Source organism: Hyperolius riggenbachi, chromosome 4, assembly GCF_040937935.1.
Source record: "Hyperolius riggenbachi isolate aHypRig1 chromosome 4, aHypRig1.pri, whole genome shotgun sequence".
NCBI classification, from domain to species: Eukaryota; Metazoa; Chordata; class Amphibia; order Anura; family Hyperoliidae; genus Hyperolius; species Hyperolius riggenbachi.
In genome coordinates this window covers 82,819,830-82,891,918 of record NC_090649.1, presented here as the reverse complement: position 1 = coordinate 82,891,918, position 72,089 = coordinate 82,819,830, and the positions used below count along the sequence as shown (strand labels likewise).

Genomic DNA, 72,089 nt, shown 5'->3' with positions numbered 1-72,089 from the left:
ATGTTCGGCATGTTCGGGCCGAACCCCGAACTCCCCGAACATCCCGCTTTTGGGGGCCCTATGGGGTCGCAGGCATAAGGGGGGAGCATGCCCCGATCACGGGGGGGGGGGGGGGTCGGAAATTCCCCCCACCCCCTCCGCTAGCACTCCCCCCTCTGCCCGCTTCCCCATACAAAAGTTTAAGGAAAGTACCGGTGGTAGTGGATGGCCTGGCAGTGGCACTGTGGAGTGAGGAGGAGGAGTCCGGAGAGTGACGCATTGAGGGAGGCCGGGCAGCGGGCGGTTCAGCGGTAGTACTCTTGTGGTACTTCCGCCCTTTCTCTGACCTCACGCCTGCTGCCCGGCCTCCCTCAACGCGTCACTCTCCGGACTCCTCCTCCTCACTCCACAGTGCCACTGCCAGGCCATCCACTACCACCGGTACTTTCCTTAAACTTTTGTATGGGGAAGCGGGCAGAGGGGGGAGCGCTAGCGGAGGGGGTGGGGGGAATTTCCGACCCCCCCCCCCCCCGCGATCGGGGCATGCTCCCCCCCTTATGCCTGCGACCCCATAGGGGGGCCGTATTCGGCCGAACAGGGGCCCTGTTCGGCCAGGTTCAGCCAGGAATTGAGCCGTTCGGGCGAACGCGAACAGTTTGGCCGAACACCACCAGGTGTTCGGCCGAACTCGAACATCACCCGAACAGGGTGATGTTCTGCAGAACCCGAACAGTGGCGAACACTGTTCGCCCAACACTACTCAAAACGCTCAGAAAATCTCCTCTGGTGTGCACCAGGCCAAAGTGAAGATTTTTATTTTTCTACTTAAAAAATGTGCAAGAATCAGCCACTTACCGGAGAGGGAAGGCTCTGGGTCCTGTAGAGCCTTTCCACTCCTTTCTCGGTCCCCGTCCCAGCACTGGCTCCCCGGTAGCAGTAATTGACCAATTTGGTTAAATACTGCTCGCATCTGAAAGTCTTTGCAAGCCTGAGTGCTACCAGTGACCAGTGTGATATGAATTATAAAAGTACTGTAACAAACGTACCTGGTGTTGTTTCTGGAGACTGCTCTGAGCAGCTAGAGGAAGCTTCCTCTTCCTCTTTGGTCAGTCGCATCCCCGGCCCCCCTGTAGACGTGAGTCAGCATGTTCGCATCCCCGGCCCCCCTGTAGATGTGAGTCAACGTGTTCTTTCTGGCAGTCTCTCTTGGAGGACGCGCACAGCTCAGAACTGCCTTTACAGGTTAGGGAGGTGTGTTTGAAGTGTGTCAGCTGAATCCTGTGGTCAGCTGACACTTGCAGCAGGGATGTTGCTGATTGGTCTGATTTTCCTGGGGGCTTGGTCTGTGCTCTATTCCTGCTATATAAACCCTGGGCATTCAGTTACTCACTGTCCGTTATAGCTTTCAGTACTTTGAGCGCTGGACCTTGCTTTACTACTTAGCCTAGTTAAAGTTCCGGAGAGCTACATTTCATATATTGCGCATCAGCGCGATATATATGTACTCTAGTCAGTCAGTATTGTATTATTGTAATATTGTATATTGTTCTGTGTATTGACCTTTGCCTGCCTCTTGACCTCGAATCTGCCTAGCCCCTCTGTATTACTGCCATCTGATATCTGTGTATGATTCGGTCTGTCCCTAACTTCGCTCCTGTTTGCTCCTTCCAATACGACTGACATCTGATCTTTGTGTATGACTTCGGCCTGTATAACATTTTCGCACCTGTCTTAGCCTACTGTACTTTAGCTGTCTGATTACCTCAGTCCCTGTCTAACGCATATTAAATCAGTTGACGATCTGACCTCGATTATCGTATATTCAGTGTACACTTCATAGCCTGCATCACAGCCAGCGTTACAAGTACATCTTTTGCTTATGGATTGTTTGTGGTTTCCATGACTAGGGGTGTGGTGGCAGGGGTGTGTGTAGAGGTGTGGCAGGGCATATCTTAAGGTACCCCTCTTAAGACAAGCCGCTGCATGTCTTAAAGGAAACCTACAATGACGATTAGTTTATATATACCTGGGGCTTCCTCCAGCCCCATCCGCATGGATCGCTCCCATGCCGCCGTCCTCAGTCTTCTACAGCTCCGGTTCCGGGTCCCGTAACTTCAGCCAGTCGCAGCCAGTTTGACGTAAGGGAAGTGCGCTATCTACGTATCTCTCCAGCATCTCTGTGCATACTGGCCGTGGCTGTCCGAAGTTACGGAACCCAGAGCTGGAGAAGGCTGAGGGTGCTGGTGTGGTATCGTTCCGTGCGGATGGGGCTGGAGGAAGCCCCATGTATGTATATATCTTTTAGTTGATCTGGTCACTAGTACACTTTAAGAGGGACACCTTGAAAGGTATGCATGTATTTGAAATTTCATGATTTTCGTGATAGTGGTCCTTTAACTTTAGGCTGAAGCAATGAAGGCATGAAGCAGCGAGAGAAGAAATAACAACCTCAGATACACAGAGAAATATACTGATTACAGCTTAGTACCATTCGGAATGCAGGAATGACGCCCAACATAAAGTCGTGTAACATCTCTTCCATCATCAGCCTGGTAACAATAACCCTCAAGGGCGTAGCAATAGACATAGCAACTGCTATGGGGCCCTAGAGATGAGGGAGCCCAGGTGGTACTTGATGTGTTCACTATTAAATTTCCTTTTTTACTCTACCCTCAGACTTTGTCTCAGCGCCCATGGACTATACACAGTGTACATTGTATGGAAATGTGAACTGCCCAGTCAACTCATATCCATAAGGTAGGGGCAGGTGGCATTGCTCAAGAGTGCCTAGATCTAAAGGCCCCATGAAAATGTTGCTATGGGCCCCATAGTCTCTAGCTACGGCACTGATAACCCTTATAGCAATAATAACACGATTGGTGGTTTAAGTGAACATCTCTGCTCATCTCTTCCAGTAAATCACCCCTGGCTGATAGCATGACTGTCATCCATGCAATAAAAATCATGTTTGTTTTACTTAGTAAAACAAATAAGACAGAGTATGTTTAAGTAAATGTATCACAAACAGTATTTAACATTTAGGCAATGCGAGAGGTCGGTGTCAGAAACGCAACCAGTCATTAACATTATTAAATCCATAGCAAATAAATGTCACATAGCTGTAGATTTAGGATGGGTGTGGTTCCCAAGACAGCAAAGCATTGTGATAAAAGATGGCTGAAACTTCTCACAGATTTGTCTTATTAGTAGTAAAGCTGTCTACAGATAGTAGAGGAGTGGTAAAAAAAAAAACAGAAAAATATAACCATCAAAAACCTACATGATTAAAAAATACACAAACTACGTGGACAGTAGAAAAACAGCGGTGCTCTGCATGCCTCCGTTGGCTTTCATTTCAGATGCAGCCTTGAGCGCTGTCACTTGTTTGATGTCTGTTTGAAGAAATGTGTTTACCATTTATGATTAGCAGCACTAGGAAAAATTATGATTTTTTTTTTGTTAGACTAGCGGTAGGTCTTCCACTCGAGGGCTTGTCATCGCCGTGGGGAAGTCTAGTAGGGAATAGCGATGGCCCAAACCTCCGATTTTAGGTTCACGAACTGGGTTCGCGAACCTTTGCCAAACGTTCGATTCGCGCGAACTTTTGCGAACCGCAATAGACTTCAATGGGGAGGCGAACTTTGAAAACTAGAAACATTTATGCTGGCCACAAAAGTGATGGAAAAGATGTTTCAAGGGGTCTAACACCTGGAGGGGGCATGACGGAGTGGGATAGACCGCAAAAGTCCCAGGGAAAAATTTGGATTTGACGCAAAGCAGTGTTTTAAGGGCAGAAATCACATTGAATGGTAAATTGCAGGCATAAAGTGCTTTCAAACATCTTGCATGTGTATACATCAATCAGGGAGTGTAATTAGAGTACTGCTTCACACTGACACACCAAACTCACTGTGTAACGCACCGCAAACAGCTGTTTGTGTAGTGACGGGCGTGCTGGACTGGTGCGCACCATGGCCAGAGTGCAGGCTGTGGCGGTTTTCAAGCCCATATGGTCGCCGGGCTGTGGTAGCTCAATGATAGAACAACAGTGCCTGCTCAGCTGATAAAATTTGGTCTGTCCACAATGAAGCAATGACCTTATTATCTTGGGTGAATTTGTTTTGTTGTTGCAGCTGCAGTGCAGCCAGAAAAATTAGGCAGGCATGTACACAAACCAGAAAAATTATTATAGCGGCCGCTGCTAGTAGCGGCCTTAAAAATTCAGGAATCCACCTGGAGTCCTGGACCCTGTTGGTGGTGGCAGAGAAGGCAGTCAAGCGGCCTGCGGGCAGAGGTGCTGTGTGGGGAGCGACTTAGTCTTGGGGCAGGCAGTCACACGGCGTGCAGGCAGAGATGCTGTGTGTGGGGACTGACTTAGTCTTCTGGCGGGCAATAGCCCTCTGGGATCCATGCCTCATTCATTTTGATAAAGGTGAGGTACTGAACACTTTTGTGACTTAGTGACTTCTCAGTAATGCTGCCTCCAGCTGCGCTGAAGGTCCTTTCAGATAGGATGCTTGAGGCAGGGCAAGACAGAAGTTGGATGGCAAATTAGGACAGCTCTGGCCACAGGTCAAGCCTGCGCACCCAGTAGTCTAAAGGTTCTTCGCTGCTCACAGTGCCTACATCTACACTTAAGGCCAGATAGTTGACTACCTGCCGGCCCAGGTGTTGGTGGAGGGGGTGGATCCGGAAGGGTTAAGGCGAGGCTTTGGACTAAAGAATGTATGCATGTCCGACATCACCATGAGATCGCTGGAGAGTCCTGTCCTTGCCTGCGCGGACATGGGAGGAGGATTACTGGCAGTGGTACCTTTATTCCGTTGTGCTGTGACATCACCCTTAAATGCATTGTAAAGCATAGATGCCAGCTTGTTCTGCATGTGCTGCATCCTTTCTGCCTTCTGGTGAGTTGGTAGGTAACATGTCTGCCACTTTGTGCCTATACCGAGGGTCTTGTAGCGTGGCCACCCAGTACAGCTCATTCCCCTTGGGTTTTTTTTTATGGGGGTCCCTCAACAGGCTGGACAGCATGAAAGATGCCATCTGCACAAAGTTGGATCCAGACGTACTACCCATCTCCTCTTGCTCTTCCTCAGTGACGTCAGGTAAGTCCTCCTCCTCCTCCCCCCAGCCACGAACAATAACACAGGATCCTCGAGCAGCACAAGCCCCCTGCAATGCCTGCTGCGGTTGTTCTTCTGCCGCCGCCTCCTCCTCTTCCTTCTCCAAAGAAACACCTTCCTCATCATCCGAGTCTGACTCCTCTTCCCCACATGACTCTTCCTCCTCCTCCCGCCTCTGTGCTGCCGCAGATGTTGAGGAAAAATCTGGTTCTGATGAAAATTGCTCCCACAACTGTTCCTCCCGTAACTGTTCCTGTTCACGCTCCTCCACAGCTTGATCCACCACTCTATGCACGGCACGCTCCAGGAAGTAAACGTATGGGATCAAGTCGCTGATGGTGCCTTCACTGCAACTCACCAGGTTGGTCACCTCCTCAAATGGCCGCATGAACCTGCATGCATTTCGCATCAGTGTCCAGTTGTTGGGCCAGAACATCCCCATCTCCCCAGACTGTGTCCTTTTACTGTAATTGTACAGGTACTGGGTGACGGCCTTCTCCTGTTCTAGCAGGCGAGAGAACATGACCAGGGTCGAATTCCAGTGAGTCGGGCTATCACATAATAAGCGTCTCACCGGCAAGTTGTTTCTCCGCTAAATGTCCGCAAAGCGTGCCATGGCCATGTAAGATCGCCTGAAATGCCCACACAACTTCCTGGCCTGCTTCAGGACGTCCTCTAAGCCTGGGTACTTTGACACAAACCATTGAATGACTAGATTCAGCACATGTGCCATGTAGGGTACATGTGTCAGCTTTCGCAAATTCAAAGCGGAAATGAGATTGCTGCTGTTGTCACAACCACGTTGCCGATCTACAGCTGGTGCGGGGTCAGCCACTGATCCACCTGTTTGTTAAGGGCAGCCAGAAGAGCTGGTCCAGTGTGACTCTCTGCTTTGAGGCAAGACATGTCTAAGATGGTGTGACACCATCGTACCTGGCATGCAGCATAGGCCCTGGGGAGATGGGGCTGTAACACACACAAATGCTTACTACCAGTTTAGGCATTTTCCTACCTCTATCTGGCCAGCAGGCGCCAGTCAGCCAATCAGGTGCACTGTCATACACCCTTTGCCTGCCATGCCGATCTAGCAGGATCTGCACAAATTAGCATTCAGGTGGGAGGCTTTGTTGGACGTAATCATTGATTACATCTTTTACAGGGACCGCCGCGTGTAGGCATCTCCCACACAGTCCCCTCCCTAACCACTCCCCTGTCAACCGCATCCTGGTAGCTGCAAAAACAGAAATTTAAAATCACAAACACTGGTTCGCACGACAGCCGGGGGCCCCAGCCTCTCTCACTTGCCGGGGCCCCCAAACCACCATGCGATACCCAGAAGGAAATGTGGGCGAGCCTTTTCTCTCTCACCTCCAGGGACTTCACCCCCATCACCTCCAAACTGAATGCAAACTGCAACACACAAATGCTTACTTACTACCAGTTCAGGCAATTTCCTACCTCTATCTGGCCAGCAGGCGCCATTCAGCCAATCAGGTGCACTGTCATACACCCTTTGCCTGCCATACCGATCTAGCAGGATCTGCACAAATTAGCATTCAGGTGGGAGGCTTGGTTTTACGTAATCATTGATTACATCTTTTACAGGGACCGCCGCGTGTAGGCATCTCCCACACAGTCCCCTCCGTGGGGACTGTGTAGCTGGAGAGGAGATGGCAGCACCAGTAGAGTTGAACTGCCACTCAGCCAAGGAGGAGGAGGAGGATGATAGCAAAGAGGATGTAGCAGAAGGAGTAGGAGGAGAAGGAGAGGAGGTGGCAGGAGGCCTGACTGCAAGCCGTGGAGGTGTCACAAGTTGGTCCGCTGCACAGCCACGTACTCCCTGCTTGCCATCGGTCACCAGGTTGACCCAATGGGCTGTGTAAGTAATGTACCTGCCCTGACCGTGCTTGGCAGACCAGGCATCCGTGGTCAGGTGGACCCTTGACCCAACGCTGTGTGCCAGAGATGACACCACTTGCCTCTCAACTTCAGGGTACAGTTTTGGTATTGCCTTTTTAGAGAAATAATTGTGGCCTGGTATCTTCCACTGCAGTGTCCCAATGGCCACAAATTTACGGAAGGCCTCAGAGTCCACCAGCTGGTATGGTAACAGCTGGCGAGCTAACAGTTCCGCCAAGCCAGCTGTCAGACGCTGGGCAAGGGGGTGACTGGCAGAAATTGGCTTCTTCCGCTCAAAGATTTCCTTCTGTGGGCAGAGGAGCAGGAACCGCTCAAGGGCAGAGGCGCAGTGGAGGAGGGTGGCTGTGAAGGTGCAAGGGAGAAAGCGTCTGAAGATGCTGCACCTGAAGGAGGAAGAGGAGAATGAGGGTGGCTTTTCTTTTGTGTGCTTCTTTTGCTCAGGTGCTCTTCCCATTGCAGTTTGTGCTTTTTCTGCAGGTGCCTTCATAAGGCAGTTGTCCCTACATGGGTGTTGGCCTTTCCACGGCTCAATTTTTGGGGGCAGAGAGAACAGATGGCATTGCTCTGATCTACGGACGACACACTAAACAATTTCCAAACGCTGAGCCCCCCTGGGGCAATGGCAATATGGTGGCATCAGCAGCTGACATTGAAGGGCATGTTGGCTGGCGCCGGACACTGCCACCAGCTGTTTCTGATGACGAGCTCCCCCTGCTTCTTTCAGCAACTCGTCTCCTCCTACTCCTCTCTGGCTCCCCCTCTGAACTGTCCCCTTGGTCATCTTGTCTCTTAGGATCCCACGTGGTATCCGTATAATCGTCATCATAATCATCCTGCCCAGCTTCGCTTGCCTCAGACACCTCCAAAACTGCACCAACAGCAGGTACTTCATCATCCTCATCCTCACACGTTACATCCATAGTGTCGCCGCCTAACTCAGACATATGAGGTGGTGTAACTTGCTTAGCGCCTTCATCTGGTTGTAACAATAATGGCTGTGAATCAGTTTATTCCCCACCAATTAACTCCTGCTAAGTGTCAAATGCAGCGGCTGTGGTGCTTGTAGTAGCGCTGGTGGCTGCGGAAGATGAGGTGTTCTGTGTTAAATAGTCAACCACGTCCTGACAATCTTGGGAGTTAATGGGACGTGCCTTCTTCTGAGCACTGTACTTTGGGCCAGGGCCGCACGAAATCACATCAACACGACCTCACACAAACCTGCCGGGTGGCCGTTCTCTGGGTCTGCCTCTACCTCTGCCTCTACCTGTTTTGTCCGTTTTGTCCATATCGGGGGGGGGGATGAAGTGAAAGGTATGCACTGACTTGACTAAAACAATGTGCAGCCACACAGGTGCAGTTAACAGGTATGCACGGAGTGGTATATCACACTGTGTGCGCTCACGTAGGTGGGTGGGTGCACAGTGAACAACAGGCAGGTATATGCAGTGGATATTACAATGTGCACCTGTCACACACAGACAGGTACCAGACAGGCACAGTGACACTGCGTGCGCTCACGTAGGTGGGTGGGTGCACAGTGAACAACAGGTAGGTATATGCAGTGATGGGTATTACAATGTGCACCTGTCACACACAGACAGGTACCGAACAGGCACAGTGACACTGCGTGCGCTTACATAGGTAGGTGGGCGCACTGTGAACAACAGGTAGATAGGTATATGCAGTGATGGGTATTACAATATGCACCTGGCACACACACAGGTAGTCACTGAATGTGCTGGGCCTGGCAGTGGCACACACAGTAGGAATTACCAAGGCTGTCTATGCAACACAAGTGTCAGTGGGACACGCACACACAAAATAGATCACAAGAACAAGATTAGCTCTCAAAAGAGCTGTTGAGGGATGCTTTTTTAGCAATAGAAATCAGCAAGGAGCAAGCTATGAGGTCTACAAGAGCTAATCTTTCCCTATGAGAGTCAGCAGCAGCTTTCCCTTCTCTAATTACTGCAGGCACACGAGTGAGTGAAAAGCCTGATGCTGCCTGCCTTTTATAAGGGGGGGAGGGCCTCCAGGAGGGAGTGTAGCCTGATTGGCTACAATGTGCCTGCTGACTGTGATGTAGAGGGTCAAAGTTGACCCTCATGATGCACTATGGGGGTGAATCGAACTTCCGGTAAAGTTTGCGGTTCTCTGCGATCGTGAACCCGGAAGTTCGCCGGAAACAGTTCGCTGGCGAACCGTTCGGGCCATCTCTAGTAGGGAATAATTTGTGCACATATTATTTATACTGAAGCAAACGCCTCATTTGCTGTACCTGTTTTTAATGCATGTTGTGAAATTTTGTCCATGTGGCGGAGCTCTGCACATCTTTTCAGATAGCCAATTCGGGTACAGTCTCTGTCTGGAGGCGCCGCCTACATCTCCTGCAGTAGAAAAAAAGCCTAGTTCATCACCGGGTCCTCTCATATTCTGCTCTTCAGCTCACATCACATGATGCTGCACTTCAGAAGAGAAGACCCGGAAATGGACTAGGTCAGTGCTGTCCAACGGGCCGCACTCACTTGCCCAGACTATGTTTTGTGTCAGTCCCCTCTCTTCTGGCAGGTCCACCTCTGGTTTGCGCTTGGCTCCACCCCCTGAAGCCAGGACATAGATGCTCTGTGCTCTCCAGCTGAAAAATACTAATCCTGATCTGATTAACTACACCTCCACATTGTGAATATCTAGTGGCTATAGAATGACTGGGATATATAGGACAGATGCCACTGCAAAGATGGTGTCTGGAGTCCCAGTGGGGAGACGTGTTTTATCGCATGTAGGATTCCAGGTTCCTGTGGGAAAGACACTGACTGGATCAATACTGTTGCATGCATCCTTACTGATAGAAATACTGGAGCAACAGATTACTGGCAGATGTTATTGAAGTGATCGAATCAGTCAAAGATCGATCAGAAGTATTGAAGTAAGTATGGCGAGCTTTAAAGCAAACCTGCACTGCTTAATGGTTGTATGTGTTTTACTAAAGTTAAATAGAACGAAGTCTCATATGTTTATTTTCAGTTGAATTACTTTTTTTTAAAACAGTATTCTATACAGCAGCCCTGCCAAATCAGCCTTGCTGAGCTGAAAAACAAATAGAAGTAATTACCTTTTGAACTTTCCAGCGCTGAAACCTTATCAGAAGCCTGTCCTCAAGGCTCATACAAACTGAACAAACAACCGCCTTATTTTCACGAATATAACACGAAAAGAATATTGACACTTTCATCACTGCTGAAAAGTCCTGGATGCGGGAGTGAGAGGATAATTTACAGTATATTTGGATCTTCTCCATGGCTAAAGCTAAGTACCACAGATGGATTGGAGATCTCTGCCATTGAACAAACATTCCCTGATCCATCTGTCCCAATTGCTTTCCCTCTATCCCAGGGGTCAGGAACCTTTTTGGCTGAGAGAGCCATAAACGCCACATATTTTAAAATGTAATTCTGTGAGAGCCATACAGTATGCTTCAAACTGGGACAGTAGGGCTCACGTCCCTGTTGCCATGGTGATGTGTATACAGTTGATCCGGTGGGCAGCGGAAGTGTCAGACACGTCTTCAGCTTCTCTTGGGTTTCAGCAACCTCAGCAATTTCCCCGAGAGCCGGACAGGAAAAATACAGACTAACAGCTTGCACAATTAGCTAGCTGACTTGGGGGTTGATTCACTTTGTAGGATGAGAACCCCGCACTTTGACCCAATAGGCTGCCTGTCAAGTGACAGACAGCCTATTGGGCCAATCAAAGTGCGGGGATCTTGTCTTACAAAGTCACTGGACCTGACAGGGTCCAGAGTGGAACAATTGGAGCAGCCGTTAGTTTTGGGGTAGCGAGAGTAAGTTAGTAGTGCACGCTACAGCACTAGTGTGCCTACTGAGAATTTTACTTGCGCTGCCACACTAAGCTGCGCTGCTTGAGCAGTGTAGCTTAGTGAATCAACCCCTACTGATTTGTTTGTGAGTCAGATGTATCCATCAAAAGAGCCACATCACATCTGGCTCCTGAGCCAAAGGTTCCCTACCCCTGCTCTATCCTGTCCCCTCTGCATTGCATGAAATGAACTGTTCAGCAGGAAGCCCAGCAATCTTCACAAAACTCCCAAGTGTGTAGAAGGTTTTCATTAGAATATACATCAGTTTGACAAACTCCTAGAAATGTCTATTCAACATTGAAGCACTTCTTTATTGCCTGGTAACAAGGTCTGGCTGTGAAGTGCACCCTTTTGTCCCAGATTCATTGACTTTTCCTTTCTTGTACCTAATGATGATTACTGGGCAGTGAAAGTTTTTACCAAGACAATTGTAACATATTCAAGTTGAAAAGACCACTTGTGGATTGTATATTGCATTTCCTTATAGCTTGTCTGCAGTAACGTGTGGACAATCAATCAGTTACATCACTGCTAAAGGTCCACAACACACTCTTCAAAAGGCTTGTTTTTTTATTCTTAAAAATCAGGTGACGTTTTTTCCAACATCAGCTTAAATGCCCCAATAGCCAAGGAGGAAGTGGAACCTGCAAAGCAAACCTGTCATCTACATAATGGATGAGACTACTATACATTACAGTTGGTTGCTGGACAAATCATGCTAAAGGGGCCCATTTTCCCGCCGATATACAGCAGATTCGATCACTGTGATTGAATCTGCTGTGGAATTGTCGCGCAAACGCTGACAGCACGATCGATTTCCGTCCGAAATCAATCGTTCCCATCGATCCGTCCTTGCGGAAGATTTTTCTCGATCGCTGGCGGGTCGGTAGTGTCTATAGCGGTGTTCGAATGCCCGACGACCGATACAATACAGCGGAGATACATTACTTGTTCTGGCCGGCGCGACTCCCCCGGTCTCCGCTGTCTTCTTCTCCGCTCCGGGCTGCAGCTTCACTGAACTTCCTGTGCGGCAGGAAGTTTAAACAGTAGATCGCCCTCAACTTTCACTGGACAGGAAGTTCAGTGAAGCAAGCCAGCCGGACCAGAGACCAGCGCGGAGAAGAAGACAGCGGAGACCGGGGGAGGCGCACCGGCCAGAGCAGGTAATGTATAGCTGACGGGGGGGCAGCGGCAGCTCCACAGATTGTGATCGGTTTCATGCTGAAATCGATTTACAATCTGTTTGCAGTAAAGGCAGCCACACGATTCCTCACTGATCAGATTCGATCAGAGAGGGATGTATCTGTTGGTCGAATCTGATGGCAAATCGACCAGTGTATGGCTATTGGCTACCTTAAGTGTGGGTTTGCCTTCTTAAAACAGACAGAAGGTATTTGTGATAATTCAGCTTTAAGTGAACATCTGTGGTTACCCACAATGCACCACTACTGAATATGCAAACTATCTCTTTATGCCCCTGAAGCCAGGCTTACATCCAGAACCGCTGGTGTATAGAAAGCCTATAGCGAATACATTTTACAGAGCCACATCAACCCAACATGCAGACAGCCTGTTTCGGACTGTTGGCCCTCATCAGTGCATGGCAGGGATTGGTATGGCTCTATGGGATAGGGCTTGGACCAGTACAACAGAAAACCCAAACAAAAGCCCTCCTACTAAAAAGCAATGGGCAAATCATGAGAGGTAGTGCTGTGCGTAGAATGAACTGTGTGCATGGGCAGATATCATGGGTAATGCTAGTGGCTTGCCTGTTATCTGTTTTGTTATTTATGGTCTGTATATTTTCAATAATTCCAGTTTTTGTCTTTTTCATAGGGGGCAGGAAGCACAGAGAAGTTTGTGCTCAGCATATGCCTTCTTCTGTACATTGGCCTTGATTCACGTACCTCCAATAAAAGGTCTGCATGTTTGTATCACACCGCAATATTACCAATACTAACAGCATCAGGGTACCATGCTTCGCGCAATTAGCACCACCTGCCGAGGGATGCGTGTGTGGGCTTTGAGAAATAAGGTGAGATAAACAACCCCCTTGTAACTACTAGTCAGTATGCTGTAACAAATCCCACTAACTAAACCAAGATGACTTTTTAGAATGATCAATACCTTAGTTCCTGTCTGCTCTGTAATGCTGGGCATACATGGTTCGTTTCTTCTTATCAATCGAGCCACTGATGGCTCAATTGATAATATCCGACGTGTCCGCTCACCGCGACGGAACGATTCTGCGCTTGATCCCCACGGGCGGACAATAGAAAAAAACGAGCGGCAGATAAGAAGCGCCCGCGGGGACAACAGTGAATGGGATCTGCGCTGCGATTCCCGAAAATGCATGCAGCAGTGCTATAGCACATTGTACTGCTGCGCAGCACATATGATGGGAACGGTAGAAGGGCTGTCTATGCCCTTCCAGCGTTCTTGTGTGTCGCACACTATGTGCGCTGCCAAAATGCGCACTGCAGCGCGCATAGTCTGAACGAGCCCTTACACAGCAGCTATTAAATCAATGGGCTCGATTCACAAAGCGGTGCTAACAGTTAGCACCCTGGTGAAAAGCCCTTTATCAAGCCTAAACTCAGTTTAGGCATAATAAGTTTAGGTGTGATAAGTTTAGGTGTGATAAGTTTAGGCATGATAAGTTTAGGTGTGATAAGTTTAGGCATGATAAGTTTAAGCACCAACTGCGTTAGCACCGCAATGCACAGCTGATCAAAAGTTTTGCGCTAGCAAAGTCTGGTGCACTGCGCATAGAGTTTAATGGCGCTGCTTTGCGTGCGGGACTTTGCACGCTATCTACACTTATCTAAACTTAGCATGCCTAAACTTATCACACCTAAACTTATCACACCTAAACTTATCACGCCTAAACTGGCTTTTCACCAGCATGGTGCAAAGGTTATCACGCCTAAAGTCTCTAACTGGGTTAGCACCGCTTTGTGAATCGAGCCCAATAAGTGGACTGCAACTCAATATACTGTAAAAATTAACTTTACTGTATCAAAATAGTAAGAACACTGATATACCCCGACACCCCCAGCTAATTAAACCCCCCCAAAAAGCCTGTCTGTCCCTTGCTGCAGCTCTGCTCCCAGCCGGTGTCCCGTGGTCCCTTCAGTGGCAGATGGCGACTGTGATCGCTCTAACGTGGTCTGGAGCGTTCTGTGCAGGCGCAGAAAGTACTGCGCCTGCACGGAATGCTCTTGGCCACCGGAGCGGGACCGCAATCAGCACTGCCGCGTGCTCTCGCAGGCACAGAAGATCCGAACCTGGCAAGGTTGGTATCTGCAATGGAGGGGACCCCAGGACACCGGCTGGGAGCGGAGCTGAGGGACAGATAGGCTGCCAGGGGCTGGAGGAAGCCTGAGGTAAGTAGATTTTGTTTTGTTTTTTAACCCCGGATCTGTCCTTTAAAGCAATAATTCTAATAATAGTGATATCAGTAACAATAATTATGTCATACAAAATCCAGTAGAGAAATGAAAAATAAAAGAGAGACATGTGGTCTTTATTTCTATTATTTGGAGCCATTGAGCCAAACTTTGCGTAGAACAGTTTCAACTGTTTGTAAACAACGCTGGTGTGATGGTGAGAATGCAATTATGTTGTGTCTGGTGTATTGTGGCCGGTCAGTGTATTGCTAGCAGGTCTGCACAAGGTGCATCTCTTCACAGCTAGCAGCAGAACAAACAGGTGAGGTGTGGCCCATCTACTTTCTCTACAACTGCTTCCATGTTTGTCAAATTAACACACACGCTACAATCATTTGTATGTCTGTGTTAATGTGACGGAGGATACCGGCCACACACCTCCAGGGCCAATGTTATCCTGTGAGGAACAATGGCAATCAGCTGTGAAAGTTCAGCATGGGTTATTGGCTGTTCCTTAGATGATGTTTTTATGGCATTTCACCTGCTACTCTATAAGTATTTACCACGAGGAGACATGAAACCTTCTTTGGCAGAACCTGACAATATTGTCCATTTTGGCCACATCTTTGTCCCATCCAAAGGACAATTGTTTGCCGGGAATCTTCATGTATAAAGGCTCAAACACACGTGCAACTTTTCCGCCCTGCTGTCATCCAAACTTGGTCTGTTGGACGATAGTTGGGCATGTGTACATGTGACAAACGGCTAAACGAGTAACTGATAACAGGCAGTTTGCCCGATCCAACCAGCAGATCATCTCACACGAATGTAGAGCTAATACTGTGCAGTTGCCCATGTGTGTACAAGTCATTTGAATGACTTGTACTTGTTTTGATTGCGGTCATATCGTGCAGTCCGTCATTGCACAGTATGCAAATGAGATTGTCGTTCAGTCGGCTGGTGCGCGGTAAATAAAAGTTGTGCAAACGATTGGTCATGTCATCAGGTTGGTCGTGCACTTATGTTGGACGTGTGCACGAGGCTTAATGGGTCACTGTAGGGGGTCAGGGGAAAATTAGTTGAAGTTACCCGGGGCTTCTAATGGTCCCCCGCAGACATCCTGTGCCCGCGCAGCCACTCACCGATGCTCCGGCCCCGCCTCCGGTTCACTTCTGGAGTTTCAGACTTTAAAGTCTGAAAACCACCGCGCATGCGTTGCCATGTCCTCGCTCCCGCTGATGTCACCATGAGCGCACTGCCCAGGCACAGACCATACTGGGCCTGCACAGTACGCTCCTGCTGCCATCAGCGGGAGTGAGGACACGGCAAAGCAGGTGCAGTGGTTTTCAGACTTTAAAGTCTGAAATTCCAGAAGTGAACCAGAGGCGTGCCGGAGCATTGGTGAGTGGCTGCGCGGGCACAGGATGTCTGCGGGGGACCATTAGAAGACCCAGGTAAGTTCAACTCATTTTCCCCTGACCCCCCTACAGTGTCCCTTTAAGGCAGCCTCCAAACCCATCACCAAGCGATCCAGGGAGCCAGATCATTTGGGGCAGATTGCAGGCCAAGGGCATTGTTCTCCTCCTTACCCTCCACTCTGTTGTGCGATGTTGTGTCATCATCCTTCCCACCCAGTAGTAACACTACGCTGGCCTCAAGGCTAGCAATGTGTTTGTACAGAACTTGGCCCCAGACTGCAACGTGAGGGATCGCGTCCCAATCCCTGTGGGCCAGTATTTATTTATTTATGGGATGGGAGTTAGGACGAGCAGATAGAGTCGCCATAAGGGGGTACAGGTAGAACTTCAATGCCAAGCCTAAATTGGCAGTCCTAGAGCTTACCTTGGATGGCGGGGGCGGGGTTACAAGAAGAGATAGACCGGCGGGTATGGAGAATGAAGCAAATTCAAAGCCATGCAATGCAATGCTGAACTAGTCAGCATTAGCCCTTCTGTTTGTTTGTGTGTTAATCACAGCTTTATATGTGATGTACTGTATGTATGATGATGTCTGCAGGAAATTTCTCCACTCACAGTGGCATCACTTAAAGAGAAACTCCGACCAAAAATTGAATTTTATCCCAATCAGGAGCGGATACCCCCTTTTACATGAGAAATCTATTCCTTTTCACAAACAGACCATCAGGGGGCTCTGTATGGCTGATATTGTGGTGAAACCCCTCCCACAAGAAAAGTTCAAACTTTTGGCAGTTTCCTGTCTGTGAACCTTGTTGCATTGTGGGAAATAGCTGTTTACAGCTGTTTCCAACTGCCAAAAACCATGCAGCAGCTACATCACCTGCCAACAGTAAAATGTTCACTGGAGTTCATCTCTAACTTTATCTGGAGAAGTATGTCAACAGTGCAGAAACAATGCATTAATCTGCATTAGCCACCAATGAAAGACGCATGCTTGGATTTATTAATAATAAAATATCTCATGATGGGGGAGTACTCATGCTGTAATCACACAAGGAGGCCTGGTTCACATTTGCTGGATTGGCAACATACCAGGATAATACAGACACACTAATGGTGGCCATACACGGTACAATAAAAATGTTTGATTTTCCTGTTTATTCGATCTAAATGATCGAATTGAATAAAAGTTGAAAATATTTTTTTTTTCGATCAAGAAATTCGAACGATTATCCCGTTTTTTCGGGAAAAATGATCGGACATGCTGGAAAAATCTTTATATTCGATCTAACTGAATAATCAAACTAAATTATCTAATTGAAAAATTGTACCATGTATGGCCACCTTAAGTTCTCAATAAGTGATACGCATACCCCAGGGATTACCTCGGATGACTCAGGTTTGTACTTTGTGGAAATGCAACAGACAAACCCAGACATAGTTGAAACATGTGTGTACGGACCCATAGGAAATAATGGGTCCAATCTGCACTTCTGTTGGATCGCTGCTATCCACTTGGAAAAGTTCGGAACACAATTATTGTAACTGGTTGGCACACACCCTTCCAACAACATCATAGCACAACCCTTTACTGCAACACCCTCTTTCTGCAACACCAAAGCACACCCACTTATTGTAACACCAAAGCACACCCCTTTTCCACAACACAATAGCACACCCCCTTTCCACAACAGCAAAGCACACCCCCTTTCCACAACAGCAAAGCACACCCCCTTCTCGCAACACAATAGCACACCCCCTACCTGCAACACCAGAGCACAACCCTTTTCCACAACATAATAGCACACCCGCTTTCTGCAACAACAATGCACACCTCCTATTCACAACACCAAAGTACACCCCCTTTACACAACACAATAGCACACCCCCTTCCTGCAACACCAAACACACCCCCTTCCTGCAACACCAAAGCACGCCCCTTCCTGCAACTCTTCCAGTTACGTAGGCCAGGAAGATTATATGAATGAAAGTCATATTTTTTTCTCCAAAGTGCTTTTTTTTTACATTCATTGGAAAATAAAGAAGTCAATAATACAGAGGCGGGAGACAAAGTTTAGTACAACAGATAAATAATTTAGTACAATAGTAGATAAATACATTTATTTATTCATAGCTGTAGATCAGACCACAAAGAGGGACAATTGAAGTAAGAGTGACAGGGGGATTTGTTTCACAAAAAAAAAGTGACGGTCTCTCTGAAAAAGAGAAAGGGACAGCTAGGTGTGCAGAACTGAGCTACGTGTATATATACAGGACTGTAACTATATCCATGGTACACCATGCAACTGCTCTGTAGCCCAGTAACATGAGGGCCCCAGTACTGCAAACTGCATGATGATTTCCTCTATCTGTCAATAGCAATTGCTGAATATGCTTGGAGAGAACAAATTCCTATATTGTATTTAGTTCACTGTTGTCAAACAGATCTCAGTACAGACAGTTCCCTACTTACAAAGGACTCGAGTTACAATGTTTCATACACACAAGGTTGTCTTCATGTACAAAGTGAACTGTACTGTTGTATAAAGTAAACCGTTGTAAGTAAAAGCACAAACAACAACAAAAAACATTGTTTATACGAAATATCAAAATCCAGACTTACAAACAAATTCAACTTACAAACAACCTCCTAGAATGGAACCTGTTTGCAAGTAGGGGAGGGATTGCAGGGGAATTTCTTTCATGGGTCATTCATACTTATCAACGAGCTTCATGCATAGCAATAGCAATTAGCAATTTGGGTGACAATAGCATATGTGGGGGGTTTGCTATTAAAGTGGACCTGAAGGACAGAAGGAAAACATAGAGAGATTCACCCTGTATGTATTTAGAGAGTTTAGCCTATTTAATTCCCCCTCATTTGTGTCTAATCAGAAGTTGTAATTTGATCTCCCCCTGTGTCAGGGCTGGAACCCACTGGTGCGCTTTTGGCAGCGTTTTGGCAGCACTGCGATACGCTAGCAGTTTGCCAAAACGCTGGGCTAATGTTAATGGATGGGGCAACTTCCACAGGAGCGTTTGCGTTTCCCAGAAACGCAAACGCAGGACATGCAGCATTTTGGGAGCGTTAGCGCTTCAATGTAAAGTATTGAACGCTAGCAGAAACGCCCAGCAAAACCTAAACTGAGCGGTTTTGCTAGCGTTTTGCGGTTCAGCACACTGTAACAAAATGAAAAATAATTCACAGGACCAATCAGGATAAAAACGCAAAACGCAAAACGCTAGGCACCCGCTGGGGAAAAAAATACAATGTTGCAAAACGCGACCGAAAACGCGCATGAATCCGCTTGCAAACCGCTCAGACAAAACGCTACGGGTTGCGTTTCGCGTTTGCTGATTTCAGTGGGTTCCAGGCCTCACATGACTTCCTATGGCAGAGAAGGTCATTTGAAAGCACAGGCTGTTAACAATATGTCTGCTCCCCTGAATCAGGAAGTAGAAACTGTGCAGATTTATTTCAGGATTTGTATCAGCTGTAACAAAGAAATGTTTTTTTGTTTAAAGGTTATCCTGCTGTTGTGTATCTTTTAGAGCAGAAAGGAGTTCTGAGTTCAGGTCCACTTTAAACAGTAAAGTCAGCACAAAATTACACAAAAATTACGCAAAATTGGGAAAATAGGTTTCCTGATTAAAATGAAATTAATTAATTTCTTTGAAATTGTGCATTACAGTTTTGCATTGAGATTGCGAAATTACGATTATGCGCAATTTGTGCGCATCACTAGTGACAAATGATAAAGCGAGACAAATGTACGGGCACCAGGCTGTGACATTTTCCATTTATATGAAACCCATAACAGGGATTTTTTTTAAAAGAGGGTCCGAGATGAAAAACTAACTATAACAAGTAACTTGCCTATATATCTTATCTAAAGTTTAGATAGTTTGCACAGCATATCTAGCTGCAAACAGCTTCAAAAGTTTATGATTATTTATTCCTGTGATACAATGACAGCAGCCATGTTCTGTTTGTCACATTGTCACCGGCTGAGGGCTGGAGATGCTATCAGCTTGCCTGTGTGTAAATTCAGTCCCCTCTCCTCCTCCCTCCTGCCCTCTGCCTCTGAAATCAATGGCTAGTAACCTCTTCCTCCTTCTGCCCAGACTGAGCTCCCATAAGCCCTTGCTACAGTGCCAAGGCACAAAAGGAGCTGTGGGCAAGGCTTGTTCAGTTTATAGGGAATTAGAGTATTAAAACAAAACAAAACAGTATTTGGCTTGAGGAATGCTCTATAAACTATATGAAAGGAACACAGTTATGCAATGAGTAAAAGTTTATCTCGGATCCACTTTAAGCATATAAACACATTCAAATGTAATTTTTCTTTATAATGCATTTGTATGTATTTTTATGCACCCCCAGTCCTGTTGTGCCACATGGCTGAGAAAACAGGAAACACAGATTAGCTAAGTCAACTTCCCATAATGCAGTTGTCAAACACCACACAAGCATATTTCCATGTGCTGCTGAGGGCATGTTTAAGGTGCATTTGCACACACCTGACAGAGGTGTGTACACTAATTACAAGAGGAAATGTGTTTATTGGTTCAAACTGATCACAAGCCCTGACAGGAAGTGCAGCACTGTGTACGTACCCCTTAATACACATCTTGACTTCGGAATATTTGCTTTTGGTTTGTGAACAAAAAACAAAAAAACAAAAACTTGAGCCTGTTACATTAATAACAATTCCTTTTAATTTATTATGTAATTGATTTCCCCCAGTCCTCACTGCTGGAGTATGCATGCCAACCCTGCTATATACGAGAGCGATAGAGTCGCAGTACGACAGGCGGTGCGGTTTAAAAGCATGATGTGAGCACTGAGCACCCCCTCATGGTATAGAGTCTGTGAGTGCCATCATTTTGTTCTTTCTGGTTTAAATTAAATTTCCGAGCAAAGCGATTTCAGTCCAAAGTCTCTTGGAATACACGGAGATGGGGCCGTCGCTGCAAGCCCCCCTTGCACTTTTTCGCGTGTGATAATAGTAGATTTAAATAGTTTGTACTGTTTCGTAGCATAGTCTGTTTAGGTTTTTTTTTTTTTTGAGTGTTACTCAGTTCAGCATTTGATTTTGGAAGGTTTCAGTTCTTTGACTTGCGTGTGGAGAGTTTTGTGAACTGCCAAAGTCCGAGACTGACAAAAACCTTTGCCACACTCCTGACACTTGAAGGGTTTCTCTTTCGAGTGGATGTACCTGTAAGGGGACACAAGACAAAACGAATTAAATAGGAACCTTAGGGAATAGGGGAATATAAATCAATACATTACAAAGTGAGAAGTTACAAAAATAGAAGAAAAATCAAGAAATGATTGATATTCGCATGTAATTTGTTCATATTGTTTGATAAACAATCAGCCTGCAGGTCATCATCTTTACTACTGGCAGACATAAAAAAAAAACAGACAGCACCAACTGCGGTTATCTTTAACCACACCCCATAACAATGCAAGATAGGCTAAAAGATTGTTTTTTTAATAAATACACATATGCACAGAGGGAGATACTGGTTGCTTGGCACTTGGAAACAGCTGTTATTTCCCACAATGCAATGAGGCTCCCACTGTGTGATGTCAGGACCGCATGGTTACTGTAATCATTCAATTAGAGCACTTCTGCAGCTAAAACAGTTTCATTATCTTCAGCTTCTTCAGTCCCCACAATAGATTATACTGTATGTATAAAAAAACATATCAGTTTGTCATTTGACTTGGGCTGTTCTGCTGCTTAGAACTTGCTTCCTCCCATTGACAGCCACCATGCCTTCTAGAAAGGGGTGTGGCCAAGTTGCAGGTCACCATGGCTCCCCTGCAGGTCTGTGGCGGTGAAGCCAAGGTGAAACTCAATCCTTTGGGAGATTTATTTATTTATAAAGTGGCAACATATTGCGCAGCACTTGCGCAGCACTGGCTTTGAGGCAAGGCCACAAAGGCCATAGCCTAGGGCACCAGGAAGAAAAGGCCGGGCAGAGAGCTGGAGCACTAAGGCAGTTCTACTGCCACACAGGTAAAGAGCACAAAAAAAAGCACAGTACAGAATGAGGGAAGCACAGGACCAGGGAAGTAGAAAGGATGGGAGGAGCACAAGACAAAAGCACTGGACCAGGGGAAAAACGGTAAAGGGGGAGCACACAGGACGCCACGTGCACAAGATGGGGCGGCTGTGGGGTTGTTGACAGTGGGCCTTAACCAGGGTTGGTAACAGTGGGCCTTGGGAGGTAAAATGTCCAAATCCAGCCCTATTGGGATGCATAGGGGTGATGGCCAGCAGAACGGACCAAAAGCTCTGACAGTTTTCAGACAGGTGCTCTTATTTTTTTTCAGACTTGGGAGTGAGCTGAAGTACCTTTGCTGAGTTAAAGAGAGACAGCCCATTAGCCCACTGATGAGTTTGGTGCACACAGGGCTTGGTGTAAGCAACATGGGGGCCCCAGGGCAAAAATAACTTGGGGGCCCCTACTTTCCCCCCCAAGCAAAATCAGCTCCCTGGGTCCTCTCGCTGCCACACCCCAGGTGGTCTCTCTCTGACTGCTGCCAGCCTCTTCTTCATTTGGCGCATGTTATGTGTAAATAACATGCGCCATTGCCAGGCATACAGAAGACACAGGCAGCGTGGCTGAAAACAGAGATGGGAGACGAGCAGCTGCCAGGACAGGTGAGTTACTACAAGGCAGCTCAGCTACGGAAGATGCGGGGCCAAGGGAAGCAGTCAGCGGGAGACCATCTGGGGGGTCCGGCGCGGTGGTGGCCCCTGGAGTGGTTGGGGCCCTAGGGCATTTGCTTCCCTTACCGCAATGGCAGCACCGGCCCTGTGTGCAGGGCCGGATTTCTGGCAAGGCCACATAGGCCATGGCCTAGGGCACCAGAAGTTTAGGGGCGGCTCAGTGAGGGGCAGGAAAGCTGTTCTATGCAGTCATCCCTATCTACAAGAACAGCTTTAACCTTTGAACTCTCTGTCCTGTACTTGTGCCGTCCCTGCAAGACCTGTAAGCTCTATCCTGCAGGTATACATCAGTCTAACTCTCATGGTGATGCAATGGGTCTATCATTAATGAGATGGCAAGCATAACATAACATTTCAAAACATAACTTCTAATCTATACACGTATTACTAAAATAGCTATTGTCTGTGACATCAATGATGGAAAGAAAGTTGAATTCTCATTGGGGCACACAGAGATAACAACCATACAGATGGTATAGTTGGCCTTGGGCGGTAAAAAGTACAAATCCGGCCCTGCCTGTGTGCACAGCATTGGTTATATTACCACACAAAGGGCTTGATTCACAAAGCGGTGCTAACTGTTAGCACGCCTGTGAAAACCCCCTTAGCACGCCTAAACAAGCTTTTCGCGCATAAAACTTTACGCGCGTACTGCACAGAGCGCAGGGCGCACCGCGCGAAGTGCCCATTAAAGCCTATGGGGCTTTGCGTAAAACTTTATGCGCGCAAAGTTAGTGCGCGATCTGATTGAGAAATCCGGTGCTAACCTACTTAGCACCCTGGTTAGCGCGTCTAAAAACTTTAGACGTGCTAAGTAGGTTAGCACCGCTTTGTGAATCAAGCCCAAAGAGCGGAACTATAGTATTAGGTAACCTTTGTGCCAGGGCTGGTTCTAGCTGCAATGGGGCTCTGGAGCAAAAGTAACTTGGGAGGCCCCCCAATGCCCCCTTCCAACCAAATTCCCCCTAGGCTCTGAGCCGGCTCCCAGGCCCGATTCAATCCACCATATGTCCATCATATGTTCCCTAAAAAGCATTTTTAGGGTTCCCATTACTCACCTCCTTCTTTTCCTAGAATGTAAACACACAGCATACCCTCTCTCACAGGTCACCATAGCTGAAGGGGAGGAGTGGCACCTTGGGGAAGGCCCCACAGGCTCTGGGACCCTGAGGCAATTGCCCCCTTTGCCTCTATGGAAGCGCTAGCTCTACCTTTGTGCCATGTATGGCTATAGGGATTCAGATCAGAAATTTTTGGGCCCCATACTGGGCAAATCTACTGGGCCCCCCTCACTCCCCTCTGCACCCTTGTGGCAAATCACAATCTTTGAAGGCCTGAATGCACTAATGTCTGTGTGTGCGCTTTTCACTCTCCCATGGCTGGGAGGGTTCTGCCCATGCTCAGTTCATTAGGACTATAACTGCGGAGAAGGATCCCAGCCATGGGAGCAGGATGGAGGAGGTGTGTGGCTTGGAACGGTGCATGCGCAATGCCCCGCAACCCACCTGGATTGTGCCGATTTCACAGGAGAACAAAGTATTGGAACGGAAGGGTATCGAGGGAGCTGACAGGTAAGTAAAATCCTTCTCTCCCATTTGTCACAGGTTTACTTTAATCACTAACTGACTCACAGACAGACACAGACTGCAACTGGGGCCCATTTGTGGCACTGTTCACCGGGCCCCAGATTCACTTAGGCCCTATACAGCAATTCCCCCTGTGATGTCCTGAAGGGGGCCCTGATTCAGATGTGAGTGATGAAAAAACTACTGCATGCCTTCCAGGATTGCACCAGCATGTGAAACAGACAGGAAGCTACTGTCTGAATAGGCAGAATATTCGGACTTAGTAGAAACGGGCCCTATTTTACACAATGAAAGCAGTCAGCCTGTGTTTGTATCAGAAATGAGATGAGAGTGTCAAAAAAACCTGCGGCTGTTATCACTCGATTAGCCCAGGTGATGAAAGTTAGTAACAAATGAGTAACAACTAGCAGCTAATTACTTCTGCAATAAGATGGGACGTTCTGGGCACTCTGTGCTCCAAAGAGAACATAGATTCCATGCTTGCAGAGAAAAGAAAAGTGGAATCTGAGTTTGCATTTTGCAGTCCATTTTGGAAATTTATAACTGGCTGCAAACTGAAATGCAGTCAATCCTCTATCAGAGAAAAATGTAAATATTGCAATATATGCTATGTACACCTCCTTAGAGGACTCGGTTATGCCCATCGTACCTCTGTATAAAACATGTTTTGGAAAATGCCATGAGTAGGGAATAGAGAGTGATCAGCATAAATAACAACTTTACAGAGATATCATTTGGGAACAACAGTTTGTCAAAGATATCAGTGACAACAGTGTATCAGAGATATCAGTGACAACAGTGTATCAGAGATATCAGTGACAACAGTGTATCAGAGATATCAGTGACAACAGTGTATCAGAGATATCAGTGACAACAGTGTATCAGAGATATCAGTGACAACAGTGTATCAGAGATATCAGTGATTGTTATTTTGAACCTAAGTGAAAGGTTATTGAGGCAGCCCTCAGGGCGCCGGCTATTTATCGGGCGACACGGGCACCTAAATTTCACTGTACAGCCACAATTTATAATAGTAGCTATGGATGAGGACTAACAGTATTATAATTGTGACAGATTGTCTGCAGGAGTCAGTTAAGGTTAGATGTACATGTGTGTGTGTGTAGGAGGGGTTCTGTCAGGGCCGGCCCGCTCACGAGGCGGGGTGAAACTTTTGCCTGAGGCGGCAAACTTCTAGGGGCGGCATCCGCCCGTCCGTGGGTGCGGGGAGCCGGCTGCCGAGCTGGAGGGGTAGCGGGCAGGACGGGGGTATTGGGCCTAGCGGTGGGGAGAGGGGTCGGACCCCCCCCCCTCGCCTGTGTCCCCCGATCTGCGCTCCTTTCCAGCTTTAAATAGTGAGTAAGCAGCCGACAGTAAGAGGCACGGGCGGGGGGTCACTCACCTCTTCCTCGTTCCAGCGTGCGCTCCACTGACGTCACTTCCTGCAACGCCGCCCACTGTATTGTAAGTGGCCGGCGTTGCAGGGGGGGGGCACAATTTTTTTCAAAATTTGCCTCAGGAGGCAAAAAGTCTAGGGTCAGCCCTGTGTTCTGTTGCCCTTTTAAAAAGCAAAAACTGCCACTTACCTGGGGCTTCTATCGGCCCCATGCAGCTGGAATGTCCCGCGCCGTCATCTTCCGATGCGCCATTCCCTTACTGCGCAGGCACAGTACGAAGTTTTCCTGTACTTCGCCTGCGCAGTAAGCTACCGCTGACGGCCATGGCCGTGTAGCCGCACTTCTATTCGTCTAGTTAGACAAATATTACACCAGTGCCGGCTGCGAGGAATGGCGCATCGGAGGAGGACGGCGAAGGGACATTCCAGCTGCAGGGGGCGATAGAAGCCCCAGGTAAGTAGCAGTTTTAGCTTTCAAAAGGGCAACATGATACCTTTAAGGGTTAGGCATGGAGGGGGATGGTTAAGGATAGGCATAGAGGGCAGCAGGGGCGTAGCAATAGGGGGTGCAGAGGTTGTCTGTGACTGCATCAGGGCCCTTGGGCCAGAGGGGCCCTCCCTCACCCCTTTAGCTCTCTATTGGTCCTGTGCTGATAATTATCACTTCTATAGATACTTTGAATAGTGGTAATCATTAACAAGCTGTTCCCCATCCCCTTCTTGCACCTCTGACACTGTGGTTGTCCTTTGCAGGTTTTGATGCACTGCATCAATGGTTACGTATAGAGTGCTAGGGGGGTCCAATGAAAAACTTGCACTGAGACCAATAGCTCCATAGTTAGGCCAGAGGGGGTGGAGTTTTTAAGGGTTAGGCATGGGGGGTCGGTTAAGGTTAGGTGGGACGGTTTAAAGTGGACCTGAACTCTTGCACAGGACAGAAGGAAAACAGAGAGAAATGCACCATCTATGCATTTAGAAACTTTAACCTGTCTAATCCCCCCTAATCTGTGACTAATCACCAATGTAATTTGATCTCTAAACTGTGTCAGCTCAGGAATCTTCAGCAGATATGGTAATTTGTAAACACAGGATGTTAACCTTTGTCTGCAGCCACGAAAGCAGGAAGCAGTAACACTGCAGATTTATTGCAGGATTTGTAGCAGCTGTAACAAGGCAATGTTTTTCTTTAAAGGTTATTATGCTGCTGCTTATCTTTTAGAGCAAAGAGGAAGTTCTGAGTTCAGGTCTGCTTTAAGGTTTAGGCATGGGGTGGGTCGGTTAAGGTTAGGCATTGGTAAGGGAGGGTTCTTTGTGAGCATAGTGTTAGATTAAGTTGTAGTAAAATATAGTATAATATAATATGGTAAAACAATGTAGTATTATTTACCAATATTTTACATAGAATATCAGTACAGAGATTTTACTAACCTAAATTGGGCGCCCAAATGTCCTTGCGCCCTTTTTCATGCACCCGATGTGCCCCAGTATTAGGTAGCCCCCTCTCCAGAATAGCTTCAGTAAGCCAGCACCTATTCAGTAAGGAGTCCTTAGGCTAGACACCCAAACACTGCTACTGCCTACTGAGCACACCCTAGTGGCTGCAGCTCAAGCGCTTTGAGTCTGCCAGGAGAAAAGCGCAATATAAATGTATATATTTAAAGGGAACCTGAACCGAGAAGTATGTGGAGGCTGCCATATTTCATTTTTCTTCTAAAAACAATACTAGTTGCCTGGCAGGCCTGCAGATCCATTTGGCTGCAGTAGTGTGTGAATCACACACCAGAAAAAAAGCATGTGGCTAATCTTCTGCTGCATGCTTGTTCAGGGGCTATGGCTAAAAGTATTAGAGGCAGAGGATCAGCAGGGCTGCCAGGCAAGTGGTATTGCTTAAAAGGAAATAAATATGGAAGCCTCCATATCTCTCAGTTCAGATATGCTTTATACCATTAAAACTAATAATAAAGGCCTCAATGGTTACATTACTGCCTGCGCAGTACAGTCCGGATGACACCAGCGTGACAACGTGAGCCGCATGTTGGAGCGTAAGTAGGCCTCCTGTACCGGAGGGGACCCCGGGCCACCGGCGGGGAGCAGAGCTGCAGCGAGGGCACAGAACGACTGCCAGGGGCTGGAGGAAGCCCCAGGTAAGTGGATTTTTTATTTTTATTCACCTTGGATGTGTCCTTTAAGGGCCCCAAGTCTAGGATTGTGGAGGTTTATTATCAGTACAGTACTAATTTCTTAGGAACCTTCATTATCACCCTGGGCCCCATTTTGCCTGGAACTGTCCCTGTGAGCAGACCCTTTCTGGCCTCACTAGACGTTGCTCCAGTTTTCAGGTAAACCAGCAGCAGTTCCAAACCACAGACTGCCTGAGAAATAGCGATAGAGCAGCTTCTTTTTTCACTTCATTATAAATGATGCCTCAGAAAGAACAAGGTAATTCAAACTAATGATTCAGGATTCACCTGAGGGCTCCTTCACACAGGCAGCTTGCCAGACATTTCCTGCCAACTATGACACGAGGTGAATGAGGGCAATGTGGAGAAATCACTTGGAATGAGCAGGAGCAGAAGGGGTTCTGTGGGGGTTTCTGAGGAGAAAAACTGCCACTTACCTGGGGATTCTATCAGCCCCCTATAGCGGTAATGTCCCACGCCGTCCTGATCCCATCCGCCGTTCCCCGCAGCCGGCACCGGGCTATTATTCATCTGTCACACAGACGAATAATGCGCGCTGCCGCGCCTCCGCTCGCGTCATCTGGGGGTTACTGCATAGGCGTTTTCTTGTACTGCGCTTGCGCAGTAAGCTTCCGATGACGCCAGCGGAAAGGAGCAGGTGCGCGGCCACTGTAGCGCAGCCGCAGTTGGATCCCATGCCGCACTAGACCAGGGCTGGCGGCGGAGAACGGCAGATGGGAGGAGGACGGCGTGGGACATTACCGCTGCAGGGGGCTGATAGAAGACCAAGGTAAGTGTCTTATGTTACCTTGTTTTTCTTCTCAGAAACCCCCCACAGAACTCCTTTAAAGTGAAGTTCCAAGCTAAAAAAACAAACAAACTCCACTTACCTGGGGCTTCCTCCAGCTCATCGCAGTCGCTCTGTGCCCTCGCCGCAGCTCTGGTGGCTCTCGGTCTTCCCCGCTGGAGAAGCCAAACTCACCAGGTCGAGTTCTGGGTCGGCTTCTTCTGCGCTCCACCGCACGGGTCAGGTGGTCCGGCCAACGTCATCAGGATTATACTGCGCAGGCAGTACAATCCTGACGATGTCGGCTGGACAACGTGACCTGCACTGTGGAGCGCACAAGAAGCCGACCTGGAAGCCGACCAGGCAAGGTCGACTTCTGCAGCGAAGGACAGCGGGAGCCACCGGAGCTGCGGCGAGGGCACGGAGCGACTGCGAGAAGCTGGAGGAAGTCACAGGTAAGTGGATTTGCTTTTGTTTTTTTTAGCTTGGATGTTTCCTTTAACTGAGAGGCATATGGATGTTTCCTTTTGAACAATACCAGTTGCCTGGCAGTCCTGCTGATCTCTTTGGCTGCAGCAGTGGCTGAATCACGCAGCTGAAACAAGCATGCAGCTAATCCTGTCTGGCTTCAGTCAGAGCACCTGATCTGCATGCTTGTTGAGGGGCTGTGGCTAAAAGTATTAGAGACACAGGATCAGCAGGAGAGTCAGGCAACTGGTATTATTTTACAAGGAAAAATCCATATCATTCTCAGTTTAGATTCCCTTTAACCATCAGTGGCGATGCTCCAAAAACATGGGCCCCAGTGCAAAGCATATGGGGATGGTTGGAAATTTCCGTTAGAATAAAAAATGTCGGCTTTCCACAGCAGTCATCGCAAATTACCGTTCAGTGATTTTAGCCCAGTCACAGAACTCTAAAGCATTGAACTAATCGGAGAATGTAGAATTTTAAAAATCGGATTGCCGCTGTAATTTTAGACCAATCACGAGACTCAAATACTACCAAGTATTTTCCCGTTTTCTGATTGGCCTAAAATGTCCACGGTTTCCGATTTTCACAGTAAATCACCACATTCTCTGATTGGTCCAGTACTCCAGAGTATTTCCTATTTTCCTTTTATTTCTTCGAATTATGAGAAATCTGAAATACTTGGTATTTTTGGAACAATTAAATAATGCGGTCATTTACCGCCAAAATCAGAAAAACACAGAAATTTTAGGCCAATCAGAAGACTGTAAAATACTCTGTAGCATTCGACTCTTGTGATAGTTCTATAATTATGGCAGCAATCTGATTTTCGGGGAACAATTCTTCATTCTCTGATTGGTTTGATGCTTCTGATTCGGAAGTATTTAGCCAATTAGAATAACTATGCGAAAGTATACTATACTGTAATGTGATGTTTTTTTTTATGGAATTTGTAATATTCTGTAAAAATAAAATACTTTTTCGGAAATTGGATTACTGCCGGTATGCCGCGGTATCAGTAATCGGCATTTTCGGAAATCACAATTTCCAGCCATCCCTAAGATCTAAGGTAAGTTACAGAACAATAGCAACTCTAGACTTAAAGGGAACCTTAGCTGTACTTAAAAAAAAGTTTCACTTACCTGGGGCTTCCCCAAGCCCCCTGCAGCCGTCCTGTGCCCTCACTGGTCCTCTACAATCCTCCGATCCCCCGCCATGAGCTAGTTTTGTTTTTGGGACGACTGAGAGTCGGTCCCTATCCATGCGTCTCCTTGTACGCAGTCCCGTCGTCAAGCGAGTCCTGTGCAGATGCAGTAAGACAAACCTCAAACTGCACTTACGCAGGACTCGCTTAAAGATGGGAATGCATACAAGGAGAAGCGTGGACAGGAGAAAACTAACCAGTGGCGGGGGAACGGAGGATCGTAGAGGACTGGCGAGGGCACAGGACGGCTGCAGGGGGCTTGGCAATGGCGAAGCCGCAGGTTAGGTAAAACTTTTTTCAAGTACAGTTAAGGATCCCTTTAATTATAAAGTTCCAGCCCAACGAAGGCTGCAAGGCCGAAAGCTTGCTTATTTTTATTCATTTTTACTTAGCCAATAAATGGTATCATCCTGATTTAAAACGTCTTGCTTCTAATTATAAAATTACTATTTTTAAAAAAAAAAATGTTTTTAGATCTAACAATTTTGACACCACTCTATGCTAATAATCCTAAAGTCATTCCAAATTGTTTAGTCAATACTTGTGTTGAAGTTACACAAGTATATTTGCAGTTGGTAAATTACCTGTGGTCTCTGAGATGGTCTTGTCTCCGGAAAGCCTTGTGGCAAATGTCACAGGTATAAGGTCTTTCATCCGTATGGGTCCTCTCGTGGATGAGAAGGTTGTAGGACTTTGTGAAGTGTCTGCCACAGAACTTACACACAAACTCTTTCTTGGTTTTAGAAGGTAATCTTCCACGGGTTGGTTTCTTCTCAGGATTCAGCTTGGTGACATCAAGGAGCGTTCCCATAGATGCTGGAGACCCCTGACCATCCAGCTGACTGAGCTTGCAATGGTCCTCTTGGGTGGCTGCCACTGCCAGGTTGGCAAAGTCAAACCTAGGTTTGCTTTTAGTGCCTAAGTTTGTGGAATCATGTTTGGGGTGAATGACATGCGGAAAAAGAGGAAAGCCTGGAATATGGAACCTGGTGTCTATCAGGTTTGCAGACCCTGGCACTTTGGTGAAGGACGACCTGGGCAAATGCAGAGTTGGGTATCCCAATGTCCACTGGTGAAGATGAACCGCGTGCAGAGCACTGAACCCATAGAGATTGGGAAGATGGTCTGCAGGCACAGGGAGCCCATTGAAGGCTTGAAGGAACGAGTAGTTGGTGAGTTGGAGAGATGGGTGTATTGGCACTGGAGCTGGCAGCGTTTTGCTGGCCATTGTCGATGTGGTAAGATGTTCAGTGTGCTTCTTCAGGATGGCGCCAAATTCTCTGTTTAAAAATGAAAAGTAAAAAGTTTTTTTCAGACACAAAGTAAATGTAAACTAAATAAAGACAACACAGTCCAATAAATAAAAGTTAAATACAGATATTAAATGCCAACTTCTCAGTTGGCTCTTTTTATGGTTGGATTGGGAAACCTATACTTATTTCCTGACCACCACCTATCAATACAGTAAGACATGTCCTCTTTGTTTTAATTTGTCATTAATCCCCACTATATATGTAGGAAAATATTGTTAGTAAGCAACAGCATAGGTCCACGTTTCCAAAAGTAGAAGAAGCTAATACTAAATTCCAATGGTTGAGGGCATATGGCACATTTACTGTGATAAAGAGACCAGACCAATGTGTCAGAGTCCCCCCTTCCAGTCCACACTGGTAGTTGTAAAATCTCAGTGTAGCCATTTCCTGTCTACCTAAAGAAGCTAACACCCATTTCCTGTCTACACAAAGCAGCTAGCAGGAAAACTGGAGGTGGGGTTTCTGCTAGTTAGAGTGGGACTTCAAACACCACAGCCATAGCCGGCCAGTGCCCCACACCCTACTATTATGAACTCCACCTTCTTGTCTACCTTCTAGCTTCTTTGTGCACAGGAGATGTTATTACTGTTATTTACCTCTATGGACTAGCATGGAACCAAGTTGCAGAAGATTCAAGTCTGTGTAGGAGGATTTTTTTTATTTTTTTTTACTTAAGGGGACAAACCGATTATGTGTCTGAGTAGAGTTATGCTTTGAGATATCCAGAAAACCTGGCCTGTGTTATCATGTCCCACTATTAGGTGGCACTGGCAACCCCCACCTCTGTTTCTAATAATTTTAGCCATAGACCCTGAACAAGCATGAAGATCCAGTGCTCTGACTGAAGTCTGACTGGATGCTTGTTCAGCAGGGCTGGCAGGCTACTGGTATTGTTTAAAAGAAAATAAAAATGGCAGCCCCCATACCCCTCTCACTTCATGTGTCTTTTTATGTAGCTCTAGGACATTCTGAACTGAATTTTTACTAATGGTCCAACATGACTTCAGCAATAGTTTCTAATGCTCACCTCCTAATTTAAAGTTTACCTGAGCAAAAGCTCAGGTCAAACAGGAAATGCTTAAAGAGAGTCTGAAGCGTAAAAAAATAGCTCTTTCTACCTTGCAGTCCTCTTCAGCAATAATGCCATAGCTGAAACACCACATTCCTGCAGCACAACAAGGTCTTAATCATCCCGAAAGCCCCAGGGCAAGATTTGGGGCTCCTGAGTAGAGGCAGAGCTTTGGGCGGGGAGAGGCGGAGATCTGTGGAGAATGGAAAGAGCTACAGCACAAACCTGGAAGGTCGTGGATTTTTGCCCTGGGATTTTGGGTCAGTAAAATCCTTGCTGTGCCGCGGGGATGCAGTGTTTCAGCTCTGGCATTAATGCTGAAGAGGAAGTTCAGTGTAAAAAGTGCCATTTTTTTACGCTTCAGACTCTCTTTAAATAAGAAGAGGGAAGCCTCTGGACCCTGTAAAGGCATCCCATGGGATCTTTTGTGCCCCCAGTGCCACTCGCGGACCCCAAAGATTTCTGACAATGGCTTGTCAGAAATCTGATCGGGACTGCACACCTCTTCAAGCGTGACCGAGGCCGTACTACCCCTGCGTGAGCATGGCTGCTACTGCACAGTAAGCTCTGAACCAGTGCGCAGCCGTGGCCATCCTAGCAGAGCAGGATCATCCACCGGGCAACCTAAGCAGGTGCCTAGGGCCTAGTGGGGGTCAAGGGGCCCACCAGCCACCTTCACTGACCTCTCTCAATTCAGCTTACCAAAAAGACCACAAGATGTCCTCAAATCTACTACCTTGCCTAGGGCCCCAAAACATCTTAATCCATCTCTGCATGCTAGTGTGGGTGCAGCTTGGCCACACTATCCCGATCTTAGCTTGGCCCCCGATCTTCTGGAGTGTCCTGGCAAGCAACGGTAGGGCGAGGAGGACACGGGAAGCCTCTATATGAGCCAGGCGCTTCCCTCTTGTTAGGTAAGTACTTTTTCACCTTGGGTTCACATTAAAGAGGCACAGTGAAAATAATTTAATAAAAAAGTGCTTAATTTTTACAATAATTATGTATAAATGATTTAGTTAGTGTTTGCTCACTGTAAAAATTTTTCTCTCCCTGATTTACATTCTGACATTTATCACATGGTGGCATCTTTACTGCTGGCAGGTGATGTCACTGGAAGGAGATGCTGCTTGCTTTTTTGGCAGTTGTAAACAGCTGTTATTTCCCACAATGCAACAAGGCTCCCACAGTGTGATGTCAGGACCTCAGTGCTGACATCACACTGTAGGAGGGGTTTCACCACAAAATCAGCCATACAGAGGCCCCTGATCTGTTTGAGAAAAGGAATAGATTTCTCATGGGAAAGGGTGTATCAGCCACTGATTGGGATAAAGTTCAATTCTTGGTGGCAATTTTCATTAAATATAGCCCAAGTTTGCATCATCACTCCCGCTTTCCGAGTATCTGACACAGTAAATTAGGACCATTGTGCTATTTGCTTTCCCTAATTCAGTTTCCATTGGCTGGCTGGCTCCGCAGTTTGCTTTGCTGTCAGTTTAGAGGTTGACAGTGTCAAAAGAAGTATATATGACTGCAAAGAGCAGTTTGATTTGTGGACCCTACGGACAAATATTGGCAAGTGCTGAATTTAGAAACAGAAGCAGATCTGTGGCGCTACCACTTTCCCTTCCAGGCCATGTGGACAGCCAGAGACTGGCAGGCCGCACAGAATAAGTTGTGCCACATCATAATTCTGCTTTTCATTCATATGTTTCTTGTCATAATTAGGATTTCATGTAACTACTGCAAAAACTTGACTAGCTGCCCAAGAATAGTCAGATTTTAAAGGAATGTGTCAAAAGGAATATCATTCTTGGAAGCGCAGCCGTTCACCAATTAAAAACTACATACGCCTGCCGATTATCAGTGGGCTGAGTAATGTAGGTAGATCCTTTCTGAACAATTAGCGGAAACATCCTGGCAAAGTCCAATGTCCTGAGTGCCTGATACCAAGTCATTTTCTGCTATTGTTGGAGATTCAGGGTAGGAACACACTAGGCAGAAATGCTAGCATTGCGTAAAACGCTAGCGTTACTGCACATAATGTAAGTCAATGGACCGCATGCAAAAACGCATGTGTTTGCATTCTGCAATGTGCTTTTTTGAAACGCAGAACTTGCTGCATATTTTTCCAAAACCAGTGGCGTATCTAAGGAGCTAAGGCCCCCAATGCAAGTTTTACAATGGGGCCTCCCCCAGCACTCTATACATAGCAATTGATACAAGACAAACAACATTTATATCACACTTTTCTCCTGGCGGACTCAAAGCGCCAGAGCTGCAGCCACGAGGACGCGCTCTATAGTCAGTAGCAGTGTTAGGGAGACTTCCCCAAGGTCTCCTACTGAATAGGTGCTGGCTTACTGAACAGGCAGAGCCGCGATTCGAACCCTGGTCTCCTGTGTCAGAGGCAGAGCTCTTAACCATTACACTATCCAGCCAGATACGGCGCACCAAAACCTGCCAAAGGCAACTACAGTTTCAGAGGTGCAAGAAGGGGATGGGGAGCAGCTTGCTAATGATTACCACTATTCAAAGTATCTATAGAAGTGATTATTATCAGCACAGGACGAATAGAGAGCTAATACTGTAGTTGAGGGAGGGCACTTCGTGGCCCCTCTGGCCCAAGGGCCCCGATGCGGTTGCTACCTCTGCACTCCTTATTGTTACGCCCCTGTCCAAAACGCATCCAAAACGCACCTAATGTGTGCCAATGGTGAAGCAGAGGTATAGCGTTTTATTGCATTTTTTTAATGCATTTTTGTATAAAAAAACAAGTTTGATGATGTATTTCCACTTCCTGTTGACTTCCTAGTGATGAGCCAGAGAGGACATCGAAAATGTGTTTTTAAACTGGCCACATTCCAAAGAATTTGCATAAAACGCATATCAGAAACGCATACAAAACGCACTTGCGATTTGTATGTGCAAAATGCAAACAAAATGCAAACTTTGGAAGTCTGTTGAATGAGCGGGAGGTCCGCACATGCACAGAAGGCCACGACTGACGTGACTGAGCCTGTTACCGGGGCTGATCGCAGCTGAACGGCAGACTGCGGGAGGACGGCGAGGAACTCACAAACTCTGGTACACTTTAAGAACAAATCTCAGGAAATCTCAATAACAGTAGGGTGACCATCCTCCAAAAGTGTCCTCTTTTTTAGCATGGTTTCCTCTGTCCTCCAGGCATTCCAAAAGTTCATTAAAATGTCCTCCTTTCACAGAATCAGAAACAGAGTTGACTGCATTTTACTTTATTACATATGTGATATACATATGAGTTATGAGATACATATGAGATATACTGAGATTGAGCAGACTTCGGCTTCCGTTACCAGGTTATCATTATTAATAACCTTAAAGCCAGTGTTACCCGACATATAAAAACAAAAGTCAGATACTCACCTAAGGAGAGGGAAGGCTCTGAGTTCTAATGAGACTTCTCTCTCCTCGCCCAGTGCCCGGTGGATCCTCCGTTAAAATCCCCCGCTGCGGGGGACTTCGGAAGTCTTTGGGAGCCGAGTCCTCCCGACGACAGACGGCTCCATACTGCGCATGCGCGAGTGCATCATAGAGGGCGCTCGCGCATGCGCAGTATGGAGCGGCCCGTCTTCGGGAGCCCAAGTGCTCCTGAAGACTTCCGAAACCTCCCTTCGGCGGCGGAAGTGGCAATATTTGACCAAACTGGTTGAATACTGCTACGGGGGACCCTGAGTGGGACCGGGAGAGGAGGGGGAAGTCTCATTAGTACTAAGAGCCTTCCCTCTCCTTAGGTGAGTGTCTGACTTTTGTTTTTATAGGTCGGGTAACATTGACTTTAAGAAGTGGGAGCGTGGCAACACTGTTTATATTCTAGTTCCATCCGACAGAGCAACTAACCAATACTTTTTGTAAAATGTCAAATGAAAAAGAAACAGAAATGTCTAAAACAGAAGTTGCAAGTTTTCTGATTGTCACAAGACAAAGGGCCATATTCTATTGCTGAACTCGCCAGCGCTAAGCACTGGCGAGTTCTTAACTTAGGCGATGGGGGCATCGCCTAACGATTGGCCATCGCGCGAAGGATATGGGCAATAGGATTTGCCGGTAATCCTCGCGTGATGGCAAGGTGATAAGTAGCTCGCATCTGCAAGCTACTTATCACCTTGAATAGGATATGGCCCAAAATGTCCATGTTTTGAGGCAGGACAAAAAGAAACTGTCACGTATGGCATTGGTACTAACCAGAGATGGATTAAGATGTAATGGGACCCTAGGCAAGTTGGTTAGATTTGCCACCCCTTTGTGGTACCTTTGGTAAGCTGAAGTGGAGAGAGGTCAAAGAAGGAAGCAGGTGTGCCTCTTGACACTCTTTAGACCCCTGGCACTTGCCTAGGTTGCCTGGTGAATGGTCCTGCTCTGATGGCAACCGTGGAGTTGGAGTTATTTGGTCATACAGTATTTGTTCTCCTTTCTGACGGTCTCTGTCCTCCTTTTTAGCTGACCCCTTCTGGTCACCCTAAATAACAGGAAATAGCAGACTCTAGAGGACTTAAAGCAGACCCAAACTTTTGCACAGTGCACAATGTAAAGTATTTATTCCACATATAGTTGATATCGCTTCTCTGTGTTCTGTGGGTTTTTTTTTTTTTAGCAAGATCAAAGTGTGTAATAAGCAGGGTCGGATTTGTACTTTTTACCACCCAGGGCCCACTGTCACCAGCTGCCCCCGGACCGACAGCTTCCTACACTCCTTCCTTTCCCCCCCCCCCCCCCCCTCAATATGGCATAGATTAGATTGTAGGCTCCTCTGAGGACAGTTAGTGACATGATAGCAGGGATTAGATTGTAAGCTCCTTGGCAAGTGGTGGCACATTTGGTGAGTTACAGCCAGCTCAGAGATCACTGCAAGTGTCCATTTGTTGCCCCTTCATCCCCTGAGTGCCAGATCCCATTGTTGGTAGCCGCCAACTGCTTTGCGCAAACTCTGGCCTGGTGCAAAACGCTTGGCTAATGTATTTCAATGGGCTGATGCACAACGGCGGTTTGCGTTTTTTAGCAAACCGCAAACGTGGGTCCTGCAGCACTTTTGCGGTTTCTGCCTCAATGTAAAGTATAGGAAAAGCTCAAACCGCTCTGGAAAACGCTAGATCAGAGCGGTTTTCCTGGCGTTTTTGTTACATTAGCTGTTCAGTAACAGCTTTTACTGTAACAATATTTGTAATTTGCTACACAAAACGCTCCCAAAAACGCTAGGCATGTTTAGAAAACGCCTCTAAACATGCCTAGAATCGCTCTGAAATCTGCTCCAAAAACCTCTAGTGTTTTGAGGATCTGCTAGCGGTTTTGGTGTGCACTGGGCCTTAGTGAAGAAGGATGAATGTTCAGCAGGCTAATTGCTATTTCCTGGTGCCCTAGGCCATGGCCTTTGCGGCCTTGCCTAAAATTTGGCCATGGTAACTGGAACAGACTGCAGGAGAGCTCTGCCAAGGCAGCTCCTTCTATACAGTAAACACTGGGGCTTAACTCTTTCAGTGCTTTATGCAGCAGTGAACCCAAGTAAACTTGATTTTATTTAGGATTCCCATAAATTGTAATGAAAATTTCTTTTTTCATAAAGGTTATCATGCTGTGGCTAATCTATTATGAGCAGAGAGGAAGTTCTGAGTTTAGTCCAAGTTTAAGCCTATATGGAGAGGTGCACAGCTGCAGCAAGCACCACTACGCAAAGGATTTTTCAACCTGAAAAGTTAATTTCTAGAATGAATACTTATGATTGACACTGCTGTCAGAATTTGCCTTAGTCGGTTTTGGGTTGACTCGGCCTCTGAGCAGCAGAGCTACAGCTGAGTCAGGCACTTGTCTCGTGTAACGTATCAAAGACTTCTCAATGTTTTTCCTTTCTGACTCTGCAGAATCTGCTCCTGCAGCCCACTGTTACACAAACATAGGAGCGGAGCTGGGCGCACCTGTAAGAGGTGGTCTGGGGGAGGGTTTATTTTGGCACACTGCTAGGGGCCTGATTTGGAGAACCCAGGAGTTGAAACACAACTGGTTTGAATTTATTAAAAATGATCGTCTGTTAGGTGGCAAACGTTTTCAGCTTTCCCCGGAGTCGTATCTGACCGCAAAGTCTTGTTGAATGTTTAGGGAGTTGGTGTTTATACGGTGTAGCCACCTGCACCAAGAACTTTGCTCTGATATAAATTCCATCTTTCCATGTGGCCAGAATGGGATCTAGCAGCCTGCTGTTATTACAAATGTTTTTCATCAATTCCCCAAACTTCAAAGCAACGAGTGCCGTATGAGTGTTCTCTCTCTCTCTGCCTGACCCCGATTTATTCTTCCGTAGCCTCTAGGTCACAGCGCTGCGTGAGAGAATACCCAGATATAGCGCATGGTGACCCAGAACCACCAGTAATGTATAAGGGCCCGTTCTCACTTGCAAACGCAAAACGCTAGCGATTCGTGCTATCGTTTTGCGCTGGAGATTTTACAGCACTTAACATAATCACTCTACACTCTTGAGATTTCTGAGCGATTGCGATTAGCGCTTTTTTAGCATTGTAATCGCGATTGCTCTAAAATCGCAAGATAATGCTGCATGTAGCGCGTTTAGCGATCATCCATTAATCGTGAGTCGCTGGCGATCGGGGCACTGAGATCACTGCCATATACTTAAATATTACGCTAGCCACGGCTGGATTTACCATAAGGCGCTGTAGGCACGTGCCTACAGGCGCCTGATGATGGAGAGGCGGCTCACTTCCCTCCCCAAGTGTCTCCTTCCCTATACAGTGTCCTGAGCAGAGCGCAAATTAGAGATTCCTCACCCCGGTCTCTGCATTCCACTAACCAGATCTCCCTTCAGTTAGGGGCACCACTAGCTACTTAATACTGAGGGTATCTCTGGCTATCTAACATTAAGGGGCACCTGTAGCTACATACAGTGGTGCTCAGCAAGATTTCGGATATCCGAACTACCCAGCTAATCCGAACTTTGATTAGCAATTCGGATATTTTTTAAAATCCGAATAGACTATCTGAGCAAACTCGGATTTCCCATCTCAAATCCTTCTGGTTTTCTATCCGGATATCCGAATCCGGCCGGATACTGAGGTTGGATAAACAATTCGGATCCCCCGATCACCTCCGGTATACGTACCCCCCCAGGGATCCCGCGATGGCGCAGCCTCCCGATCAGCTCCAGGCTTCGCTATGGGGAGGATCGGGACTGCGCATGACGTCATGACGTCCATGACGTCATGTCCGATCGTCGCCATAGCGACGACTGCAGCTAAACAGTGAAGCTGCGGCTCTTGCGGGATCGCGGACGGGTAAATCTTACCGTCAGCGATCGGGGGAATCAGAGGGGTGCCGTAGGCACTTGGGGGGCATATTTAGCTAGCGAAGTGCTAGCTTAAACATTTAAATCAAATTTTATTTTTAAAAAATCCTCCCGCGGACGCAGCATCTGAAACTGCGTACCGCCAGGGAGGTTAAGGGGCCTTTGCACACAGTGAGGCATGCAGCCCCAGTCTAAGCCAGTGAGTGTACTTCCACATTTCTGATGTACCGCGTTCACTAGTGAATGGCCAACAAGATGGTAATAATTCTGAGTTAATGCAAATTCAATGATAATTTAAGGCAAATTGTATACAGTTTTAAACTGGGGCCATCTAATTTTGCAGAAAGTGGCTCAGTTCCAAATGGCATATCAATTGTATTAAATTTGCATGCAAATGGAAAAAAAATAGCATTTCATTGGCCGTCTCCACTGAACCCCATTCTTGTAGTGACATGTAAAGCTAAAGGACCAGAAGGAACCTTACCAGACACTGGGGAAAATCGGAGAGGGTAATAAGAACCGCCAAGCTCGCCTCTGCCGCCTCGGTCTACCTAGGAACAGGAAAATATAGAAAACACGGGTTTATGTCAGGGCCAACTGGGCATGCTCAAGGATAGACGTAATAAGAAAATTCTATGCAAAAATGTAATTCTATTTAAAGGACCTGTGTCACGAAAATCTTAAAATGTTAAATACATGTAAACATATACAGATAAAAAGTACATTTCTTCCAGAGTAAAATGAGCCATACATTACTTTTTTCCTATGTTGCTGTCACTTACAGTAAGTAGTAGAAATCTGACATTACCGACAGATTTTGGACTAGCCCATCTTCTCATGGGGGGGTTCTCAGGGGTTTCTTTATTTTTTAAAAGCACTTAGTGAATGGCAGTTGCTCTGTCCAACTGCCAAAAAAGTGTGCAGTAAGCAGGGAAGCTGGCCGGCATCTTTGTATAAATCTTTTTCAGGGAATGTCTTTATAAACAATAAAGGCCATGTTGAGAATCCCCTATGGAGAGATGGACTAGCCCAAAATCTGTCGGTAATGTCAGATTTCTAATACTTACTATAAGTGACAGCAACATAGGAGAAAAGTAATTTATGGCTCATTTTACTCTGGAAGAAATTAACTTCTTATTTGTATGTATTTTACATTTTAAGATTTTCGCAACAGTTCTTCTTTAAAGAGACACTGAAGCGAAACAAAAATTATGATATAATGATTTGTATGTTTTCTACAGCTAAGAAGTAAAACATTGGCAGCAGAAATATGAGTCTAATATTGTTTCTAGTACAGGAAGAGTTAAGAAACTCCAGTTGTTATCTATGCAAAAAAAGACACTGTGCTCCACGACTTTCAAAGTCGCAGAGAGCTCTGTCTTCTGAAGCTTGTTATCTCAACTGTCAGTCATTGTATCTTCTTTTTCTCGCCAGAGGACAGGCCAATAGTTCACAAGACTGCTCTGTAAAAACATTTAGAATGCTGAGTAGGGATGGCCCTGATTAGGAGAACTCATGGAGAAGCATGTGATCAGTTTGATCAGCTGATAGATTTGTAAGGTCCTGATTTGCTGTGATTACTTCCTGGTTTAGCAAATCAGAACCTTACAACTCTATCAGCTGATCAAACTGATCACATGCCTCTCCATGAGTTCTCCCAAGCAAGGCTATCCCTGATGCTGAGTAGTGTGTAAACTGCAAACATTAGAGAATGATGCAATGTTATAAAAACACTATATAACTGAAAATAAATATATGAGAATATTTTCTTTGCTACTAATCTTCTAGTAAGTATGCGTACTACACAACCAATTCATTATATCATCATTTTTTACTCTTACAAAACTTGCGAGTCATATGTGTCAAATGCAAATGCAGTAAAACGCAAGCAAAACGCAAGAGGGAAACGCAAACGCCCTCAAAACGCACTTCATTATGATAGAAAAACGCACAAACGCATATTCAGAAAAACGCAGCCTTTCACGCACTGCCTAGTGTGTTCCCAGCCACAAACTTCTTTTGTGTACAACAATAAATCATTGGTAATTTTCACGCTGATATCAGTACATGATTGGCTGTGTGAGAAGTCAGCACAGACATATTTCATTGCAATGCACATAACCGCTCTTCTGCCTCTTCATAAATCACTGGCAATGTTTTCACATTGTCATGTATTAATAGTAACTGTGGCCTATTTTGCAATCATTTTCAGTGACTCACACAAATTCTGGGGTCATCAGTGTTTTTGTTCCAGTTATGTGTGATGAGAACAGTAGCCAATATCTCTTAGATCCAACATGTGGCGCGTGTACCCCTGCTGTTGCTGATTTTAGTTGGATGGGGTTGGAGGTGTGGGGGAGGGGAGGTTTACGTACTTGTGATATTATTGTCGAGAAGCATGGGTTTAGATATCTTTTCCATTCATTTATAGCTACACACAGGGCTGGATTTACCATAAGGCACTGAAGGCACATGCCTACAGGCGCCTGATGATGGAAAGGCGGCTTACTCCTCTCCTCAAGTGCCTCCCTTCCTCTTTCCCTATGCAGAGTCTTGAGCAGAGTGTAAATGAAAGATTCCTCACCCAGCTCTCGGAATTACACTGTCCAGATCTCCCTTCAGTTGGAGGTACCTCTAGCTACTTAATTCTGAGGGTACCTCTGGCTATCTAATAGTATACTAAGGGGCACCTGTAGCTATCTATGACTGGCAAGGGAAGTAAGGGAGAAGTGACAGCGGGTCCAGCCAGCACACTTGCAGTCCAGTTCAGTGGGTAGTTGTAGGTTCATGTAGGGCAAAATCTAAGGTGCCAGGACATCTGTGCCTATAGGCTCCTGTGATGCAAATACGGGCCTGGCTACACATATACAGATATCACATTCATCTGTAACCACTGTCTACAAAGGAAAACTATCTAACCAGCAAGGAATTCACGTTTGCTATTGGTCATTATTACAGCTGTTCAGCTCTGACTTGGGATAATTTTGCTGGGGCCTGGGGGAAATTATGTATTGATTTGCGCGGGTTATATGTTGTATGTATAGCACTGCACTTAAGGTAAAATACTCCTGACGAAGCCCTTTCGGGGTGAAACATGTTGAGTGGGGTGTGGTTGGCACTGTATATATGAGCACGTAATGATATTACCCTAGCTACCTTCTTCTTAGTGGTACACCTGCCTTTTGCTTGTGCGAGCTGGAGAGAGGTTGCTCCTTGTAGTTGTTACATTCTGCCAAACCTGCTATACATATACCTCCCCAAGACTCTCATACAGCACAACTACTTGGGACTGGGGAATAGCAACAACCCCCCCCCCGCCCCCTTACTTTTGTGTTTAGGCATGGCAGGGGATCGACCAGGACCTCCCCTCTACATCCTCCACATTAGTCTAGTGACATAGTGTGGATGACAATGGGGTGTATTTCCTGCCAGTCGATATTTCATTTAAGGTGGTGGTTGTTTTCCTTTTTAAAAAATATTTAATAAAGTTATAACTTTTAAGTGTACAATAGGGATTGTCCGAATGGATTCAGTTTGCATAATGTATATTAGCTTGGTGAATATATCGCCAGAACCCTGGCCAAAAGATGAGCACATGCAAAAAGATAGTCTCAGACTGGCTCAAACCTGCAAAAATGTTCTACTAATTTCTACAGAGATTCCAGTCTGAGTGCAATTAGGCTTCTTGCACACCAAGACGTTGCGTTAGGTGCCACGTTAAAGGGACTCCGAGCTCAGAAAAAAAAGGAAAGTTGTACTCACCAGGGGCTTTTTCCAGCCCAGTGCTGGTCGGGAGGTCCCACGCCGGCGTCCTGGCTCCTCTTCTTCACCCCGCTCCGGAATGGCTGACAGGCCGCAGCCCGGGCGACACTCTCCCGAGTGTCGGGCTGCTCCTTCCGCATATGACGCGGATTACGTCACACGGCGGCCGCCTCGCGTCATCACGGCGGCCGGCGTGAAAGTACTGCGCATGCGCGCTTTGTTCGCGCATGCGCAGTACTTTCACGCCGGCCGCCGTGATGACGCGAGGCGGCCGGCGTGTGACGTAATCCGCGTCATATGCGGAAGAAGCGGCCCGACACTCGGGAGAGTGTCGCCCGGGCTGCGGCCTGCCAGCCATTCCGGAGCGGGGAGAAGGAGAGGAGCCAGGGCGCCGGCGTGGGACCTCCTGACCAGCACTGGGCTGGAAAAAGCCCCTGGTGAGTACAACTTTCCTTTTTTTTCTGAGCTCGGAGTCCCTTTAAGGTCGCATAACGTGCACCTAACACAACGTATGGTGCTGCAAGAGCCGACGGTAGAGTGAGCCGCGTTAGGCGGCTCGATTCCTATAATGTCTCCCAGAGTGGCGCTGATTGGCCAGCAGGACCACGTGATGCGGAGCGAGACACTCCGCATCATGTGGTCCCGCCGGCCAATCAGCGCCCGCCGGTGCAGTGAATATTAAGTAGCCATGTGCGCGGCTACTGTAGCTGGCTCTCCCCCCCCCCCCCTCCTCTCCGCCCCCCACTGCGCATGTGCAAACAGTCTAACGCGGCTATAGCCGCTCCAACGCCGTAGCATGCTGCACTTTGCGGAGAACGTGCAGCGTTACATGTAACGCAACGTGGGCTGTGTGAACAGCCCACTTGTGTTACATTGCTGTGCGTTGGGGGAGCGTTACAGGCGCACTAACGTGCGCCTGTAACGTCTTGGTGTGTAAGCAGCCTTAATGTATTCCCTTGTTATATCAGCTACTACAATTAACCTCTCAATAGTATATTCCTTACTTTATACATGGGTCACCTTGAAAGTAACAACTGATCAATTAAGGAAATGTTTTCTTTATTTGATTTTATTTATTTAAGCATGTATCCTATCTTTTTACAAGAAATGCTTCTGTTAATGCTGCTGAACAAACAGTTGCCAGTGTTCTGCAGGCATGTGACAAGCGGTGCAGGGAGAAGAGAGTATACCCTGAAAGCAGATGCAAGTTAGATTAGGTTAGTTAGATTAGTTAATAAATTAAAATTACACAGAAGGAATGCATTGTGAGCCGAACAAGAGCATGGATGTTATGTTAGTTACACATGATTCAATTTTCCATACAATTGACCAGGAATTGGAAAATTGATCCCTTTATTGATCAGGAGCAGCTTGGACACTAAGGGCTGGTGCACACCGAGCGGCTTTTTCAGCGTTTCTGCAGCCACTTGCGGCTGCAGATACGCTTGGTCAATGTATCTCAATGGGGTGGTTCACACCAGAGCGGGAGGCGTTTTGCAGAAACGCATACTCCCGGGGTGAGGCATTTTTTAGATTGCGGATGCGTTTCTGCCTCAATGTTAAGTATAGGAAAAACGCAAACCGCTCTGAAAAACGCCTGTTCAGAGCGGTTTTGCCGGCGTTTTTGTTACAGAAGCTGTTCGGTAACAGCTTTACTGTAACAATATATGAAATCTACTACACCAAAACCGCTACACAAAACCGCAAAACGCTAGCTGAAACGCTACAGAAAAATAAGAAAAAGCGTTTCAAAATCTGCTAGCATTTTGCGGATCTACTAGCGGGTTTTGGTGTGCACCAGGCCTTACACATGATGCAACTCCATGTCAGATTACCAGTCGATCGGACAGGAAATTGAATCGTGTGTACCTAGCATTACTTTCTGGATGACCCTTGTAATATGCTTTAGAAGATTATAGAAAACAGAATTTCTGCTATTGAAAACTACTTGTAATCCCGGCCTTGAGATACATGAACTCATTTCACACCTTCCTGTTTTGTTAAAACCAATGAGCTGCTTTCTCGCCATCCTTTTTTGTGTAAAGATAACCCCTCTTGTCCTTGCGGCTGTAATGCAAACAATATGTTTCACTGCTTATCTTCCTGATCAGTCAGATAGGAGGGCAGATAAATAGCTAGACAGAGAGACCTGAACTCTTGCTTATGCTGGATACACACTATGCGTTTCCGCGTGCGACGCGGCCGTCGATACGCGTCGATTCGATAATTTTCGAACATTTCCGAACGAATTTCGATGATTTTTAGGTCGAATGCCATGTAAAGTATGGCAAATCGACCTAATGATCCATCGAAGCTTGAATCGGACATGTCGGAAATAATCGAATCGACGCGTATCGACGGCCACGTCGCACGCGGAAACGCATAGTGTGTATCCAGCATAAGGACAGAAGAAAAATATAGAGAAATGCACCATGTATGTATTTAGAGAGTTTAGCCTGTCTAATTCCCCCTTATCTGTGACTAAGCACAAGTTGTAATTGGATCTCAGCAGAGCAGCTAATTTGTAAACACAGGATGTTAACCCTATGTCTGCTTCCATTGCTTCCATTTCATTGCTTACATTTTAACATGAAAAAAATGTAATATAAAGCGGGCCTGAATAAGTGTGTGTATATGCATGCGTGTGTGTATATGCATGCGTGTGTGTGTGCATGTGAGTGTGCGTGTGCATGTGAGTGTGTGTGTGCATGTGTGTGCGCGTACGGGTGGGTGGTGTGTGTGTGTGTGTGTGTGTGTGTGTGTGTGTGTGTGTGTGTGTGTGTGTGTGTGTGTGTGCATGTGTGTGCGCGTACGGGTGGGTGGTGTGTGTGTGTGTGTGTGTGTGTGTGTGTATGTGTGTGTGTGTGTGTGCTTTGCATGAGTGTGTGCATGTGCGTGTGTGCATGTGTTTGTGTGCATGTGTTTGTGTGTGTGTGTGTGTGTGTGTGTGTATGTGCGTGCATGTGAATTTAAAGCATAAAGGAATGTTTGTACACAAATACTGAGCACTGCTAATAAACATATGCCCCAGGGGTTACTTGAGATGACGATGTTAACCCCAGTAAGGAGTACTTGGTCCGTTTTTCATACAGAGGTAGCATGTAGGGAGACACTGCAGTAGCGGCCGGTTACGTGGCAGGCACTGCCTCCATAAACACACAGTGAAAATCTGAAGTTGAATGTAATGATGTTTATGGATTATATTAGCTCCCATGAATTAGCATACATCTTATACCTGTTATATTTCCCATTATGTGTAGCAAATATTTTTTTCCAGCATGAAGATGAAAATCTGTTTTATTTATTGCAGGTGTATCCCTAGATTTTCATAAGTCTGTAATACATTTCCTGGTACCTATTAACATGTGAGATATTAGATATCTATCACGTAAGGGGAGGATTTTCACTACAGCTGACATACGCTGCCCTGCTCTAAAGGCTCATACACATGTCCAACATAATGCACGACCAACCGCACAACAAGTTGTTTACATGACAAGTACGTACACACACTCCAACCAACTAAACAACCAACTCAATTAAATACTGTGCGCACAAGCGAAATGACAAACTGCACAACATGTCTGCATTCAAAAACAACAAAGTTGTTTAAAAGACTTGTACATGTTCCAACCTGCCTGATAGTTGGTCAGATTGATCAGACCTGTCGGAAATAATCAATTCGACCGCCAATCTGACGTCAAATTGCAATGCATGCAGAATCTCATCTGGGGAAACTGGGGCAAACAGCGGGGTGGTTGAATGGGTAGCACTCTCGCCCTATCGCGCTAAAGGTTGCCACACACTTATTGATTTTCCCAATTGATTATCCTATTACTCTGATCAGATCTGCCAGAAATCTATTGCCCCAACATGTCTAATCAATTGATTTTTTTAAAATGGTGACTTAAAATCCTTCAGAACGATTGAACAGACAGTACATACAATTTACATCGATAGGGGGCAGAGCAGGAGCGGCGGTCGATGGACAGGCCTTATCGTTGTCTCACATTGAATAGTGCAAGGTTAATGTTTGATTGATTTTATAGAATAGTGCAAGGTTGTTGTTCAATTGATTTTCAGTTGATTTCCTGCTGACATTTATTGAATATTGATGTGCTGTCTGTGGTAGGAATAGATTCATCTCTGACCAGATTCTGATCAGAGAGAGATAATTTGGCACATCGGGTGGCAATCTATGACTGCATAACTGTGGCAAGGGACACAGAGATTTCAAGGGGCTGGAAGAAGCCCCAGTTAAGTAAAAATACAATTATAGTTTTGGCCTCAGGTATCCTTTAAGGTCCCAGGTTTAAATCCCAGCGAGGACACTGCTTTGTACATTGTTTACTTGGGATTTCTCATAACACATACTGTAGTTTCCTTCTACCTCCCCAATACATTCTGGTTAGTAAGTTGCTCTACCAGCACTATGCCACGAGAACGGATTAAGCTCTGCAGAGGGACAATTAGTAATGGACATTGGGCGCTATCCAATTCTCTTTTTCTCCAAAGTTTTCTCCTAAGTGATAATTTTTTCACCTTCTGTTTAAAATTGCTTTTCAACACTCTGTAATTCAAAAAGTACCAAAAAAATACTGTCAAAATGATGTGCTGGCTTGCTGGTGCTTAAAAGGCATTTTATTGGATCAGGCCCTTGTTCGATATCATTTGTAAAGTGCTGAAGAAAAGATCAGTGCAATATAACTACATAAATTAGTTTTAAAGAGAACCCGAGGTTGGTTTGAAGAATATTATCTGCATATAGAGGCTGGATCTGCCTATACAGCCCAGCCTCTGTTGCTATCCCAAACCCCCCTAAGGTCCCCCTGCACTCTGCAATTCCTCATAAATCACAGCCACGCTGCTGACAAACAGCTTGTCAGAGCAAGCTGTGTTTATCTCTATAGTGTCAGTCTGCTGCTCTCCCCGCCTCCTGCAGAACTCCAGTCCCCGCCTGCATCCCTTCCCTCCCTGCTGATTGGAGGGAAGGGACGGGGGCAGGGACCGGAGCTATGCAGGAGGCGGGGGAGCAGCTGAGACTGACACTACAGATGTAAACACAGCCCCACAGCACGGCTGTGATTTATGAGGGATTGCAGAGTGCAGGGGGAACTTAGTGGGGTTTGGGATAGCAACAGAGGCTGGGCTGTATAGGCAGATCCAGCCTCTGTATGCAGATAACATTCATTAAACACACCTCAGGTTCTCTTTAAAAATTGAGCTAATGCCCGTATGCCCATAGCAAAAAATGTTGCATCGACTTCACATTTACTGGAGAGAAAAAAATATGTGTTGTTGAAAACAGATCAAGTTCTGCTCTGGATTCCTGGCCTCCTGTCTCTAAAACTGACGTGTTAATATATGTAAAACCCAATCTGATGATATAAACATTTAAGCTCAGATCTGGCGATGATGTCTGTACAACCTCCCTCTAACCCTGTGGTCTGACCTCTCTTGAGGGGAATAATTGGCCAGGCTGGATGTTTTTAAGCTTAGTGCTATTGTTTTTCCCCAACCTCAGGCGCAGTGGGAGGTCCTTGACGCCTTTCTGCCCTCCCCTTCGTACAAATCAACCTACGGCTCAGACACTCCAAGAGAAATATCCATACAAAGATCTATCAAAAGAGGGATCATCATGCCAGCATGCGTGCTACAATTGCCTGTGCATATCTGTTTGCCAATTTTTAGTTGATTGGGGTAAAAGTGCCTATTGACGTTACAATTTTTCCTTTAGATTCGATCTTTCGACACACTTTTATGATCGAATTGTATAGAAACCTATACAATTTGTGGCGCAGATCGATATGATAAAATTCTTTGGTCGATCAGAAAACAAAAATATTATTGATCCGAAAGTTGGATTTGATGTTCGAATCGGAATGTAAAACCTTCTTAAATCGTTCCGTGAATGGGAACAATCGATAATTTCCATTCGATTAGTTACGATGGTTCAAATTGCATCGAAAGATTGCATCTGATATAAAAATTGTACCGTTAATGGGCACCTTAAGTCCTTAACGCAGGCGTGGATTGAAGTGTAGTGAGATAAAGCGTTAAGTATCCAATCCATCCAGTCCCTCGTTAATTCTTTTGTACTTTATTCGATGTTTGCAGTTAAGGCCTGGAACGCACATACATGTAGTATGAGGGAGGGCCAACAGATTTTGAATAGTATGAACAGATGGTGTAGTAGGTACGCCCTCATTCTATGTGGAGGTGGTAAAACAGGCCAGTGATGGGTCAATCTAAATTGGTTGTGTGTACATTTGTTTCTATTATCCATTGCTACACATCTCCTCTAAAGCCTCATCTACACAGTACAATTTTCCATAAGACAGACTGATCTATTACATAATAATAATCCAAACATTTGTACAGTGCTTTTCTCCTGTTGGACTCAAAGCACTCAAGAGCTGCAGCCACTGGGACGCACTCAAGAGGCCACCCTACAGTGTTAGGGAGTCTTGCCTTGAACTCCTTACTGAATAGGTACTTGACCTAGCCAGGATTTGAACCCTGGTCCCCCATGTCAAAGGCAGAGCCCTTAACCAGTACACTATCCAGCCACCACCATAGATCTCATAAGAAATTGCATTGTGTGTAGACGTCCAAATTGTTTCAGATAAATTTTGTGATAAATTTTGCTTTGATAAGTAACCCAACCCTATTGCAAAATCTAACGCAATCCAATTGGACCGGTTGGAAATTATCTAATAGATCCGATCTGATGGAAATTTGTACCGTGTAGATGAGGTTTTATGAATGCCCCATACAGATTGATGACTCAAATTGATAGTCGACCTGTTCAATTATCTTGATCACTGAGAAATATAACTCACAAATGACATTAATGTAGCTTTAAAGGATTGGAGCGAATGAAAAGCAGTCAGATAAATCCAAAAATGTCAACTAATCGGCGGTCAATCGCTGGTCTTGTTCTGCATTGGATTAAACAGAAGCACTGTGGGGCTGTGTAGAATTTACGTTCTAGCCATATCTACCTTACACCGACCAACTGTTAGGGCTGGAACCCAGAGGAGCGCTTTTGGCAGCGTTTTGGCAGCACTGCGATACGCTAGCAGTTTGCCAAAACGCTGGGCTAATGTTAATGGATGGGGCAACTTCCACAGGAGTGTTTGCATTTCCCAGAAACGCAAACGCAGGACCTGCAGCATTTTGGAAGCGTTAGCGCTTCAATGTAAAGTATTGAAACGCTAGCAGAAACGCTCAGCAAAAGCTAAACTGAGCGGTTTTGCTAGCGTTTTGCGGTTCAGCACACTGTAACAAAATGAAAAATAATTCACAGGACCAATCAGGATAAAAACGCAAAACGCAAAACGCTACACAACCGCTGAGCAAAAAAATACACTGTTGCAAAACGCGACCGAAAACGTGCATGAATCCGCTTGCAAACCGCTCAGACAAAACGCTAGCGGTTGCGTTTTGCGTTTGCGGATTTCAGTGGGTTCCAGGCCTGACAGATTGATCAGCAAGCTCATGGTGAACCAGAGCTCCCAGGAGTGTGTAAGGGGCTAAAAGAGACCAAAAACCTCCTTATTAAACTGCCACGCAAAACAAAACTTCTTACAAACAGAATGTATTTGTGATTATTCAGATTGGAGTGAGCTGAGCATATGATGTCTATTTTACAACGACTGAGCCTGTCTGAAATCTTTGCATCACTGCATGTTGTTGTTGATAAATAAAGTTTGTTCTAGTATGGAAATGAACGTGACTGAAAATGTTATCATAAACAGTGGAAAATATCACCTGGCCAACGACAGATTGGTGAGTTGATTTTTATTGTTTTAACTGCATAGAGTACGAGTGGTAAAATGAAATTCCTAAGCAAATTAACGAAATGATGCTTTTGTTATGAATCATATGATAACCTATGGCGTATACAGATACTTAATAAATCACCATATGAGCCATTTAACGTGGCCGTACACGGCTTGGTCTCAAAAGGATTGTTTTGACAACCATTTCAAACTCACCAGTCCAATAACTGCTCTGACGCTGAATCCTACCACAAAGTGCAATGAAACTTTCATCAAAAATCTTTCTGCTGAACCAACAAAAATTGATGGAATCTTCTACAATAGAGTTTTTTTTGTGCTGTACAAAACAATGAATCCACAGAAGACCTTATTATCAACATTTTCTGACCTTCTGATCTTCTAATTGCGTTTTTCATCAACAAGACTCTAATGCTAGGTACACACGATTCAATTTTCTGGCAGATTTACCTGCCATACCGATTTTTTTTCAACATGTCCGATCTGAATTTCGATCGATTTTCCAATCTATTTCCTGTTCACTTTAATGGAAATCGATCAGAAAAACGATCGGAAGATTGATCGAAATTCAGATGGTACATGTTGGAAAAAACGATCTGGCAGGTAAATCTGTCAGAAAATTGTATGGTGTGTACCTAGCATTAAGCCTGGTACACACTTTCAATTATGATTGGCCAATCACTAACCAATTTTTTCACCTCCAAGTAGTACGAGGGTTTACCTACACAATTTGCTTATACCATACTACATGGAGGTAGTAAAATTGGTCAGTGATTGCCAATCATGATTGAAAGTGTGTACAAGGCTTTATAGTTGGTGTAAAATTATCTGCAGGAGATCTTGTGCAGATTTGATACAGATGATCTAATTGGTCATTTTTTTTGAGCCGTGCATGACTGTGTCTTTTTTTAATAAAAGTATAGTTCATGCAGCACATCATAGAGATAGAATTAATGCCTGCACAGGTTTATCAAGACCAGTGCAAAGATGATGAATGGAAGAATGAAATAAAAGTAAAACAATTCTTTACGGCAACCAATCAGCTTTCACCTAGCAAATACAACAAAGATTTTGAATGGTTGCTTTAGCAAACTGCATGTTTTCTGCTCAGTGTTTTTACCCTCCTTTGTGAGAAAGGAAGTCTAAAAAACTAAGTACACATGCGATAGAGGTGGCCACTAACAGTCCAATTTCTAGCAAAAAATTGTTCAAGCGATCAGATAACTCTGATTGGATGTGATCGGATTGGTTGTAAATAATCTCTGTTGATGGCCACAATCGATTACGAAGGATTATAAAACAGTCATCTGATTGCATTTTCGTCAAACCAAAATTTGGATTTTCTTGTCGTTCCTGATAGATAGGAAGCAAAGATGGTTCGCTGATGGTGTAGCGAACGATGTAATATGATATTTCACAAACAAAATTGTATCATTAGTGGCCCCCTTAAGACTCGCTGTGTATGAACTTTTCTTGATGAAAGAACGACATCTCCTGGTGATGTGACACATGGCAATTCTATACATAACACAACGACGCAATCATTTATGAATAGAAGACGTGCCTGTGAACCAATGTTGATGTTCGTTCCTTTACATACTCAGTCTATAGCTATGCATGCGTACTTGTGCAAACATCGTTCATGATCCAACGAGATTTATACACACCGTCTGACGTGAACGATAATTGCCCACACAAAGCAGGCAGGTTAGATTGGTCAAAGTGCCTGATAAACTTGTTGCATGTTGTCTTTTCACATCATTTGGTACCTTTTTAATCAACGATAGTCGCCCGATCAAACAGAAATGGTTTTGCTTTGAACGGTTTTTATCTGTGTACGCAACTTCAATATAACTGTGATATATTTGAAGACATAACAGCAAAAGGTGTTTAGGTAATACCTTAAATGACTAAAGCTAGCCACTAACAATCCAATTTCTAGTGAAAAATCATTCGAGCGATCAGATAATTCTGATCAGAAGTGAGATATCATAATTGTTCATTCCCTGCACCATCAATAAACCAATTTTTCCTTCCTATCTATCGCAACCGACAAGAAATCCAAATTTTGGTTCAACGAAAACCCAACTGGACCACTGTTTTCATAATAATTTGATTGTGCCCATCAACAGGGATTATTTCCATCCAATCTGATCACATTCGATCAGAATTATCTGATCGCTCGATCGATTGTTTGCTAGAAATTGGACTGTTAGTGGCCACCTTAACTGTACAAGATTTTCTTGCAGGCTATCGAAACGAAGTTTCTTCTTCATGCATCGTACTGAACTGGGTCAGAACTGAAGGAACTAAGTTTGGAAAAGCCTGCAAGAAAATCGTGCACATTTAGTTATTAGAGTTATTACCAAACCAGTACAAGTGATACATTTTTGTCCTATACTGAATCCACCATAACGTTAAATTAAATTTTGGCCAACAACTGAATGAAAACTAGCAGAGGTGACATATTTTGGTCATTGTGATGAATTAAAGGACTACGATTGCGAAAAATTTTAACATTTTAAATACATGAATACAAATATATTTTATATTAAAGTAAAAATAGAAAATTTCCCCAAAGTAAAATATGCTATAAATTAATTTTCTCCTATTTTGATGTCACTTACAGTGGGTAGTAGAAATCCTACAGTACTGACAGGTTTTGGACAAGCCCATCTACTCATGAGGATTAGGGCCGGTTCACACTTGCGGTTTTGCAAAAACCGCACCGGATGTCCGGACCGCACCGGAGCCGGATCGGACCTGAACCGTACGGTTCCTGTCCGGATCCGGTCCGGTTGCATACGGTTTCCGTGCGGTATGAACACGGTTGCGGTCCGGATCCGGATTCTTAAAGAGTAACAACCTGTATAAAAACAAAAAAAAATGTTGGGGTCTGGGAGGTCAGCAGAAGGGGGACCTGTGGAATCAGGCCCTCTGCTGTTTAGCACTCACCTCCACCTCCGACATGCTGCCAACATCTCCGGATCCGGATCCAGCTGTGCTGCTCCACTCCAAAATGCTTGCCCATGTGTCCCCAGCCAATATCGCCGCAAAAATCCGCATAGGAAGTGGGGTAGAACATCCGGATTTTTTGCCAGTGTGTTGTGCGCTCTCCGGTTCTCATTGGTTTCCATTGGCCGGATGGTGCAGTCCGGCTCCGCCCCGGATACGGCTGCCGGAGGAGCCGGACCAAAAAATAGCGCATGTTGGAACGGACACCGGAGTCCGGATCCGGTCCGGCTCCGGTCCGGACGAAACGGACACATGTGAACCCTGGCATAGATTTACATTGCTATGCCGTGCGTCCGTTTCGTCCGGCCAGCATGCGGTGCGGCTCCGGCACGGCTATTCCGGATAGCCACCGCTAATGTGAACCGGGCCTTACTCACAGTTTTCTTTATTTTAAAAATCACTAGTGAATGGCGGATGCTCAGTTCAATTGCCAGAATAGTGTGCAAACAAGTAGGTGGGGAGGCCTGCATCTTTGTATAGATCCTTTCCAGGAAGTATTATTATTATTATTATTATTATTATTATTTAGTATTTATATAAGTATATAAGTATGTTTGTTAAGAATAAATAAAATACTGAGAATCCCCCATGAAGGGATGGACTAGTCAAAAACCTGTCAGTTCCATCTGATTTCTACTAACTACTGTTACAGCAACATAGGAGAAAAGTAGTTTTCCTCTGGAAGAAAAATACTACTTATTTGTATGTGTTTACATATCTTTTAAATTATACAATTATTTTGCGATAGTGGTCCTTTAATAAATAATCACCAAATTCGCAATTTCTCTCTCAGCAGCGTCTGTCTGTAAGTCGTAGATTCAAATCACATTCATGTTCATAACAAGTTGTGAATTCAACGTGGTGACTCCAGATTTGCGCAAAGCAGAAAGAGACAAATTCAAATCGTTCCTTCCAATGTCTGTAGTCCTGCCAATGCCTCTCTATGGCAGCTCTGATGCAACTTAATATTTGCAGCAGCATCAATATTCAGAGGACTGGGATTCCAGCAATAATTCGCCTCTGTTTTACAACTGCGACTACTGGAAGTGTTTTTGAAATTCCAAAATGTCACAAGTGTTTTGTACTAAAATCCTCGCAAACTCCACAGACGCCTAAAGACCGCGAGATGCTAATTCACTAATGTCTAATATAACTCCGTGCCTTCTAAGCTCAAATTTACCCATCACGAGTCGGTGGATTTTACTGTTCTTTCAGTTTTATAAAGTCTCTCGATCTGGTCCTGACCTAATTTTATATACCCCCCCCCCCCCCTCCACTGGCATTCAGGACCAAGTCAGACCCTAAAAAAACTAAATCTGAAAATGAGGTTACTGGCACATCTGGATAGTGTGTTATACTATCATTACTATTAATAACATTTATTTTAAAATGCCGTCACGTTAAGCGGAGCTTAATCCATACAATAGATTAAAAAAAAAAATAGGCTGTTTTTATATAATAATATAATGTAGGTTAAGATAGAAATATTCTGTTTGAGAGTTAATTGTATGTTACTTTCTTTAACTCCTTTACGTTTTAATAATTTAGTTTTTAGGTGAAAATAAGTCTCTGATAAAACTTAAATTCCTTCTGCACCATAATACTAAGCTATGATTACTATCTATACTATTACTGTACTGTGCTATATACTATTATACTGTACATTACTATATTCTATGCTATACTTTACTACTACTGTACTATACTATTACTGTATTATACTACTATATACTATACAATACTTTATACTATATTATACTTTACTACTACTGTACTATACTGTTACTGTACCCATACTATACAGTACCATATCCTACGGTATATTATACTTTACTACTAATGTACTATAATATGCTTTTAATGTACTATACGTATTACTATAATATGCTTTTAATGTACTATACTATTAATGTACTATACTATTACCACACTATACTATACTTTACTGCTACCGCACACTATTACTATACTATGCTATGAATGTACTATATTATTACTATGCTATATTTCCCAGCAGACCTCAATAGAGCCATCCCAGTCTTCCGAGCAGTTCAGCCTGAGTTATCTCTCATACCCCCCTGCAGTAATAAAAGCAGCCCGGTTTCCACTTTCTACACACAGCTCTGGGCTGCTGAGTTATGGGCTGCAGAACACTTGTGTGTAGACACACGGCTGAAACTAGCCGAGCCAAGATAAATCTACCCCGCAGAATAGGACCATAAACTTGAGAGACCACATCTGTCCTGCTCAGTTCTCAAGCCCCTGCGCCTGGGCTCGCCAGCACAGAAGGGCTACTCGCCATGGTGACAAACTATCTGAGCGATACACGCTCCTTCTCGGGGGAAACTCTAGATGAGATGGAACTGAGCTTTTATTATTATGTATTTATTATTATTATTATGGTAACTGTTGGCTCCAGACCAGAACAAAAGCCAGGCACAGAGCGATGGTCGAAGCATCAATCACAGGGCTAATTGCCTGGGCTGTGATCTGTTAGCGCGCGATTCACATTGATTATTATGAGGCCAATTCAAAGTGAGGAGAGCAGCTACAGAGGCCAGAGGCCAGTTACATGTGTGTTATACTGCTAATGTATGTGTGTGACAGCATAACAGGTAGGATAGATAAAGATAGATAGATCTAATCCTTAATATTCATAATTCATAAGTTTCTCTGAAGTCCTCATATCTGCTGTATATATATATATATATATATATATATATATATATATATATATATATATATATACACACATATATATATATATATATAGATAGATATAGATATATATAGATATAGATATATATTCACATTACGAATGCATAGACAATGATGTCCCATTATGCAATTCACGTTTTCTCCCGAGTTTTCTCCCAGGTGATATTTCAAACCTATCAATATGATGCCTTATAAACCACCAGCAAGCAAGAATGTGATTACAATAAAATTGGTAGAACTTTCCCCACTATGTTATTTTGGTACTTTTTCCAATTACAGAGTGCTGAGAAGTTCTTTAGAATAGAAGAGAAAAAAATGATCTCCAGGGAGAAAACGCAGGAAAAAAAGTGAACTGCATACGACCTGTTTGCCTCTATGTACACATTACAAATAGAACAGCAATCAATGAAGATTAACAATTAGATCTATCTGTCTGTAGTGCCATAGATCCCGTCGAGGTTTTCGGTATTTCCAGTAGTAAATAATGCTCATGAACGTGCTTCAATAGTTGATGTGAGAAGGACTTCAGAGGAAACCCTGTTGGGAATTATTGTTCTTTAAAAAAATAAATAAAAAAAAACATAAAGAAGATCTACTATTACAATTCAATGTGATTCAAAATGAATTATTTAGTAAGGATATTCGTTTCCGCACCTTACTAACCACAGGCCCCGATTTAAAGGTTTCTCCTGAATGTTCTGTAGGATGAGTTTCCTTATTGAATCTACAGAGTTTTTTTTAATTTTACTCCTATGTAAAAATAAAATAAAAAGATGTTAAGAGTGAGTAAAGACCTGCCCTATTGTCCTACCATTTTGTACTAGTATTTTTTGTTCTTTTTTTAGCTTGCTGGAGGATGGGAGGATATTTTATTGGTGAGATGTGAGAACATTCTGGAGAAAGTTGTAGGAAACAGCCGACATGCACTAGCAGGGCCAGAGACCATAGTGCGGTGACCTGCGGTGACACCCGGTAGTCTGCCCAGCAATTCCTCAGTCACCCCCATGACTATTCAGTAACAAAAAGGCAACAAGAATGAAAACGTCCATCTAAACTCATCAGCAGATCAGCTGTGATTATTTGCAGCAAAGCTTGGGGGGGGGGGGGGGGGGGGAGTCTAGCCCCCACCAAATACCCAGAAAAGGCAATTAAACATATATATTTAAATCGCTACACAGCCAATGCAACTGCTAACTATACCGGCATGGGCATCACTAGTGCTGAGTGAAGGCTGCATTATTACATCAAATGTAGCTGTGCTTTGGGTATAGAGATTATATATATATAAAGCCAAATAGCCAAGACCCCTTAAAATGACTACAGGCAGCAGGCACCCAATTACTGTCCTACTAAGCTCCAGATTACTCTGTATGTTTTGTACATGTGTGTCTATCTATCTATCTATCTATCCATCATTCTATCTATCTCTCATTAATTTAAATAGTCAAGTAGCAACGACTTGGAAAAAAAAAAAAAAAATATATATATATATATATATATATATATATATATATATATATATATATATATATATATATATATATATATATATATATATATATATATAATTCCGGCAGACATATTGTCATTATTATTCTTATTTATTATTTATATAGCCTTCACATCGAAGTATATATATTTTTGTCACTACCTGTCCCTCAAAGGAGCTCACACTCTAATCCCTAGCATAGGTAGCATAGCTCAGCGGAGTCTAGGGTCAGTTGGGGGTACCGTTAGTTCCTGCACTTCCTGCGCAATACACCTGTAGGGAATGTGAAGAGGAGGATTGTGTTTCTGGACACATGAATGGTACTTTGTGCAGCATCGCTCAGCGTTTATAGCGTTTGTGATGGACGTGAGCTGCAAAGGTGATAGTAACACACAGGTGTATTTACAGTGTATCCAGCATGGCTGCAATGAGGCAGAGAGGCTGTAGATTACCCTGCTTAGCACAGAGATGTAGGTCCCCTCCTCTCCCTCCCGCAGGAGATGGGAAGTTTAGCTGCAGATGTTTCTCTGCTGGAACAGCCGCGATCGCACGTGAGGATCTGACACACACAACATTCCCAAATCCCCCGTCCGCCTGATCCTATAGCTATGAAGCAGTACAGGAGCAGCATACAGACAGTATACTCACTGCAGAAGGCAGGAGCAGCATACAAACAGTATACTCACTGCAGAAGGCAGGAGCACCATACAAACAGTATACTCACTGCAGAAGTCAGGAGCAGCATACAGACAGTATACTCACTGCAGAAGTCAGTCAGGAGTAGCATACAGACAGTATACTCACTGCAGGAGTCAGTCAGGAGTAGCATACAGACAGTATACTCACAGCAGAAGTCAGGAGCAGCATACAGACAGTATACTCACTGCAGGAGTCAGTCAGGAGTAGCATACAGACAGTATACTCACTGCAGGAGTCAGTCAGGAGTAGCATACAGACAGTATACTCACTAAAGAAGTCAGGAGCAGCATACAGACAGTATACTCACTGCAGAAGTCAGGAGCAGCATACCGACACAGTATACTCACTGCAGAAGGCAGGAGCAGCATACCGACAGTATACTCACTGCAGAAGGCAGAAGCAGCATACAGACAGTATACTCACTGCAGAAGGCAAGAGCAGCATACAGACAGTATACTCACTGCAGAAGGCAGGAGCAGCATACAGACAGTATACTCACTGCAGAAGTCAGGAGCAGCATACAGACAGTATACTCACTGCAGGAGTCAGTCAGGAGTAGCATACAGACAGTATACTCACTGCAGAAGGCAGGAGCAGCATACAGACAGTATACTCACTGCAGAAGTCAGTCAGGAGTAGCATACAGACAGTATACTCACTGCAGAAGGCAGGAGCAGCATACAGACAGTATACTCACTGCAGGAGTCAGTCAGGAGTAGCATACAGACAGTATACTCACTGCAGAAGTCAGTCAGGAGTAGCATACAGACAGTATATTCAGACTTAAGGCAGAAAAAGCAATACATGAATCCAGGCATAAAGTGACAGTCACCAGAGCTGCTACACTTTTAAGGTAAGCAGTAATGCAGCTGTGGCATGCTGGATACAGTCACTTCCTCATCTGCTCTGTACAGAATGCATGGGAAAGCCTCTACTAAGCAGAAAAGATAACTCAAAGACTCAAAAAAGTACAATAAAGTTCCCAGAAGCATCCACAATACAATCCTTACCTGGGCCAGGTATGGGCGAGCCTCCCCCGCGTCGCGGCTGGATGAAGGCTTGTAGGTGGCGTTGAAATCACCAATGGAGATTCCCCTAGAGAGGGGCTTTAGTTGTAGTAATAGTAGTAGCCAGGAGCTGGGGGGGACCAAACTGTCATTACTTTCTCCCTGCCCCCCTCCTCCTGCTGCTGCCGCTAGAAGCTCACAATCCAGGCTCTCAAGTGACCCACAAAATCATTTCTCCAAGAGCTGCTGCTGCTGCTCTGTGACTCCCAACAAGACTTGCTAAAACTCAACTGAACTTTATCTCCCGGCCGCCTCCTTATTTCAAGCAGCCATGGCGCATGCGCAGCAGCTCAGCCCAGCCAGCCCCTCTGTGTGCAGCAGCCACAGGAAAAAGTTAGCATCAGAAGTAGTTCTGCAAGGCTGAGGATCGCTGTGAGCAGGATGAATGCCCTGCAGATGTCAGCAACCTGTGTGTGTGCTGCCTGGGGGGGGGCAGGCTTGTGACTTGTAGTGCCACCACAGCAGGAGAGGCGACTGTAAAAAAGTAGCAATAAACTTCAAGACAAACTAAAAAAAAGTTCAGCGTGCAGCAGATCTGCCAGTGGTTATGGTTATGGTGATAGATAAAAAGCCATATATAGGGAGGGATGCACTGATGGGACTCCATAGACAACACTAATGCAGCAAGTCTCTCTCCAGGCTGCTAATCAATCCAATAAACCCTATGGAGAGCGGCAAAGAAATATCTTATTTTCAAATATTTCTACACATGGAAACGATTTGAGTTTCAGCATTTCAGCTTAAGAATTACGTAATATCATTCAGCATAGGGCAGGTTTGTAGCTATTGTCTGCTGAGCGGTGCAGCCCAATATGTTTATATTTGAAATGGAATATAAAGGCATATATTAATAATTACCAGGCGACAAGAATTCAAGGCTGCATTTCAACAGTTCTCTGCTATAGCTGTACAGTATAAAGATTTATTCCTCACACAAACACTGTAAGTGTGTTGTGTGTGTTTCTCTGTGTGTGTAGTGTATAGTTCTGTGTGTCTATTTCTCTCTCTCTGTGTGTGTGTGTGTGTGTGTTTCTGTGTAGTATGTAAATGTACACACACACACAGAGGGAGAAATAGACACACAGAACTATACACTATACACACAGAGAAACACACACACACACACACACACACACACACACACACACACACACACACACACACACACACACACACACACACACACACACACAATAAATGTGTGTGTGTGTGTATTTCTGTATAGTGTCCTGTGTTAAATAAACATTCTACAAACACACACATCATTTATATACCTCACTACACTATACTCACAGTATAATTTATATATATATATATATATATATATATATATATATATATATATATATATATATATATATACATATATATATATATATATATATATATATACACACCTGTTACATACTTCATTACTGTATTTTCTTGTGGTACAATAGCTAAAATCTAACTTATACAGCTACAGAATGTTTGAAATGCAATATCTATCCAAACTTTACACATTCAAGTCAGTTAACTCGTTTAACGTCATTTTGTGATATAATTATAATACCACAGATATGTAGTTTAGTATTATTAAGCTATTGCATCCCCATTCGTTCCTGCGATGAATGCATTGCAGCAGCAGTTTTGTGTTAGCTGTGGCACATACTGTATGACCAGCGTTTGCTTGTGGTGAGGTTGGTGTATATTATTTGGGATAAGTGCCCCTCTGCACTGTTTGTGGCACAGCAGGTTGCAGCCAGCAGGGCACGCTGGGACTTGTGGTTGGCCGGCAGCAGCTGGGCGCAGGTTAGAGCCACATCTGGTGGTGATTTGGTATTTGCTCCGTACGCAGACATTGAGAGAAGCCATGGACATTACATGACACATTAGATTTACTAGTTCACATCTGTAACTGATCCACCCTCTGTTCTGCACTTTGAAATATTAGTTTGATGCGAACGGGATATAATGAGGGACGAAATGTTTGTAATGATCTGCAGTCCCCGCAGAGCTCTGGGATGGTCCCAAGCCACTAAGTCCACTTGAAGCAATTTGATTTCTCTCTTATTGAAGAAACCTGATCCGCAATTGTATCCTCCTGCCTGATCCCCGGCTACATGCAGAGAGCACTTGTGTAATGTCATTCCTACTGCCATGTAACAGCTCCAGGGTGTGCTCTGCGGGGGAGCCCACTGACTGAGCCCAGCTCACCAGCACTGCTCCTGTACACATCCCACTGAGCTCAGATCACCAGCACTGCTCCTGTACACATCCCACTGAGCCCAGCTCACCAGCACTGCTCCTGTACACATCCCACTGAGCTCAGATCACCAGCACTGCTCCTGTACACATCCCACTGAGCCCAGCTCACCAGCACTGCTCCTGTACACATCCCACTGAGCTCAGATCACCAGCACTGCTCCTGTACACATCCCACTGAGCCAGCTCACCAGCACTGCTCCTGTACACATCCCACTGAGCTCAGATCACCAGCACTGCTCCTGTACACATCCCACTGAGCCCAGCTCACCAGCACTGCTCCTGTACACATCCCACTGAGCTCAGATCACCAGCACTGCTCCTGTACACATCCCACTGAGCCCAGCTCACCAGCACTGCTCCTGTACACATCCCACTGAGCTCAGATCACCAGCACTGCTCCTGTACACATCCCACTGAGCCAGCTCACCAGCACTGCTCCTGTACACATCCCACTGAGCTCAGATCACACCAGCACTGCTCCTGTACACATCCCACTGAGCTCAGATCACCAGCACTGCTCCTGTACACATCCCACTGAGCCCAGCTCACCAGCACTGCTCCTGTACACATCCCACTGAGGCCAGCTCACCAGCACTGCTCCTGTACACATCCCACTGAGCCCAGCTCACCAGCACTGCTCCTGTACACATCCCACTGAGCCCAGTTCACCAGCACTGCTCCTGTACACATCCCACTGAGCTCAGATCACCAGCACTGCTCCTGTACACATCCCACTGAGATCAGATCACCAGCACTGCTCCTGTACACATCCCACTGAGCTCAGATCACACCAGCACTGCTCCTGTACACATCCCACTGAGCTCAGATCACCAGCACTGCTCCTGTACACATCCCACTGAGCTCAGATCACACCAGCACTGCTCCTGTACACATCCCACTGAGCCCAGCTCACCAGCACTGCTCCTGTACACAACCCACTGAGCCCAGCTCACCAGCATTGCTAGTGTATACATCACACTGAGCCCAGCTCACCAGCACTGCTCCTGTACACATCACCACACTGAGCCCAGTTCACCAGCACTGCTCCTGTACATATCCCACTTAGCCCAGTTCACCAGCACTGCTTCTCTACACATCCCACTGAGCCCAGTTCACCAGCACTGCTCCTGTACACATCCCACTGAGCCCAGTTCACCAGCACTGCTCCTGTACACATCCCACTGAGCTCAGTTCACCCGCACTGCTCCTGTACACATCCCACTGAGCCCAGCTCACCAGCACTGCTCCTGTACACAGTACACTGAGCCCAGCTCACCAGCACAGCTCCTGTAAACATCCAACTGGGCCCAGCTCACCAGCACTGCTCCTGTATACATCACACTGAGCCCAGCTCACCAGCACTGCTCCTGTACACATCACCACACTGAGCCCAGTTCACCAGCACTGCTCCTGTACACATCCCACTTAGCCCAGTTCACCAGCACTGCTCCTGTACACATCCCACTGAGCCCAGCTCGCTAGCACTGTTCCTGTACACATCCCACTGAGCCCAGCTCACCAGCACTGCTCCTGTACAAATCTCACTGAGCCCAGATCACCAGCACTGCTCCTGTACACATCCCACTGAGCCCAGCTCACCAGCACTGCTCCTGTACAAATCTCACTGAGCCCAGATCACCAGCACTGCTCCTGTACACACCCCACTGAGCCCAGCTCACCAGCACTGCTCCTGTACAAATCTCACTGAGCCCAGTTCACCACCAGCACTGCTCATGTACACATCCCACTGAGCCCAGTTGCTAAGCACTGCTCCAGCATCCAGCACACATCCCACTGAGCCCAGTTCACCAGCACTGCTCCTGTACACATCCCACTGAGCTCAGTTCACCCGCACTGCTCCTGTACACATCCGTACTGAGCCCAGCTCACCTGCACTGCTCCTTTACACATCACACTGAGCCCAGCTCACCAGCACAGCTCCTGTAAACATCCAACTGGGCCCAGCACACCAGCACTGCTCCTGTATACATCACCACACTGAGCCCAGTTCACCAGCACTGCTCCTGTACACACCCCACTTAGCCCAGTTCACCAGCACTGCTCCTGTACACATCACCACACTAAGCCCAGTTCACCAGCACTGCTCCTGTACACATCCCACTTAGCCCAGTTCACCAGCACTGCTCCTGTACACATCACACTGAGCCCAGCTCACTAGCACTGTTCCTGTACACATCCCACTGAGCCCAGCTCACCAGCACTGCTCCTGTACAAATCTCACTGAGCCCAGCTCACCAGCACTGCTCCTGTACACACTCCACTGAGCCCAGCTCACCAGCACTGTTCCTGTACAAATCTCACTGAGCCCAGTTCACCACCAGCACTGCTCATGTACACATCCCACTTAGCCCAGTTGCTAAGCACTGCTCCAGCATCCAGCACACATCACACTTAGCCCAGTTCACCGTGGCGGTGTGTTGTGGGTGCATGGCGGAGTGGGGATGGGTGCGCAGCAGAGATCTTCAATCAAGGTCGCAAGATTATAGGATATTGGCGTGGGACATTTCTGAGGATATTGGTGTGCAAACTTAATTTTACAGGTAAGTATTAATTGTTAATTAAGAACATTAAAGGACCTTTTCATCATTGTGTTTTTATTTCACTTAACTATCTGTGGAAATGTGTAAGGGGTACTATGTACCCCTATACTCATTTCTCCTGGGGAGGGGGCTGGCATCTGGGAGTCCCCTTCTTAAAGTGAACTCCCAGATGGAACCATTAACCTCTCGGGCATCATTTGTCCCCACCTACTTCTGGGGCATTGATTGGAAAAGAGCTCTAAAGGAGAGGTGGAGCCTTGACTGTCCCTTTCCCCCAGAGCCCCCCCCCCCCTCCCCATACCATGGACCATGTGGGATGGTATAGCTCAGGGTGCGAAGCCCCACACAGATGGGGCTTTGCATTCTGGCTATCCTGGGGGATAGGGGGTTAAAAAGGCTCAGGAGGGGGGGGGGGAGGGGGGTCCTCATGTCATTTTTTTTTCATTTCCCACACTCTGAACATATTAAAAATGCATGTATATACATGTTGATATATTATATGTAATTTTACTGCATTTAAATATAGACTTTTTTTCCACTAACTTTAACATAGATTTTCTCAAAAACTACAAGGTCTTGTAATTCAAAATTATGAGGCAAAAGCAGTTACAGGTGCAATCGAAATTACCATTTGTGATCAGTGCCTAGCACAAACAATGATTACGAGCTTGTAAATGCAGAAATCGCCCCATAATTATGAGGTTGTGGTGAGAAACCCTGATTACCAGCACTGCTCCTGTTCAGTGCACAACACAAACACTGAGCCCAGTTCCCCACCAGCACTGCTTCTGTACATATTACACTGAGCCCAGTTCACCACCAGCGCTGCTCCCGTACACATCCCACTGGGATTCACCAGGACTGCTTCTGTACACTGAGACGTTGACCCATATGCAATTCACTTTTTCTTTTTTTCCCAAGTGATTTTTTTCACATCTTGTCATAAAATGCTTTTAAAACCACCAGCAAACATGAACATACTTCAAATAATTTTGCTAGTACTTTTTTTGTTTTTTACCAACTTTTTGGTACTTTTTCAATTGTAAAATGCTTAACCACTTGACGCCCATAGGCTTACACCCCCTAAAGACCAGGCTATTTTTACAATACAGGGCTGTGCAGCTTGGTCAGGGTGCTGCACAGCCCTGCCACACAGCACACAAACAAACTTTACCTCCTTTTAGTGTCCTTAATAGGACACTCTGCCGGAGGTATCTGATCGCTGCTGCGATTTTTTTTTATTAGAAAGGGGATGCTTTTCCCTCCCTCCTTCCTCTCTGTCACTACCTCCCCCCCCCCTGTGCCGGCCAAATCGCCATAGGAAGGCGATCAGCACTTATCCCCACCTCTCATAGGCATCAGCCTATGAGGGGGCTCCATCTCCAAACCAATCCGGGGGACAGCCGTTGACAGACGTACTGCGCTACAGGAGATCGCAGCGCTGTACAGAGGTAATCAAAGGGGAATCACTTCCCCCTTCGGCAGAAAACAGCCTGCTAGCCGCGATCGCGACTAGCAGGCCGATCACGGAGACCTGCTCCGTGAAACGGCAGGGAACGATTGCGCATGCGCGCACGCGTTTCCTTCAAACTGCAGCTCCAGGACTTGACGCCAATTGGTGTGACGCAGTTGTTAGGTAGTTAAAGAGACTCAGAGATGAGTAGTGGGGTTTTTTTTTTTACTTACCCGGAGTAGACCCATGCTGACGTCACGGAGCCTGTTACCGGGACTCACCACGGCTGAACGGAAGACCACAGGAGGACAGCGAGGGACGCGTCCGTGCTTATGGGGCTGGAGGAAGCCCCGGGTAAGTAAAAAAACCACACCTCATTACTCGTCTCCGAGCCTCTTTAACAGTTACTCTAACCTCCTCAGCGGTAACCCCGTACTACACACGGGGTAGCCGCCGCGGAGGATCACATGGCCCCAGGACTTTTTTTTTTTTTAATGGTGCATTACACTTTAACTAGCAGTTTGCTAGCTAAGCGCATGCACAAAGTTGCTCCGGTCCCCCGCGATCACCTGCAATAGCTTCCGGTATACGTACCCCCCAGCGTTCCCACGCCGGCGCAGCTGCCCAAACGGCTCCAGGCTTCGCGATGACGACGATTGGGATTGCGGATGATGTCATGACATCGATGACGTCATGACGTAATCTCTGATCATCACCATAGCAATGCTGGAAGCCGATCGGGAAACTGTGCTTTTCGTGGGATCGTGACAAGGTATGTATAGCCGGCGGCGATCGGTGGGCATGGGGGGGGACCGGAGCAACGTTGTACATACGCTTAGCTAGCGAAATGCTAGCCAAAGTGTTTGAAAAAACTTTTTTGACAAAAAATCCTCCCGGCGGACGCAGCCTGAGAAACCGCGTACCGCCAAGGGGGTTAAAGAGCATATGGAAATTATCTCCTAATTGCATATGTGCCATTGAGTCCACTTCCCCACCAATAGTACTGCTCCTGTACACATCACAGACACTGTGCTCAGTTCACCAGCACTACTCCTATACACATCATCACGCACACTGCGCTCAGTTCACTAGCCCTACTCCTATACACATCACACACACTGTGCTCATTTCACCAGCACTACCCTTATTATACACCTCACACACACTGAGCCAAGTTCACCAGCATCACTGTTTCTGTACACAGTACACACTACATACACTGAGCCCAGTTCACCAGGACGCCCATTGCACACAGAGTTACAGAATACCCAGCAAGCTCATGGGGAACCAGAACTCATTTTGCTTTGCCATGCCACACAGTGTTTGTTTGTTTGTTTGTTTGTTTGGTTGATTGATTGTTTGGTTGATTGGTTGATTGCTTGAAGTGGATGGATGGTGTAATGGTTAAGGGCTCTGCCTCTGACACCGGAGACCAGAGTTTGAAGAGCTCTGCCTGTTCAGTAAGCCAGCACCTATTCAGTAAGGAGTTCTTTGGGCAAGACTCCCTAACACTGCTAGTGCCTACTGAGTGAGCTCTAGTGGCTGCCTCACATGTGCTTTGAGTCTGACTGGAGAAAAGCGCTGTACAAAAAAAGGATTGTTTGCTTTGTGCCTTTCACAGACCTCCAGTGAATGTGCTATAATTGTATACACTTTTCTCCTGAGATTTTTACAATATGCCTTTTAGCACCTAACAAGCGAAAAGTACTAAAAAACTCAACTGATTTTTTATTTATTTTAAATACAGTGTTTTTTTTCCTTCTTGCCAGGGACTGAGAAGAATATGGTAAAGGACTGATGTGATAAAAGTCAGTAAAAAAGTTTACACTTTTCTCCTGGGATTTTTTTTTTAAATAAAATGCCAATTCTTCATCCAGCAAACAAAAAAGTAACCAGAAATTCAGAATAAATGGTTCAGAGCTAGACATACACTACACAATGTTTTTCATGGGTTAGACATTAGATTCAAGGTAAACACTGATTCTCATGAAAAAATATATATAAAAAAACAGAATGTTGCATTCTGAGTGATATTTCATTAATGTTGTGCCAGTTGGTCATTAATCTATGAACACGAGAGGGCGGTGACGAAGTGTGTCATTGAGGGTGAGGTGAGGGAGCTGACTGCACTAGCTTGCACTCGCTGTGTCAGAGATCATAGAGGCAGATCCCAGTCCGCTGCTCCCAAGCACTTATGCCTGGTACACACCATGCAATTTCTCATCTCATAGATGTGTCGAAACAATTATCTTTGACAGGTCTGATCTGTTTTTCAATCATTTTTTCTGATCTATTTTGTATAGAAGTAATCAGTTGCAAATCAGTTTGGGCCGTCTATCTGATGGGAAATTGCATGGTGTGTACCAGGCATTACAAGGCAGAGCTGCTTAAAGAGAACCATTGACGAAGCACCCTCATGTATTTTACCATATATATCAATGGGAACATGACAGTAAACAGCTACTATGCTCTTTGTTTCATTCTTCACTGCTCAGTCTGCCTGTTATCAGCTCTGATAAGAATCCCCGACTGAGCATGCAGTCTAGCTGATTATAGCTGAGTCAGTCTTCTGTGATGTCTTTTCAAGCCCAAGCCTGCCCCCTACTGGCTCTGATTTCCTGCTACGAGGATACATAGCAGGAAATGCAGAGCCAGGAGGGAGGTGGGCTTGGGCTTGAAAAGACATCACAGAAGACTGACTCAGCTATAATCATTCAGGGGCAAAGCTAGACTGAATGCTCAGTCAGAGATTCTTATCAGAGCTGGTAACAGGCGGAGTGAGCAGTGAAGAATGAAACAGAGAGTAGAGTAGGTGTTTACTGTCATGTTCCTATTGATATATATGGTAAAATACATGAGGGTGCTTCGTCTCTGGTCCCCTTTAAGGCAGGGATCGCACTTGTGTTTGCAATTTTCCACGGACGATGCCTTGAGTCTTCTGCACCCGTCAACATACTATCAGCAATAAGAATAGCGTGTGGTGTGCGAGAAAAACACACACATTTTAACACTTGAATGTGAATGTCCTATGCGTTGTATTAGTGGGCATTTTTGTTGTTGTTCCGGAAAATTGCTGATCACTTTGGCTGTCAAATGTCTATACAGAGCAATATCTGATCCCACATAGTCACAATTATAAAATGTAAATGCAACAGAGTCAGTCATTCAACAATCTGTAACAATGCTGCAAAAGGGGCACTCACAAGCTTATCACTACTGTTACTTTAATATTATTATTATTGATTTATAAAGCCATGGCACTGAATATAAAGATTTTGCATCTCTGGCAATGATCTGACATGACTAGTTGAAGTGTGATCATTATCATCACCCAGATACCTGTTGAACTTGATTTAGATATAAGTTTCCTTAAATGAAACAGGAAGTGCTTTGAACATTGCTGTTTATTTTAAACATTTTTATGGAAGGTTAAAATACAGTAAGTATGAATGCTTAGATTTGAAAATCAGGTACATAAGTTAGTGAGGTAAACACAAAACATGCAGTGCTAGAATCCCGCACAACAGGCCCGATCCAATTCACCTTTTCTGCTAGGCTTTCTCCCAGGAGATGTGCTCACATCTCATCAATAAAATGCTTTATAAGCCACCAGTTAGCAAGAAAATACTCAGAAGAATCTTGTCAGTACTTTTTCACCTACATTTTGGTACTTTTCAATTACAGAGTTAGAGTGCAAAAGTTATCAGTTAACAGAAGAAAAAATATTATTTCCTAGGAGAAAAAGTGAATTGGATCAGGCCTGATGTTTGTCAGTCAAGGTGCACATTGGTCACTTCTTAAAGGACCTCTGTCGCGAAAAATTTTAAGATTTAAAATACATGACAACACATTAATAAGTTTCTCCCAGAGTAAAATGTGCTATAAATTACATTTCTCCTATGTTGCTGTCACTTAGAGTAGGTAGTAGAAATCTGACAGAACTGGCAGGTTTTGGACGAGTGGTTTTTCTATCTTTATTTTCAAAAGCACTAGGGCCTTGTTCACATCATAAATCATTTGTGCTTTTGTGCGCAATTTTTTTTTGTTAGCGCCTCCTTACCTGGACGTTGAGATTTTTATGTAAAGTGCTTTTCTAATGGCCCATACTCACGGGCTACAATTGTTGCCGCAAGTGAGTATGAGGCGTTGCACGGGGGCGCACCCCGAACCGTCGCTCATCGCTGATGTCGCCAGGCGATTGAACCGGTCAATCGCCTGGCGACAGTTGCCGCTGCAACTCCGCCGCAACTATCGCTAGTCCGCGTGAGTATGCGGACTAGCGACAGCAACATAATTGAAAATAGACGGCGCTTCCGGCGAGGGGGAGGAACGTCGGCGACAGCTTCCGTCGCACAGCTGTTCCCTCTTCCGCGTGTGTACGCGGAGGGACCTGGCGAGGAGCGGTCGCCGGCCTGTCGCGCACACGCTCACGTGTGCTGGCGACAGGCCACTTTTGTAGCCCGTGAGTATGGGCCATAAGAGCTTTTGCAGAGCAATTCTTTTTTTTCACTTCCTGCCATCAGTCAGGAAGTAAACACTTTCACCTGGAAATGAATGTATTAATTCATGAAAACGCTGGGGAAATCACTATATAAAGCACTTTTTCACACACTTTGTGATTTCCCTTTACCTTCCATCGAGGTAAATCACCCCGAAAACGATACGGGCAGCGCTTTAGTGAGCGCGCATGCGCACAACGGATTAGTGACAGACCTAGCCCGTTTTTAATGTTTAAGGTCACTAGTCTCTGTATAAATTCCTTCCAGGGAGTGCTTTTGTTAAGAATAAATTAAATACTGAGAATCCCCCATGAAAATATGGACTAGTCAAAAACCTGTCAGTTCTGCCAGATTTATACTAACTACTGTAGTGAAAGCAACATAGCAGAAAAGTAATTTATAGTTCATTTTTCTCTAGAAGAAACATAATTTTTATCTATACGTATTTACATGTACTTTTAGTTTTATATATTTTTTTTTTTGAGATAGTGGTCCTTCAATTCTTTGACTGTGTTACATGGCATGCCCCCTCATATATTAATTTTGGCTATGCTATGTGTGCATTATAACACAACACAAAAAAACACTAGCCTAAGTGGTTTCAAATTTTGCCTTCTCCATTTACTTCAATGCAGTTTGCCTTTCATTCAAAATATCACTACTCAAAAATTATTTTCCTCTTGCATAGCAAGCAAGCTATGACAATTGCTATTAATTACCATCATTAATAATTAGACATTGCATTTTTCATGTTGTGATTTAGTGCAGATTCTTTAGTATAATCAAGACGCTTTTCATATAAAATTTGAACCATTTCAAATTAAGTTTCTACTAGTTGAAATGGTTTTTATTTGTTTTATTTTTTTTTATTTATAATAATTATAATAGCTATAAAATGAGAAGTAATTGCTTGTGAACCTTGCCGTTCTTTTGCAAAATGATGGGATGAATTGGCCTGGTGTTATGTATCAGCACCAGAGATGGCCATTGAAATG

General features: G+C 45.4%; 1 protein-coding gene across 1 annotated transcript; it reads right to left on the bottom strand.

Moving 5' to 3' along the window:
* Positions 1-17,812: 17,812 nt before the first annotated feature.
* On the bottom strand, positions 17,813-60,550 carry OSR1 (odd-skipped related transcription factor 1). Its single transcript, XM_068280268.1, has 4 exons — positions 60,278-60,550; positions 40,267-40,333; positions 30,661-31,356; positions 17,813-20,928 (listed from the first exon to the last, which is right to left on the bottom strand). Exons 3-4 carry the CDS (start codon positions 31,302-31,304, stop codon positions 20,793-20,795), a joined length of 780 nt encoding a protein of 259 aa, XP_068136369.1. The 5' UTR covers positions 31,305-31,356; positions 40,267-40,333; positions 60,278-60,550; the 3' UTR covers positions 17,813-20,792.
* Positions 60,551-72,089: the final 11,539 nt, after the last annotated feature.

Bases quoted from the DNA above. Each gene is read 5' to 3' on its own strand.
- OSR1 (XM_068280268.1), bottom strand. From the start codon at position 31,304: ATGGCCAGCAAAACGCTGCCAGCTCCAGTGCCAATACACCCATCTCTC. The intron at 20,929-30,660 runs GTAATTTACCAA...GTCCCCTTACAG, and splicing joins GACCATCTCAGAGACCACAG to GTACATCCACTCGAAAGAGA.